General features: G+C 42.9%; 2 protein-coding genes across 6 annotated transcripts in view; both read right to left on the reverse strand.

Moving 5' to 3' along the window:
- Nucleotides 1-430: 430 nt before the first annotated feature.
- Nucleotides 431-43491, reverse strand: LOC147100645 (intermediate filament family orphan 2-like). Of its 2 annotated transcripts, none has more exons than XM_085967116.1 (9): nt 42053-43491; nt 26405-26465; nt 23406-23501; nt 11199-11339; nt 10226-10353; nt 7061-7181; nt 5814-5903; nt 5490-5620; nt 431-3340 (listed from the first exon to the last, which is right to left on the reverse strand). In XM_085967116.1, the coding sequence occupies exons 1-9, from the start codon at nt 43168-43170 to the stop codon at nt 3235-3237; spliced, it is 1992 nt and encodes a 663-aa protein (XP_085823242.1). In that variant the 5' UTR covers nt 43171-43491; the 3' UTR covers nt 431-3234. The 2 variants fall into 2 exon arrangements, with proteins under 2 accessions (XP_085823242.1, XP_085823241.1); XM_085967115.1 differs by having other exon boundaries at nt 23391-23501.
- Nucleotides 43492-68845: 25354 nt separating this feature from the next.
- Nucleotides 68846-72089, reverse strand: part of ubr4 (ubiquitin protein ligase E3 component n-recognin 4) — a 195760-nt gene continuing 192516 nt past the window's right edge. For all 4 annotated transcript variants that reach the window (XM_085967122.1, XM_085967121.1, XM_085967120.1 and 1 more), the window contains 3 exons: nt 70446-70536; nt 69823-69985; nt 68846-69279 (listed from right to left, as the gene is read on the reverse strand). In XM_085967122.1, the coding sequence (XP_085823248.1) occupies nt 69215-69279; nt 69823-69985; nt 70446-70536 (319 nt within the window). In that variant the 3' untranslated portion in view covers nt 68846-69214. The remainder of the gene's footprint in view (nt 69280-69822; nt 69986-70445; nt 70537-72089) is intronic.

Raw genomic sequence — 72089 nt, forward strand, 5'->3', positions numbered from 1 at the left:
GTAAAAAATGCCACCAAGGTACAAGTGGAGGAAAACAAATATTTCCAAATTATTCCATCTATATACTGAAATGGTTTAAAGACATAAAAAAGCGGTTGAGGGTTAAAGTAACTTATTTACTCTCATTAAAGCTGCCCAATTTTTAAAATCTAAATTAAAAAAAGATAGATTACTTGGATACACCAATATTTAGTATGGGGCTAAAGGAGGAAGTACTTTGCTCTCCTGGGTTGAAAAGTGACACCCATTCTTGATGGAAGCATCAATACGACACTAATCCTTGAAGAATCCAGATACTACTCCATTTACTTACAGAAATACCAGTATCTAAAGGCTGTAAAATCTGTAGTGTGAAACAGCCTTTCTTCAGGTCTCTTCAGTTATACCCCATTCAATTCAAGCATCAAATGTAAATACTTCCACAACAGAATGGATAAATTATAGATTTATTAATTCTAGCTACCATTACACTTAATACAAGGAACAGGCTTGTTGGGCTGAATGACCGTTTCATGTTTTTATAATTTGGTGGTTGCCGAGGTGAGGCATGTAAATGCTATTAAAACTGTTTTTCCATTGTTTGCCCAGCATTGGTATCACCCCCAGGTCAGGTGCAGAACAAGTTAGATGCAGAGTAAAGCTCTTTCAACTGTTCCACAGCAATTCTCCCTTTACCCTGCCTCAACAATGTGTCACAGGTTCCCCCCAACTTCACCAGACCACCACCTGCTGCGTCAGTGCCACATTTCCATTTTTATTTTTTACCACTATTTATTATGGCCTGAGATTGTCAATCATGGCATTTGAAGCCAGATTATACAGGTGACAGGACAATATTTTAAACTGACTATACCACTCAGTCCTACACTACTAATGTATATTGTTATTAAAATGTGGATTTTGGAAAAAGAATGGAGCTCTTTAGCTATTTGAAAGATGGGACCATATCAAGCAATAATTGGCTTCAGGGATTGCTCTCCTGCTCAGATTACTCCCTCTTTAATTGCGTTAGTCAGCATACAGGAAACTGTGTGTTATCCGGAGGCTAAATGTCCGGCAAGCTCGAGCCACCGGCAAAAATCAGGAGCCGTTTTGTTAGCTTTTTTTTCTTCTCGTGGCTTTTTTTTCAACAGTCAGGCTCTGCAAAGTCTCTCTGAAGCTGTTGCTAAGCGACAGACGCTTCCAAGGTACGGCCGACTGTTTAGAAGCTACAGTGTTTGTTGCCAGATACGGAGCTGAAAAGCTCCGTATGCTTCAACATTAACGCTGGTTTGTCCGGCAGTTTTGAGAGAACGGCAACAGCTCGGTCCCGTCGGTGCCAGATAGCACAAAGTTTCCTGTACATAGTTTTAGACAGGAAAGTCTTTGAATATGTACAAAAATAGAATCTTCATTCCCAGAACTTCGCCCAATCACTGAAATGGTCTTCCTATTACCATATGCTGATAAAAGTCTTAAGCGACTTAATTGAGGCAGATGGGACAGTCCCACAAAAACGAAGGCAAAAATAAATCAGAGACCCAGTTATCCAAGTTGCTGAAATAAACCTACCAAACACCAGCTCAAAATTAGCAGGGGTGAGGCCTGATAGGTCGCCTGCTAACTTGATTTGTTAAAGAATGAGAAAATATATATAAAATTCAAATGGGGGGGGTTCACTTAAAATCAAATTCACTCTTCCATTTTGTAAGTTAAGGACAGCAGCTTTTTTGGCAACATTCCCAAGTCGGTGTTACTGATGACTACATCCTCTGCACCGTGGTCAGATTCCAGCACTGGCAATGTGTAAGCCCCCTCATTTTAATACGAACACATCCCAGGTAGAGTGATACAGTCTCAAGCAACCAAGTTTTCACTTTACAAACTGAAAGAATATGCATGCTAAATTGATAAAGGGAAAAAGATGGCAGTGAACTAACATTCTTCTGTGCCAAACATCACCACTCATGGATGGAATAAAACTGCCGTGACAGGAACATCTGCTGCTTGCGAGACAAAGTCTCAAAGCTCAGGTGTCTGTGGTGTTGCCTGGTTCTGGATCTTTCACATCCAAAGTCCCATCGCTAAAACAATATCCCATATGAAGTTGCTGCTGGTTAGTGGATAATTTATTAGAACATTCTTTTAAAAACTATTGTTATTCATAAATAACACTTCCTTTCAGTCAGGACCTTGAGGTATTTTTTTTTTTGTTTAAAACTGAATTGCAGAAGGGGTCTAGGGATTGCAATGGATGTAAAATGCCAAATTTACAGAACAGAAGCACCAAAGTCATCAATTATTCATCATCACTGGATCATTCACTCCAGTCTGTTCCCATTCTGCACAATTTTAATATAGATTCCAGTTAACTTCTTTTCAGAACCAGACTGTAGAAATGAAGCCAAACAGTTCAGAAAAAGGTAAAATGAAGGTGCTCCTGATTACACAATGGTTGTCCTGAATTTATTTTTGTGGGAGTAAGGGTTAAAAAATTGGATAAAATATAGTTTTCAATCTATAAATTTAATCCAATTCTTCAGACACGATGAGCACCCTACATGGATTCTATAATAACTTATCCCCAAATACAGCACTGTACTTGCTCATAGTCCTGGCAGTATTAAGGTGAAACAATGATTGCGTACAGGTCACAATAATCCATCGGTTTACAGAGAATAAAGACAATAGAGGTTTATGTTAATAACTTTCAGTGCAGAACGTATAGACCATACCAAACAGTTAAAACTGTTTCAGTGATTGCTTATTTAGTGACAGCAGTTTAATCAGATTCAAATTGTTTACATTAAAGACCTGTAGAAACCCAGAATGGCCAGTGCTGATCCCATCTATCAAATAACATGAACATACTTAGTAAATAAACCACTCCTTTAACCCAATCTATAATTATTTAACAGCTACCACATGCATTTCAAAAGATACTTCAGCTACTCTTTCAGAAATGCTGTGGAGTTCGTCTCCCCCAGGGAGGTGAAGGCTCTTGATGTGTAAGGCAAGCCACTTGCATAGTAGTTAACATCATGGTGGGTTTCTGCACCAGTTGGAAGTCCTCAATGTTTTTCCAATTCTTTCTGATGGTACTGTTCTGTACAACCATACAAATGTACAGCACCAATGTTCAGGGCTTCACTATATGTACATGAACAGAGCCCTTTGCACCCTAGCAAAAATAGGGTTAAAAGGTAATTGCTGTAGGTACAGGCAGGTTGTGTCCATTTCACATGTATCCATTCATCAGCTCACAGAACCATCACCTTCCCCATCTCGCTCAAATTCATCAGTGATTTCGTCTGTGTTCCCTGAGTCACTGCTTGCTGCGGAACTGAATGACGGGGATTTTCTGTTCGGTGGGGGTGGGGGGAAAAAAGAGAAAGAAGGAATAATCTCAAATTAAATGTGAAAAGTCGATTAGACATAAAATCAGGCACTAATGAGATCATAGAATCTTACAGCAAAGGAGGGGGCCATTTGGCCCATGATGCCTGTGCCGGCTCTTTGAAAGAGCTATCCAATTCGGCCCACTCCCCTGCTCTCCGCCCCCCCCCCACCCCCCCAAATAGTGCTGCAAATGTTTCCCCTTCAAGTATTAATCCAATTCCCTTTTGAAAGTTACTATTGAATCTGCTTCCACCCCCTTTTCAGGGAGTGCATTCCATAGCATAACTCACTGTGTAAAACAATTTCTCATCTCCCCTCCAGTTCCTTTGACTTAACCTTAAATCTGTGCCCTCTGGCTCACAACCCTTCTGGCACTGGAAACAGCTTCTCCCCATTTACTCTATCGAAACCCCTCATAATTTTGAACACCTTTTGAATCACCCCTTATCCTTCTCTGCTCTAAGGAGAACAATCCTAGCTTCTCTAATCTGTTCACTGATCCTTGGGAGTTCCTTTAAATTTTTTTGTACAAATCATAAAAGTTGGTGCTTTGCTCCAATGCACTTTGCCATGGAATGCAAAAAGCTGCAGGATTGTGCCTATAGTTCCTTACACAAGTTCCTGCACTTGGTCCTTTTGTCAGGAAGCGATGCTGAATACAGGACAGGCCACCTGGGCAGCTTTCACCCATCTCCTGGCATGCAGTCACACAAGGCCTCATTACCCACTCATGCAATCAGGGATTCATGTGCAGCATTTTGGGGAATTGGAGAGAAGAGAGAGCAGACAATATTTGAGAGAGAGAAATGTAAGTAGTAACTGAAATAGATATCAAAACCAAGAAGAATACTAAGTCAGTCAATACTATATTCAGTCATAATCTTGCCAGCCCAACATTTCTGGACGGCCACACTCTAAATCTCAGATGATACAGAGAAGGAAAAATCCTTTATATTATTTTGGTAATTTAGCTTGTACTAGTCTATGTAACAATTATTGCACTTTAAAACAAATTCATTGGTTGTGAAGTGCTTTGGGGCCTGCTGAATTTGGATATGGTGCTAGAAAAATGTAAATTCTCGTGTTCTACCTAAACCCAGCTAATGTACAATTACATGATGAAATTATAGCAAGTTGAAAAGCCCTCTGCAGGGAAATTCCCAGACTTCAACTAATGGCCCAGATCTTGCTGGAAAAATAACGGCACGACGCACGCCGTTATTAATGCACAAATCTACAGCAAGTTCAGTGGATTAAGAGATACGGCGTGATTTGCGAATCTCCAGAACTTGCTGGTCGATTTATGCCGCTCCACCATTTGCTTCCCACAAACAGCAACTCAACATCCCAGTTATTTTTAAGAACTTGATGGATTTGCACATTAATTGTCCATTAAACTTGCCATAGAAAGTTAAGTCTGGTATGTTTATCTAGTCTGGTAATAGTAATTGTTAATGCCGTACCAATCAACCTCACTGGCCCAGAATTTGAACAATTTAAACTGTGGAGTCTCATTCCTTCAGGTGGTAAATTGTTGTTAGAGATTTTAAAAAGGTCAAATTTATATTTTTTTCCTTAGTTTTTCTTTGTCTCCTTTTTCTCTTAATCCAATCTTTCTTTCCCTTTCTACTCTTTTTGTACTTGATTGGACTCTAATTCACCCTATTTCCCTCTCAGTTGTTTCTTTCTCAATCCTTAAATCTCATTGGTTAAGGAGATAAACTGTTGGTCCCGCCGTTCACTGAGGTCCCACATGCCCCGCTGCCCTCAGCTTGCATTTCCAGCAAGTTATGGCGCAACGTTTTTTTGCGTTGAAGGGGGCAGAAAAAAGTCTAACTAACGGGGCATGTCATTCCAGCATGATCCGGCCCATTATTAAAAACTTGGGTGGACAATTTTAGAGAAACTATCCAACTCCTGCTGAAACATTCACACCACTGATCCCCACATTAAAAGATCACTTGATGTCAGGTCCAAAAACAGCCAGATCAGACTAGTGTTGTTGGGTTCAGGATACTGCGCACCAGTAAGTGTGTAGCAACACCCTGCACTTACAAAGGTTAAGACAGATTTAAAAATTCCGTGAAGTTTAACATCATGGGTTCTCTTACCTGCCTCCTGATTGTTTAATGAGCCGACGACAGGTTTCCATCTGCACATCGAGGCCACGCTTCATGCTGCACATTTCCATGTATTCATGGAGGTGGCGGTTCATATCACTTTTGGCACTGGTCAACTCCAGCTGAGGCAAAAGAAAGATGCAGTGAGTGAAGTGCAATGAGTGGGGAGGGGGTGAAAGAGGAGGCAACTCGTGCATTGGGCGAGGGGTAGTAGGCAGTGGCGCAGCAAGTGGATGCAGCGCACAAGATTACATTAGTAAAATATTTAACATTTATTGATTAGGCGATGTCTAATGTACACCAAAAGAATCGCACCTCTATTTGGTCAATGGTTTCCTGATACTCCTTTTCTCTAGTTTTGAAGAGTGATTCAGTTTCTTTGATCACAGTTTCCAGTGTTTCATCCTTTGAGTAAAACATTAATACATTTTAAACACTCTTCACCAATATCTATAAATAATTACAAGAAAAATCCCCTATTGGATCACAAATACACATACTCTGTACCCAAATGCTCAAGACCAGACTAGATAAACATATCAAATCACCCTTCAAAAAGTTTGAGATCAGCATGAGCAATGAACAACGACATTATTGAACCATTTCTGCAGAGAAAACACTTCTTTCAGGCTGAGAGACATGATTGGGTGGTTGTTGCTATTAATTGTGCATGTTCTCTATACGTAACTGAGATTTAGTGTTGAGACCTGAAAGTGACACGAGTTCCTTTGGGATCAAATATTTCCTCTCTCCATCCACAACCTGCCCCTAATTCTACCAACTCTGTCCAGAGATATCTGGGCCACTGGGGAGGTACATTCTGTACTATGACCTAATCTAGGGCAGAAAACACCACTGAAGATGGAATTAAATTATCCATAACTGGCAGTGCTATGCCACTCAGATATAGCTATCATGGGGGTACAAGCTAGTACTTACTGCAATCTCCATACAATGTGCCATCCAGGTGGACTGGAGGGACAGGAAAAGAAAACAGAAGAGGGGTAAACGAGGCCAGATTATTCAGCCCACTCTCTAATGGTCACTAACACAGAACCTCCGGCAGATAGGAAGAGCAGGTCACCCGCTGCCTTGTCAGCTGAGAAACGGCAAATAGCGACATCGCATATGATGCAAGGAGTCAAAAGAACAAACGAATTACATGACTTGCTCACAGGCGAATTGTACATTTGAATTTTCAAACTTATTGTCCTAAAATATTTCATCTGGGGTTAAAGAGGTCACTTCAACATGTTAGGGCAAGGAGAGCAGTACTGGACTCCCTCGGCTTTCTATATTTTAGAGGGACACAAACTACTTATTTTTAAATCTACAAAGGTTTCAATGAGGTCTCAAGCATGAGGAAACATTACCCTCTGTTCAATCAGAATCTCTGGGTCAGCCAATTCACTCAGGGCAAAGGCTTCACTAATGAATAACACCCTAATGCAATGTGGAACTGTGGACCAGTCAGAGAGTTTTAGACTATTCATAGTCTGACAGACTCCACCACTTACCCCCTCCCAGTATACATTGAATCATTCACTTGTGAATACGGGTACCTCTGCTGCAGGTTCCACGGTGGCTGTGTACTCGGAGAAATCTTCCCAAAGCAGTAGGGTCTCTTCATTTTCTTCCCAGCTCAAACTGTCACAGTCGTCCTCAAAGTCAAATGTCTCTCGCCTGGAGAGAAACATACAAAATATTAATTCCAGATGTGCATACAGGTTAAAGCAGGTCGTGTTCCACATGTTCGTTCTCTCCCAATATCATCAAGGAATCAACACGAGGAGGGAACAATATGCAAAGTAGAAGACAACATTTGGGATCTAGTGGCCGTAACGTTCTGACATTCAGGGTTGACATGAGGGTAGAAAACAAAAGGAAGACAACTAAAAAAGCTAAATTTGAAACAAGCTGATTTTAAGGGTGAGAGAATGCACGGCAATGGTAAAAAGGGAAGAGATACCGGAAAGAAAGATGTGGAATAGTTTTTAAGTTGCAATAATCAGAGGACACAAAATGTGCCCTGTACCTCCCCAACAAAGTCCAAGTCATTAATGTGCACTGAATACTGAATCTTGAGGAACTCCACTGTATACCTCCCTCCAGTTCAAAAAACAGCTATTTACCATAACTCGGTTTTCTATCCCTTAGCCAATTTTGTATCCATGCTGCTATTGCCGCTTTTCATCCCAAGGCTTCAATTTTGCTGACCAGCCTAATATGTGGTACTTTATCAAATGCTTTTAGAAAATTCATATACACATCATCAATGGCACTGCCCTCTTCCACCCTCTCGGTTACCTCATCAAAAAACACAATCAAGTTAGTCAATCCCAAGTTTTCTGCCCCATTGTTCCCAATTTACTCACCAGTAAAATAACGTTTCACTATTTAACCTCTCAATCCATTTCAAGATTGAACTCTTCCATTAGAACCCCCTTAATCTTATCTGTTCTAACATAGTTCTAGTTCTTGTCCAAGTCTCCCACCACTGCTATATCCTATCACTAATGTCATTCTAATGAATCTACTTTGCACCTTTTCCATGGCTCCAACATCCTTTCAATAATGGAGATCCAAAACTACGTTCAGTACTCTGCTTTAGCAGAAGACATGGCCTGTCTCTGTGCTGTAAATTTTATGCAAGACTGCTACAGATTCATCATCAAGTCCCTGCTTATAAACCCCAGGATTTCATTTGCCCTCTTTAAAAGGAATGACTGAAGGTGGGAAAAGCCATAAAGTCTGCGTTTGTACAATTTTTGATCACTGTTCCTTCACACCAGAGAACATTGATATATTATAGGCAGCGTAAAAGTAAATACTGGTAGAAAAAAAAAATGGTTTCTTTCTTCCTTTTCACATAAATTGTCACAAACAAGTCTGCAGTGCCAGATGTGAAAAGCTTCTTTCCCACCCACTGTACACGTTTAGTTTAAAATCCCATATTGTTAACTTGAGATTATCCAGCCAAGCTCAGAAGCAAACCATGTGGGGGAATGAGAACAAAGCCAATGTGCTCACACTGTGTACTGCATGCGACCTTCAAAACAAAGTTTTGAAAAACCTCCACTTATACAACACCTCATCACATCTCAGTGATTCACATACAAATTACTGTGAAGTAACATATGGAACTGTTTTTTGCCAGCAGGACGTGTGACTCATCACTACGCTTAAAAGTTTCCACACCAAGCTACAGAAAAATCCACACAAGTGGGGTTTATTTCGTCTGATACTGAATGATAAATGTCCCTACAAGGAGAATGCACAAAGTCCAGACAGCTTAGTCATCTGGACCCCTAAATGTGCAAAGGGCTGCTGTTGGGAGTTTAACCGACTAAAATAACACAGCCCACCAGTACAGCCCACCAGTATGGTTCCTGCTACTTCTTCCTCTGGGACCACCCTACTCATTAGGGTATTGGCATGAAGGGCTATTTGAAGCCACGTTGGAAGAATTTCAGCTTGAAATGCCAGGTCCCATTAATGATCCAGGTTTGCTAGTAAATCAACAGTGTGTACTGTGGACCTGTCTGGTTCTGGTGCTGCATTCCAAAGTCTGGCAGTGGATTGACTCAATTCTAATCTTCCATCGTTAAGCATGCCATCTTGGAACCATCTGAACTTCCAAAGAGACTTTCTCCCCGTCGAGGAAGATAGTCACTAGTTGGTCATTAGAAAACTGACTACCGTGAATTTGAACCCTCACTTGGCAGACAGCAGTCACCAGGAACACACGAGCAGGACGGTGAACAGCACAACGCACCATAAGATGAGAATCTGTTTTAACTACACTCCTGATCACAGTTTAAACACACCCCAGCAAACGGTGATTGGATCAGTAGCTGGTGCAGAGCTTCAGCACCAGGCACTTGCCTAAGTAGGCAAAGGTAACAACAATTTTGTGCACAGCAAGATCCCACAAACAGAAATGAGATGGACAATAAATCTGTTTTTGGTGGTAGGTGGTCCAGACGCTATAATTCTCTGCTGTTCTAATGAATGGTGCCATGGAATCTTTAACGTCTACCCAAACAGGCAGACAGCCTCAGATTAAAGCCTTTCTGAGGGAGGGCACCCCTGACAGAAAGTACTGCAATGAAACGTCAGCCTAGTGTATATGTTCAAGTCGTGGAGCAAGCGTGAACTCGCAGCCTTCTGATTCAGAGGGGAGTGCTAACAATGCAGGTTTTTTCTTTCTATAGCTGTCCACTAAACAATGCCCACAACACGATTTTTTTCTTCCTTCCCTCATTTGAACATGTGCCTCACCTGTTTATGCTTTTTCCCTCAAGACTGGAATTAATTTACGGAGTAGGAAACGGCAGATATCAATCTTCTTCCCTTCTCTAAAAGCACAGCACATAGAAGCACCCTCAGACCTCCATGTTGCAGCACTAGTCACATTTAGGAAAGAACCGCAAAGAGCAGAGCACAAAAATGCATTCTTGCATTGAGAGAATAACCATTATCCTCCTTTCTCCTCTAGTGCATCCACCTACACATCCTGCCCCCAACAATATCCAAAATTAAAAACCTCAATGGAACTAATTGAACTCATTGTATAGCTTTAATAAAGTAACCACAAAGGATGCTCTTCCACCCCACCTTCCTCAAGTTAATGACATATTAACAGCAAAACCACTGTTATTAGTTACCGAAGGCAAACTGTAATTTTATGCAATGTGCATTAATTGACCAGAGGAACCTTTACTTACAGCTGATTGAGCATTCGCTTCATTTCATCAGTTATATTAAGGGATGTGCTGACGTCATCCCCATCAGTTTCCGAGCTCTCGTCATCGCAGACTGGCTTTTTCTCTTTCTTTTTGCTGACAGTTGTCACCTTAATAAGTTAAAGAGCAGGAGGAAGTTAAAGAGCAGGATCCAAGTGCCACATGCTGGTGAGTATAGGAGCAACAAAATAAGGCAGGTTAACACATAGCTGAAGAAATGGTGCACGAGGAAGGGCTTCAGATTCCTGGAACATTGGGACCAGCTCTGGGGAATGAGGGACCTGTACAAGATGGGCGTGTTGCAGCTCAACAGGGCTGGGACTAATGTCCTCGCGGGGAGTTGACTAGTGCTGTGGAGGAGAGTTTAACCTAATTTCATAAAACTTATTAAAAAGAAATGGATAATTATTTGAAAAATATTTTTTTTTTAAATAAAGGGTACAGGGAAAGGGCAGGTGACTGAACTATGCGATAACTCTCAATGCAATGGCTCAAATGGTTTTATATTTCTACGATTAATGGATCTGGAAAGCTCTAAACCTGAAACATTCTTGAGGTAATTAAATCAGTTTCTGTTTAATATTTTAAAAATTATTTGCCAACACATTGGAATCATTCTATTTTTCATTTAAATATATCTGACAAAGGTATTTCTACTGATTAACTTGCCAATTAATAGTTGAACTCCAAACAGAATTTAATATTACAAAGGTAGAATTTGTAAAACAGGTGACCAGGCTTCAGCCAACATCGCTCTGCAGACCTTTTCCTGCAATAAATGATTCCCGTGCAGACTGTCCAGGTGAAATTGGGAACTCAACCCATGGAGAGCTAGTCTTTATACTACATCTTAAATCACTCCATGGCACAGAATATGTTCATTTACTGGCCATCAATATCAGAAGCCTTTATTCTCATGCACATTAACTGAATCCCAACTGCTGTTTTCTTTCACCTGGAACATTTTGCTCATGTCCTCAGAGTTTCGCTGCTGTGCTACATCACAGAGTTTGGCAGTGATGTCGATCCTCCGGCAGATATCCATATCCACCTTCATAGCCTTCTCTTGAATCTTGGTATCCAAATCGGACATTTGCTGAAATGGCACAGAAAGTAATTTTATCATAGGTTTTATGAACTATGTTGTTGGATCAGGTGGTGTAAATGAAACTCTCAAATTTGATTAATTGCTCCAGTCAAAGCCAGCTCATCAATGCAAACGACACCTGTATAAGACAACTTCAAACTGTTAAAAAAAAACTTCACTCATTTCATTGCGGTATAGCAATTGCACAGCAACTACCCTGGCAGCTTTGTTTCTGCTGTTCGCAGCATGCACTTTTGATTTTTAAATATAAATATGGCTTCATACCCAACCATTTTGTCGGAACATGGACCACACACAAACAACTGTCCCTCTAAAGCCAAACAGACGTCAATAACTTGCATTTATATAGCACTTTAACTTAGTAAAACATTCCAAGGTGCGTAACATGCAATCAATTCCATAAGAATTTTATGAAATAGATGTTCCAGTTTTCCAATATTATTTGAAGGCAGATTTAATGATTACACTGACAGATGATCATAACATGTCAATACATGGAAGGAACATAGTACGTACAACTAATCTTAATTATCCATGCTCCCATTATCTCCATTCTCACTTGAGAATTTTTATAGGATTTGGGAGAACAGCATAGAGCTTGACAAAGCAGGTCTATCTGTTTAGCTTCAGTCGAAGGTGGCGTGCTCAATAGTGCACAGGCTAGCACGAGTGAAACAATAGTGTTAAAGGGCTTCTAAACAGAAATGTGTGCTACGTTCCCTGCAAGATTAAGAGGTGAGCTGCCATTTCAGTCCTAATGCTGTGGTTAGCAGCTGGTACAGTAACCACCCGATGTTACATTAAATATATGCCCCATTCATCAGCACTTCAAACACTGGGTTCGTTTAAAGTATCTGCTGTTAAATCAGCTGCCAACGTCCTCTCCGATATTGGGACTCGAGCAGTGGCACACACGTTTTAATCTTGCAGGACAAGGAGTGAAGGTAATTTTGTACTCCTTTAACAAACAATTGATTAGCAGCTCTTCAACTACGGCTCATTAGTAATATTAAATAAAACTATTGTTTTACCAGTCTGCTAATCTGTACACACTGCTGGTGTGAAACAATCGTTGCAGCAAGATCAGGACACAGGTCAGCAGAGGCACTTCTCAGTCAGCTGTAGTAATCAAAATGGGTAAAGGCAACCGTGTTGAAATTCCACTATATTCTTGAGCGGACAAAAGATTTGAAAAGATAAAATGCACAAAGAATTGTAAGAGAGATCAAAGCCCAGTGGCAGCATTTGAGAGATTGGAGAAAGTTCCAGAATCAGTAAGAGAGGTGCGTGGATCAGCTGTTTCTTTTCAAATCTTCTGCCAGCTCAAGAATAGAAATTACAACACAGGAGACAGTAGAGTTATTTTTCAAATCCTTTTCCAATTCTGGTTAGTTACTCCAGCTCACCATCAGCATCCTCTGTAAAAGTGAAATACTTAAGAATCACTGCCACACTCGTACAAGATGACCAAGTGGTACGGCCCCTTCTTTGACTATTGTATTATTTATATCCTTTTATAAAGTTCTTGTTAGTTCCCTTTATGTTGACACAGTTTTATTTCATATTCCCAGTCTTCCTAATCTCCCTTTCGGGTTCCCTTCTTTGCTTTTTATATTTGTTTTCTTTTGATCTAACTGAATGGCGAAATAGGCTAGAGAGGCTGAATGGCCTCCACCTGTTCCTATGTTATTAAACTCTCCAATCTGTCCTAAGATGCTGGACATGGACAGGTTAGTGGCAAATACAATGTGCTGTATTTTCCGATCGGAGGCTTCCCGTGTGTGGAGGCCGCCGATCTGGAAAAAGTCTACGGACTTACCTGAGGGCTCTCGAGGTCTGGACACTTCCGCTCCTGGGCCTCTCCAACTCAAAATGTGCAGGAACTACATATCCCAGAGGCGCATGTGGTTCGCAAGCATCCCTGGGATCATGTGGGCCATGGGGAACCAATCAAAGAAGGGAATCTCCCTTCATACACTTGACAGATAGACCTGTCAAATATATGAATGGAGATCACCCCAAAAACCACAGTAAAACATTAAATAAATATATATATTTTTTAAATCACATTTTTAAAATTAGTTGACATTACAATAAATTAAATATTTTAAACAAAAATTTAATTAAAAAAAACAATAATTTTTTTATTTTTTATAAACAGGGCTAAAAATAAACTTACTTTAAAAAAAAGTATTTTAAAATGATAAATGAGCATTCTTGACAGATCGGAAATGCCGGTTTTCAGTGCATGCGCTTGGCATGCCTGAAACCGGCATTTCCAATCTCCCTACGGGTGTGTACACAACGCGTACACACCCGTAAGGTTCGGAATATACGGCCCAATGTCACGTAGTAGTGAATGTGAAGTAGTGCATGTGTGCATGGTTTTGAGTATTTTATTATAGAAAGGACATTAAAGCCAGAGAGAGCATACAGCATAAATTCACCAGGTGATACCAGGGATGGAAAACTAGTTATGAGCAGAGACTCGAGACACAGAGGATTTCCACCAGTGTAAGGAAGCTTTAGAGGAGATTTAATGGGGGCTTTTAAAATGATGCCGGGTTAAGATAGGGTGCATAGGGAAAGACTATTACCATAGGTTGAGGAGTCAGTGATAAGGAGTCATCAATCCATTTACTTCTGCACAAGGCTGGATATGCTAACAGTCAAAGTCCGGGACTCAATTCACTTATTATTTGTTGAGAAAGAGGAAACTTGAGAAAATCTCAATTTGCCAGAGACCTTTTTAAAGTAATAGACTGGTATTATAGCAATAGACAACAGTTTACAGCACCCACCTTACTCAGTGAATTATATTTACCTAGCTCACTTGTAATTTTTGTGTTTCAATCCTGTACTCCAGCAATACATCATGAACGGGACTGGGGTGACTGGTCACAGGGACTTAAAATATTAACAGTTTTACGTCCACCCTGTTCACGGTCAGTTATTCTGATACAGCAACATTTTTGGTACACACCTTAACCACACACATGCAACAGCTACATGAGAAACTTGTGTCATGCTGCAACAGGGTCAGTGTCAGGTGGGCCAATACAGTTCTCATGATGTATTCCTTATCTTGGGCATGTCAAACATCATGTGAGGAATTACAAACTCGGAAACCTACATCCTACTTCCCTGGCACTGCCTTGCCATCCCGCCTTTGGTACTAAAGTCAAAATATTTGATTTAAAGAGTCATCAATGCTGTATGTTTTTATTGTAATATACAAAGGGATCAATGCACTCAAATCCTCCAATCTCAACCTTCAAACATTCACCACCTGGCTGTGCAGAACGAAAACTTCCAAATGTACAGACTACCACGCTTTAAGGAATGATATACTTAGTGGACAGTAAAGGTTGAAGCAGCTATATTTACAGTAGGAAGACATGTACACTAGCTAAATAAGGGCAGTTGCACCCAGCGAGATTCCCACTGAAATTTCTGATCTCAGTCCTATTCTAGTTAGAACAATGACTGCATCAACCATCTATACAACATCACCACGATCCAGCTGCTTCATATTTCATTAGCAGTGCCCTGAGAGCAATCATGGTTTCTCCTCTCCATCATACATTATAAGCAGATTAAACGTTCAAACCACTGCTCAATGCAGTCCTTTGAATATGCAGCACTTCTAAAACCAGAGTGTATGCAGATTGCACATTGCTATTAATAAAATGCCCACTCATAACCTGCTGTCTAGTCATCTGTTCTTTTCCTGAACTCCCAGACAAAACCAATCATGAACGTTTATCAGTCATTATGACCAAAGAGTCTCTCGGGTCCATGTTCAGCACCAGTGAACACACTGCAAAAAAACAAATTCATTCCCACGCTTACTATTTGTTGCAACTACTTTTTCAGTGGGCAGAGGGCGGAGAGCGAAGGGAGGAAAGATTTTGACAAATGGTCAAGATCACTGGCCTCCACTTCTGAATTAATTACTGTAGAAAACAAATCCACTTAAACACTGCAATAGCATTTCTGTCCATAAACTAATACAGCTTTTAAGACCATAATGAGGAATGAATCCTTGATTCAAATATTTCTCAAACATAATGAGCCAAATGGACTCCTTCTGTGCTGTAAACTTCTATTTATGTTTTGATCAACCAGGAAACAAAGAAATCTTTCCTTGATGAAAAGCTCTTTCAGTAATCAGAGTTACAAGTGGCTCATTATTTAAGAAACTATTTGACTGCACCTTCAACTGGTGTATATCAAATTGCATTCAAGTGAAAACCCTGCGAAAAGTGGAAACTATTCAGCAAAATCACATGGTCACATTCCAATAGAAATTTTACCAAATATGGTATCAGAATAAACATGTCGCAGCTGCGATAAAAGTCTTGCTGGGTCTGTAGTTAGAACAGTCAAACATAGTAGATAACCATCTGGAGTCTGGACAAGTCAAAACATACTAATGAGAAATCCAGATAACAAAAACAGAATTTTAGCTGAAGTTTTATTTTTGATGTGACGTTATCCTGACACATTAGGTATGTCTCAAGAATATTCTGTCAAACATAATTCTTAAAAATACCCTGTGCTGAACTTTCCCGTTACTGTAGCAGTTCAGAATGTGATTAGCTCAGGCGATCTTCAGCTGGGTCCCTGGCCCAGACCATCTCTCAGCAATGTATACGTTTTCAACTTTGATATGCCCCATCAATGCTTCTGCATCATTAGGACGGAGTGACAAGGCTGTCCCATGAGGATTTCAAACCCAAATTTGTGTTTCTCACAAGCAAAATGATCCCTTGTTACACCCTCCTGGGAAACACGCTGGATATTATTTCCCAGTGATAACATCACAATAGCCTCAAGTTTCAATGTAATTTCAGCCCCACAAATGCAGTTTGTGCTCAGCCCACATTACTGTATATTTTATTAAAAATAAAAAATACACAACAAAGAGCAACAGGTGTCAGCGTTCAGGTGAGTCACATTTCACTCTCAGCACATGACACCAACTGAACTTACAGCCTTATGAAAGACAGAAACTTCCCCATGGGGGAGGGACAAAAAACAGAGGGCTACCCGATTACTAATGCACCAGTTAGTAATCTGTTCAACAGCAGCAGGAACACTTCACCTGTCTCCTCATGCAGGAAAAGGTGTGGCAAAGGGAGGTTTAAAGAGGATCAAAAAAAGTGATAATTCTCAAACATTCAGAAACTGTTGATCACAATTAAAAGTGCGTTGGCAGGACAGATGGAAGCTGAAAATCAGTTCACTCCAGCTAGATAATCAATGACAACAACATGCATTTAGCATAAAAACATCTCCAGGCACTCCACAAAATAAAAATAAATAAAAACAGATACTGAGCCTGGAAGAATGAGCGAGATGATGAAAGTTTAGTTGAAAAGATGGGTTTTAAGAAAGCAGATGAGAGAGAGTTGGGGGGAAGCGTGTTCCAGAGAGCAGGGAGAAGACAGCAAAAGGCTTCATCACCAGTGCTTGAGCTAAGAGAGGGGAATATACACAATATCTGACCCAGTGACCTGGAGCTTGTGGTAGGGGACATAGGCTGGAGAAGACTGTAGAGATGGGAGGGATCTGAGGATGAGGATTTTTAATTTGTGTTGGGGGACAGAAAGCTAACGTAGATCAGTGAGGACAGTGGTAATGGACAAGGTGATGGGAACATAGGAACAAGAGGAGGCCATCGAGCCCCTCGAGCCTGTTTCACCATTCAGTGAGATCATGGCTGATCTGTGATCTAACTCCATATACCCACCTTTGGCCCATATCCCTTAATACCTTTGGTTAACAAAAAGCGATCAATCTCAGATTTAAATTTAACAATTGATCTAGCATCAATTGCCGTTTGCGGAAGAGTTTTCCAAATGTCTATCACCCTTTGTGTGTAGAAGTGTTTCCCAATTTCACTCCTGAAAGGTCACCTGAACGCTGACACCTGTTACTTTTTAGACTCTGCCCCCTAGTCCTAGAATCCCCAACAAGCGGAAATAGTTTCTCTCTCTCTACCCTATCTGTTACCCTTAATATCTTGAAAACTTCGATCAGATCACCCCTTAACCTTCTAAATTCTAGGGAATATAAACCTAATTTGTGTAATTTCTCCTTGTAACTTAACCCTTGAAGTCCGGGTATCATTCTGGTAAAACTGCGCTGCACTCCCTCCAAGGCCAGTATATCCTTCCTAAGGTGTGGTGCCCAGAACTGCTCACAGTGCTCCAGGCGTGGTCTAACCAGGGTTTTGTACAGCTACAGCATAACTTCTACCCCCTTGTATTCTAGTGCTTTAGATATAAAGGCCAGCATTCCATTAGCCTTTTTGATTATTTTCTGTTCCTGTTCATGACATTTTAATGATCTATGTACCTGGCCCCCCAGGGTGAGGAGAATAACTTTTCTTTAAACGCAGTGAGTTATGATGATCTGGAATGCGCTGCCTGAAAGGGTGGTGGAAGCACATTCACTCACAACTTTAAAAGGAAATTAGATAAATATTTGAAGGGGAAAAAATTTGCAGGGCTATAGGGAAAGAGAAGTGGCGTTAAACTAGTTGGATAGCTTTTGTGAAGAGCCGGCACAGGCATGACGGCCCAAATGGCCTCCTCAGTCCTGTGCGATTCTTTTAAAAGCTATTGTGGATTCCACTTCCACCAGTTTACGTTAGGGCATTCCATTTCCTAACAACCTTGAGTAAAAAATAAAAAAAATTGTCCCACTACAGGAAACTTTCGTTTATCCGGAGGTTAAATGTCCGGAAAGCTCTATCCACTGCCAAAATTCAGGAGTCGGTTCAGATTATTTTTTTTTTCTTTTCGTTGCTTTTTTTCTCCAGTCAGGCTCTGCAAGGTCTAGCTGAAGCTGTTGCTTAGCTACAGAGACGCTTGCAGCTGCAGCCGACTGTTTAGAAGCTGTAAGCAACAGGGTTTGTTGCTTCACACGGAGCAGAGAGCTCCGTATGTTTTAACATTGGTTTCTACGGCAGTTTTGATGGGACGGCAACAGCTCGGTCCCGTCAGTGCCGGATACCAGAAAGTTTCCTGTATTTCCCTTTGCTCTTTTGAGGATCTTAAATTTATGCCCTCTGAACAGTGCAAAAGATTTTTTCCTGATTTACCTCATCAAACCCCCTCACAATTTTGAACACCTTCGTCTCTTAACTTTCTTTTTTGTAATGAAAAGACACCTAGTTTCTCTAGTCTCTCTCAAAATTAAAGCACACCATTCCCGATATCAGAGTGAATGTCTTCTGCACCCTTTCCATAGCCTTGACAGCCTCCTAAAGTAGGGTGCCCAAAACTGGACACACTATTCTAATGATTTATATAGGTTTAGCATTACCTTCATGCTTTTGTAAAACCTAGGATCTTGTATGATTTTTTTAAAACTGCTTTAACTTGTCCACTCATTTTTAAAGATGTTGATATCTGCATCCCAAGTATACACTTCCCTATTAAAGTTTTACCATTTAGTGTAGATTTCTATCTCTTTATTCTTCCTCCCAAAATGCATCACCTCACATTTCTTTGTATTAAACTTCTATCTGCCCAGCTCATTAAACTGTCTATGTCCCCCTGAAGTCACTTACGGTCCTCTTCACAGTTAACCAGACTCCCTATTTTTGTGCCACCTGCAAATTTTAATATTGTGCTCCATACCCCTCTGACTCCTGAAGAACATCACTGTTTACATGCCTCAAATCCAAGGGTCAAGGATAAATTCTTGAAAAAATCCTGGAGGCGACAGTGCAAGGAAGGGAACAGAAGCCATTGCTGGAGATATACTGGCTGCGTTTGGACAGGTAGCAATGCAAAGGTGGAGCTGGAAAATGGAGGAGGATCACTATCAACTGTGTCCAAGGCTGCAGAGAGGTTGAGGAGGACAAGGAGGAATAACACCATAGTAACAGAGAGTGTAATCCATGAATTTAGCTAGGGTTGTTTTTAATAGTGTGAATAAGGTTGATTGGAGGGATTCAGAGAGGTGACGCGTTTGAGGACATTAGAGAGGAAAGGGAGGTTACAGGTTGGGTAGCAATTAGAGAGGACAGATGGGTGGAGGGTCGATTTTTTGAGATTAGTATGGCAATAGTGATTTGGAAAGGGGAAGGGATAGTACCATAAATATAAGATATGGGGTCATAAATATAAGATTAGGTGCCATAAATACAAGATAGTCACTAATAAATCCAAAAAGGAATTCAGGAGAAACTTCTTTACTCAGAGTGGTGAGAATATGGAGCTCATTACCACATGGAGTGGTTGAGGCAAATAGTATAGTAACATTTAAGGGGAAGCTACATAAGTACATGAGGGAGAAAAGAATAGAAGGATATATTGATAGGGAGAGATGAAGTAAGATGAGAGGAGGCTCGTATGCAGCGTATTTAAGAACGGAGGGAGAGAGAAAACGGGGAACTACAGACCACTTAGCCTGACATCAATAGTAGAGAAAATGCTGGAATCTATTATTAAGAACGTGGTAACAGGACACTTAGAAAATAATAATAGGATTGGGCCGAATCAACATGGATTTATGAATGGGAAATCGTGTTTGACAAATCTTAGAAATTTTTGAGGTTGTAACTAGCAGAATAGATAAGGGGGAACCAGTGCATGTGGTGTATTTGGATTTTCACAAGGCATTCGATAAGGTGTCACAAGAGGTTATTAAACAAAATTAGGGCTCATGGGATTGGGGGTAATGTACTAGCATGGATTGAGGATTGGTTAACGGACAGAAAACAGAAAGTAGGATTAAACGGGTCATTTTCGGGTTGGCAGGCTGTAACTAGTGGGGTACCGCAAAGATCAGTGCTTGGGCCTTAGCTATTCACAATCTACATCAATGATTTGGATGAGGGGACCAAATGTAATATATCCAAGTTTGCTGATGATACAAAGCTGGGTGGGAATGTAAGTTGTGAGGAGAATGCAAGGAGGCTTCAAGGGGATACAGACAGGCTAAGTGAGTGGGCAAGAGCATGGCAAATGGAATATAATGTGGAGAAATGTGAAGTTATCCACTTTGGTAGGAAAAATAGAAAAAGCAGAGTATTTTTTAAAATGGTGAGAAATTGGGAAATGTTGGTGTTCAGAGGGACCTGGGTGTCCTTGTACACGAATCACTGAAAGTTAACATGCAGGTACAGCAAGCAATTAGGAAAGCAAATGGTATGTTGGCCTTAATTACAAGAGGATTTGAGTATAAGAGTAAAGACGTCTTACTGCAATTATATAGGGCCCTGGTGAGACCACACCTGGAGTATTGTGTACAGTTTTGGTCTCCTTACCTAAGGAAGGATATACTTGCCATAGAGGGAGTGCAACAAAGGTTCACCAGACTGGTTCCTGGGATGGACAGATTGAGTAGACTAGGCCTATATTCTCCAGAGTTTAGAAGAATGAGAGGTGATCTCATTGAAACATACAAAATTCTTACAGGGCTTGACAGGGTAGATGCAGGGAGGATGTTTCCCCTGGCTGGAGAGTCTAGAACCAGGGGTCACAGTCTCAGAATAAGGGGTCGGCCATTTAGGACTGAGATGAGGAGAAATGTCTTCACTCAGAGGGTGGTGAATCTTTGGAATTCTCTACCCCAGAGGGCTGTGGAGGCTCAGTCGTTGAGTATATTCAAGACAGAGATCGATAGGTTTTTGAATATTAAGGGAATCAAGGGATATGGGGATAGTGCAGAAAGGGGAGTTGAGGTAGATGATCAGCCAGGATCTTACTGAATGGCGGAGCAGGCTCGAGGGGCCAAATGGCCGACTCCTGCTCCTATTTCTTATGTTCTTATAAACACCGGCATAGATCTGTTGGACCGTATAGCCTGTTCCTGTGCTGTAAATTCTATGTACAGTAATCTCCCCCTTGCCATCTCTTCAACAAGCACCTCTTGCTTTCTGGATCCACTCCCCACTCAAAGGCCAGAAGTAAAGTTAGGAAAGTCTTCTACACGCAAGGGTGGCAGAAGTTTGGAACTCTTCCACAAATGGCAGTTGATGCTGGGTCAATCGTTAATTTTAAATCTGAGATTGATATGATTTCTGTTACCCAAAAGGTATTAAGGGATATGGGGCAAAGGCAGGTATATGGAGTTTGGTCGCAGATCAGTCAGTGAATGGCAGAACAGGCTTGAGGGGCTAAATGGCCTACTCCTGTTCCTATATATCCGAGAGAAGGAACCACTGACAATGTCAGCTAACATGGGAGCCAGGAAAGGGAGGAGAGTGATCAGGAATTGAGTGGATCCAGAAAGCAAGAGGTACTTCTTGTTGCAGCAGGGGCAAATGCAGGAACAACTGCAAAATGACAGGGAGACTGGGGGGAGGTGGTCAGGGGCTAGGAAGCAATTGTAGGAGAGGATGAAGCAAAGGTAGCTGCATAGATAGACTTGATCTCAGAAATGAAGAAATCCACGTGTTTCTCACTTGGTATTGAAGTGAGGATGTAAGGGGCAGGGGTTTCCGTAGGAGTCTTACTGTTGGGGTGGGAAGTGCCTAGTATTGCCTTTGCCTTCAGGGATCATTCTGGAGTAGGAGGTAATTTTGGCTGAGGAGATTGAGACACGGTAATACTTGATGTGGTCAAGCCAAATCTGACAATTAATGACTAGCTCGGTACTGCGTCCTGTGCGTAGTATTTACAGCACAGAAACAGTTCATTTAGCCCAACAGGTCCACACAAATTTATACTTCAGACTTGAGGGAGCAGCAGGAAATCAGGATGGGAAGCAGTAATTGATTTTCTGAGAATAAAGATGCTGTAGATAGAGCTGAAGGAGCAGCTTATCAGGGCAACAGCAGCAGTGTTGTGACAGTCAGATGGTCAAAGAAAAGGGAGGCTGAGCGTGAATTAGTACGGGATCTAGGGGAGGGTTTTTCCCCCTCCCCACAAGGGAATGGTGGGATGAGAGAAAGAGAAAGAAAGGAGATCTGGTTGGTGTAGAGATGGTTTCATTGGTGATCAGGACCTCTGGTGCAGAGAGGCTACAAGTGGTGACTACCACTTTAGGGTTTTTGGGGTAGCCAAGGATGTGTGTGGAGAGTTTATATGAAGGGCAAGATTGAGAGAGAAAAAAAGGAGGCCAAGTGAGTTTGAAGTAGCTAGAGGAAACCAGCATACTATACTGGCTGGTGGCTGCCCAGTCTAGTCACATTCTGAACAAAGCAACTGAGTTTTTAACATGAAATATGGATTTTAAGGACATACAAGTATACAGATTCTGAAAAATAAAAATGAAATCCAAAATCTTGAAATGCAGTGTCACTCTCCTCTCTACTGTAGAGCAATACTGGCTGAGGTTGGCTGAAGTACAATAGTAAGCCTGTCACATTGGACACTTTTCCTCTGACAAAACAGGATCAGGCCATCAATCATATAACCATAGATTCACACATCCTCCTTTACATGCAAATAAACCTTTACCACTTTTGTCAGCACAGATCGAAATTAAGCAAACAAGGAACAGTGGATATTGCAGACATCGGTGATCCACTTATATTTTACAAATTTAACTTCCTTCATTGTTTACCTGACACAATTCTGATTTTTAATTTAAAATGGAAGTTCATTTTGCTTTATAATAAAAAAATTAGATGTTCAGGTGCAGTACTTACAATATCACCCTAGTCACTCAGGTTCAGTCTCCTAAGCGTAACTTGTTTAGGTTCTGAAAGCTTCAGCAAGTACCTGGAACTCCCGGTGAAATGGGCTGATGGGCAGTCATCACAAGATGGTAAATGGCAAGGTCAGGTTTCAAGAGATTATCAAAAACGATTAACGTGCAAGTGGGGAGAAGACAATAACAAACCAGGAATGGGACAGGAGCAAGCTGCACTGGAAAAATAAATGGATGCACCTGGTGGACAGATAAACCATGGAAATACGAAAAACTTCTCACTTTTATACAGCATATGATTGTGAGGAGGATGGTTAATAAAACTGAAAAACACAAAGGTGGCTAGTTTACTTGTTTTCATTTCTTCTTAGCCAAATTACTGCACAGCATTAATGATCTCTATTGCGGCAACTGTCTGCTCACCTGTAAAGTACTTACATCAGTCATCAGGCTCTTAAACACTACTAGCTCGGACTTCAACTTTTCCACTTTCTCATTGAGTTCCTTCTGAATGGCTTCAGCTTCCTGAGAATCCTGAAATCACAAACACACAGCTGAGTTCTCAGACTCTTGACTTCAAGCCCAAAGTATCAATTCACAGAAAGCCATGGAACAGCTGCAAAAATGAAACAAAGTACAGGTTTAGTCATGATATCGCAATCAGGAAACCCAAAGTAGCACCAGCACAGCATCAACCAGAGAAAATCATCAATTAAACTCAGCGATCAAACCAACGCATCACTAAAATCGCTTTTTTGCGCAGCGAAAATCTTAAGATTGAAAGCCAGTATTACCCGTTTCAGACTTGCTATACAGTGACAATTAGAATAAAACATTTAAAAAGGTGATCCTAAATGGCATAGAAGGTTAAAACACTATCCACTCATCTCCGGGACCAAAGTTTAAATCTATCCCAGACCATGTCTTCTGAAATGAGCCTGAAACAACCGCAACCGAGTAATGTGAGGTCCATAATTTGCACTTGGGCATGGAGAGCATATTTATTGAAAGGTGCTGATGATACAAGAGTAAAAAGCAAACAGTAAGGAGGACTGTAAACAAGTTTAGGAGGACAGACATTAGCAGAATGGGCAGACAGGGGGCAGATGCAATTCAAAACAGAGAGGTTATGCATTTTTGGAGGTAAAACAAGAAATGGAAGAATAGACTCAATGGAAAAACACTGAAGGGTGTGGATGGAGAGAAAGTCCTAAAGCTCAAATACACAATTCTTTGAAAGTGCAAGTGCCGACAAATAAAGCCATAAAAAAGGCTAATAGTATTTTGGCTTTTGTAACTAGGAAGATAAAGTACAAGAGTGAAGATTTGTACAAGACAATGGCTAGGCCACTGTCAGAGTACTGTGTACAGTTTTGAACAACACATTATACAAAGAGCATTAAAGCCATAAGAGAACACACAACATAGATTCACAAGGAAGATGCCAGGAATGGGAAACTATAGTTATGAAGAGAGACTTGAAGGGGATACTGCCACTATTTCCACTGCAACAGAGAAGGCTAAGAGGAGATATAATTGTGAAGCTTTTTCATAGGGTGATTAGCAAAGAACGATTTCCTCTGGTTGTGGGGTCAATTCAAACTGGAGTATAAGGAGAAGTTGAGAGTTGTTGGAGCGTGGAATGCTTTGACACGGAGTGATTGAGGTGGAGACCATTTGCAGCTTTTAAAGGAAAATTGGATAAATATTTCAAGCAGAGGAAGCCGAGGACAATAGGGATAGAGCAGGATATTGGGATTAGGTTTGGATTACTTTTGCAAAGAGCTGTTAGACACAATGGGCTGAATGGCTTCCTCTATGATATAAACTTTTAGCGTTCTAATTCAACATTGAATTCCTATGTTTCCATCAAGTTCAAGGTGGAACTTAAAAGATATTTGACAGATAAAGGAATTATAGAATCATATTGCACAGAAGTAGGCCATTGTGCATGTGCTGGCTCTTTGAAAGAGCCACCAATTAGTCCTACTACCCTACACTTTCCCCATAGCTGTGCAAATTTCTCCTTCTCAAGTAGTAATCCAATTCCCTTTTGAAAGTCACGATTGAATCTGCTTCCTCCCTTTCAGGCAGTGCATTCCAGACCATAACAATTTGCTGCATTAAAAAAAATTCTCATCATTTCCCCCCTGGATCTTTTGCCAATTATCTTAAATCAGTGTCCCCTGGTTACCGACCCTTCTGCCAGTGGAAACAATTTCTCCCCATCTACTCTTTCAATTCGATTTGGACACAGGAATCAGAAGTAGAATTTCAAAATTTGCAGATGACACTGAATCTGGGTGGGGGGCGGGGATGGTGTAGTTAATACAGAGGAGGACTGCAACAAAATACAGGAAGACATTAATAAACTTACAGAATGGGCGTGTAATTGAAGTTCATTTGCCAATATACAAGTGCAAAGTCATAAATTTTGGAAGGAAGAGTAAGGGAGGCTACATACTCCTTGGAAAATAAGTGTCTAAATGGGGTAGAGAAGCAGAGGGATCCGGGGGTACAGATAGACAAGTCACTAAAAGTAGTGACGCAGTTAATAAGGCCATAAAAAAGAGCAAACCAAGTGCTGGGGTTCATTTCTAGAGCGATAGAATTGAAAAGCAGAGACGTTATGTTAAACTTGTATAGAACCTTGGTTAAGACCACACTTGGAGTACTGTAAACAGTTCTGGTCTCCATATTATAAAAAGGACATAGAGGCACTGGAGAAGATGCAAAAAAAGATTTACTAGAATTATATCAAAACTGAGAGGTTATACCGATCAGGAAATACTGAACAGGCTGGGGAATCTTTTCTCTGGGGAAAAAAAAGACTGCGGGGTGACCTGATAGAGGTCTTTAAGATTGTGATAGGGTAGACGTAGAGAAGATGTTTCCACTTGCAATCGAGACCAGAACTAGGGGCCATAATGTAAGATAGTCACTAATAAATCCAATAGGGAATTCAGGAGAAACTTCTTTACCTAAAGAGTGGTTAGAATGTGGAACTTGTTACCACAAGGAGTAGTTGAGGCGAATAGCATAGATGCTTTAAGAGGAAGCTAGATAAGCACATGAGGGAGAAAGGAATAGATGGATATGTTGATGGGGTTAGATGAAGAGGGTGGGATGAGGCTCATGTGGAGCATAAACACTGGCATGGACCAGTTGGGTTGAATGGCCTGTTTCTGTGCTGTAAATGCTTTGTAATCAGCAAAAGAAATTGAATTCCAGTCTTAATTTAGGCAGTGGGCGTCAATGCAGTCCAGATGGAATTTTTTTTTGGAACTAGAAATCCACCTAATCCCATATTACTGTGCACCCCCCCACCCCCCCCGCCCTCTGCAAAACCAATCCAAAGCACACATACACGAGACATCAAAAGTTCACTCGGATGTCTTGAATACCTCATAAAATATATAATTTTTATTATATCTTACCACCTGCAGTGCAGCTACAATCTCCTGCAGATGCTGTCTGAGACTGAGTTCTTCTTCCCATCTAAAGGCAGAAGACAGATAAGTATTGTTACTACAGGGATCATACCCACAATTACTGAATCAACAGGTTTCAACACAACACAGTAACAGCCTAAATAACAGTTATCACAGTACAGCAAACATTGACTTACACCAAAACTAATAACTGAACAAAAACAAAATCCCATAGGCTTTTGTTCAACTAGTGAGTACACCTCAGATTACCTGCTGCAGGTTACAACCCATTACCATGTCCCAACATTAGAAGCACCTCCAAATAAAACATATTTGCCATTACCTTCCTCAAATGTTATGTGCGCCAAGGATATATAGTTTTGCCTAGTAATTTGTCAAAATCAACATTCTCTCAACAATTCTATTCAGTAACTTGAACTTGTTTTGATGCTCATCCCTGCAAGTTAAAGTTTCTCTGAAGTCAAATGCAGAGCTGATTAGAAAAGCCTATCCCAACTCCTGATTACCCAGATCATTTAATCACCAAAGCAGCTCTAACAACAGGCAATGCTGCAACCACCAATGCCAGCCTTGCATTGTGGGTTGCCTCCCTGGTGGCAGGGTAGAGGATGTCACAGAATGGGTGCAGAACATTCTGCAGGGGTGGGGTGGGGGGGGGGGGGGGGGGCGGGCAGCAGGAAGAGGAACAACCAGAAGTCGTGGTCCATGTTGGAACCAAATGCAAATGACAGGAAAGAAACGGGTCGAGGGCCTACAGAGTTTCAGGAACTAGGGAGAAATCTGAAACATAGAAGATAGGAGCAGGAGTAGGCCATTCGGCCCCTTGAGCCTGTTCCGCCATTTATTGAGATCATGGCTGATCATCCAAATTCAGTATCCTGTCCCTGCCTTCTCCCCATATCCCTTGGTCCCGTTAGCCTTAAGAAATATATCTAACTCCTTCTTGAATATATTTAATGAATTGGCCTCAACTGCCTTGTGCGGTAGAGAATTCCACAGGTTCACCACTCTCTGGGTGAAGAAATTCCTCCTCATCTCTGTCCTAAATGGCTTACCCCTTATCCTTAGACTGTGACCCCTGGTTCTGGACTCCCCCGCCATTGGGAGCATCCTTCCTGCATCTAGTCTATCTAGTCCTGTTAGAATTTTATAAGTTTCAATGAGATCCCCTCTCATTCTTCTAAACTCTAGCGAATATAAGCCTAATCAACCCAATCTCTCCTCATACGTCATTCCTGCCATCCCAGGTATCAGTCTGGTGAATCTTTGCTGCACTCCCTCCAATGGCAAGAACATCCTTCCTCAGATAAGGTGATCAAAACTGCACACAATACTCAAGGTGTGGTCTCACCAAGGCCCTGTACAACTGCAGCAAGACATCCTTGCTCCTGTACTCGAATCCTCTCGCTATGAAGGCCAACATACCATTTGCCTTCTTAACCGCCTGCTGCACCTGCATGCTTACCTTCAGTGACAGGTGCACAAGGACACCCAGGTCTCGTTGCACTCCTTTTCCCAATCTATTGCTGTTCAGATAATAATCTGTCTTCCTGTTTTTGCCACTAACTGCGCCTTTCACGACCTCAGGAGGTCCCAAAGCACTTTACAGCCAATGAAGTACTTTTGAAGAGTAGTCACTGTTGTAATGTAGGAATTTGAAATAAAGCGGGTTAATGAGAGGCTGGAGAATTGGCGCAGGAGGGAGGGCTTCAGATTCCTGGGATATTGGCACCAGTTCTGGGGCAGGAGGGACCTGAACAAGGTGGACAGGTTGCATCTGAACAGGGCTGGGACCAATGTCCTTGTGGGGAGGTTCACTAGTGCTGTGGGGGTGGGTTTAAACTAATCTGGTGGGGAGAGGGGCACCAGGATGAAGCATCAAAAAGGAGAAATAAGATACACAGAGGACTGCGAGAGACAAACAGCATTAGAATAAAGAGTAGTCCAGAAAGAGTTAGAGTTAAGGAGCAGAAGTGGAGCAGTTACTATAGATCACCAAATAGTGGGAAGGAGATTAGCAACCCTGCAGTCCTCCAGCACTACTCCTGTATCCAATGAGGATTGAAAGATTGTGACTAATGCCTCTGCTATTTCTACCGTTGCTTCTTTCAGCAACCTAGGATGCATTGCATCTGGACCAGGTGACTTAGCAATAAAGTTCCATTTTTATTACAAGGTATTCTGGGATTTTTATTGCAAAACTGTGCCTATTATTTTGTGAAAACCTTAAATGAGTGGCCTTTATTTTACATACATTCCTTTACCCATGTACTAAAATTTTAATCCCATACCATATGCAAGACTCAAGTTGGAGGTGGGTACCTGGAGATGGAATTTCCTGCTTATTTGCACCGAGAGGCACGCGTAAATGGAAGGTAAATACCCAGCGTAAAATATCGAGGAGACTTGGGTATGTGTTATGCTCGTAATTACGCTACACCTATCAGTTGATTCATGCCCCCGAACACATCTCTGCTCAATCATCGGGGCGGAGCCATTCACGCAAATTTCCTGCAATTACAATGGTTCGAGAAGGGTGTAAAATTACACCCAGAATTTAAGGCGCAGCAAAAAAATTAATTATTTGTGTTGTTTTATTGAAATGTTTTCAAAGCAATTAAAAGCCACTCACTGTGGGTCACGTTAATAATTGGGAAGTTTCCAAGATTGTATGTTCTTAAACATGCTGCGCCTAATGTGCATGAATGGCTTGAAACTTTAATTATCATGACTAAAAATAGATTTCCACGTAATTTTCCACATAACTTCCCAATTGCATCCCCACAGGAAATTCCACCCCTAGGATTTAGCAATAATGGGGAGCGAAGGTGGGGTTTAACTAGGAGCAATCCTGGGCTTCAGTAGCACTGAGGGAATGACCCTGGTGTTTGATAGACTGGGAAGGGGTTGATGAGGTTTGACTGCAATAGGATAGGTGTTCTTATGGCCTGTGGAGGGGGAATATGGAGTCTGGAAAACCATGAAAGGGGAACCCGAGGTTTAGCAGAACAAGGGTGTGCTCTTAAATCCCTCTGATCTTCCGCATCACCCAGCTTTCCCCTAAAGTATAATTACAAACCAAAATGTACCACTCACTTTTACTGCACATTAAATTCCATCTGCCGCTTTTTATTCCAATGCAGCTTCCTTTGGTCTTAAAATAGTAAGCATAAAAAATAGTTGCAAGTATGATCTACAAAATTGGACACCACTCCTCTAGCCCCATATCCAATCATTGATGCACATGGTGAACAGAAACGGTCCCAGAACACAACCCGGTGGGACACCGCAACACATTTCCAACCACTGAGAAACTACTCTTATTACTACCGTCTCCTCCCTTCGAACCAGTATTTAATCCAACTTGCAACCTACCCTAAATTAAATACCCCTTAACCTTAATAGCATCCTGCATGGTGCCCTGTGGAAGGCTTTCAGAGAGTCCATGTACAACACAAAGACTGCATTTTCCCACCCACATCAGTCGCCTCAATGAACTCAATCAGGTCTGTCAAGCACGATCCTCCTTTCTGAAATCTGTACTGGTTGCTTCCAATAATTTTCTCTTCATAGATATTTATTAATTTCATCTATAATTGAAGATTCCAAAAGGTTTCCTGCTATAAATGTTAAACCAACTGATCTGTAATTACCTGAGTTAGCTTGGTCCCCCTTTTCCAAGAGATCTGTGCAAACATCGAATTTAGTGTTTTGTTATTGGTTTCTGGACACGTGTCTGTGTCTGTCTGTCTGTCTGTCTACTGCCTCTTTCAGCTGTCACTAATCAGAATGTTGACATTTTCTAACCATCAACAAAGACAAGCAAAGTTCAACCCATCTGTAAAATTCTGAGAAAGTTTTTAAAAATAACATTTATATTTGTACAATTAAAAATAGCCTTTGACTTTATTTAACAGCATCCCTGCTGCCTCCCAGTTTAACACAGCAAATTCACAGCTTCCGATTTCACTGAGTCTCTGTCAGAAATGGTAAAATAACCCAAACAGAGGAAGGCAACAGACATTTACATTAGCAGTTGTCATCTGCTCATCAGTTTCTCTGGGCTAGGGGGAGAAGATAAGAAAAAGAGAACATGAGCTGGATTTGGTTTTCAGATATACTGCATTGTCCACTCTTCTTTCAGAGGACAACTCAAACCCACACATTTGCACAGGAGGCAAACACTCACTCCTTCCCCAACATGCATACAGCTGTGATTGGTTTAAATCCTGGTGAAGAGTTCAGATAGATAAGACAAAGACAGACAGAACTTCGTAATTCCAGAGTTCACAGACCTCACCTCCATTGACATATGTTACATCATTAAATTCCAACTTTGTATAATTATCCCTTTATCTAGGCAGTAAAGCACAATACCACAAGTCAGTTAGCAACAGAACTGTAGTTTCAATGATTCAACACCACAAGACTTGCGAACAAGAAAAAGGTCCTAAGTAAACATTAGTCACATTGAGATCACCTGCAATATAGAATACTCTCTTCTGTTCAGCTGTCACTTTCTCTGCCCTTCAAAGTGAATATTAAAGCCCCCAAGATGTTACTCAAAGTTCTGCGTTCTGACTAAAATTTCTCACAACAAATTCCATTGGAAACAGAGTAACTGTTCACTGATCTCACAGCATTTGTCGGACATTGTTAGCATAGAGTGGCTGCCTTAGTTACCTCCAGATCTATAACCAGTGCACACTTAAAAAAAATATTCTTCACTACACCGTGAAGACAAAAAAAATATTCTTCACTACACCGTGAAGACAATAAAAATATTCTTCACTACACCGTGAAGACAATAAATGTGAATTTTTCCCCCCTCCCCGATATATCCACAGATCAAGTTTATTTGCACACTTTCTTCCTACCAGGTTAATCTCCATTTATCCAATTTGAGAAATTAGATATAGATTGACAAAAAGTTTTATAACCCCGCAAGTGCGTGCTGTTCCAAGATAGTTGACGACATTAAAATCTTCTGTCCCAGGCATGTCATTCTGAAGCCAAACTGACCCAATCCCAACGATAGTCCCATGCAGGGGATGCAGCGGAGAAGCCAGTTCACCACCACAGGGAGCGTCATCTCAAGTTACTTACACACCTTCTACAAGCCAACTTCACAGCAATGGCCTGTTTCTGTGCTGTAAATACTATAACATAATATAACGCTGATGGGAGTAGGGTATCAGACTGTCTACTCAACGAGGAGCAGTACACGGTAGATGAGATGGAAGGCAGTAGGAAGCAGAGAAAATACCTCCAAAAAGGGCGTCCTACCATTAACAGCGCCATTTTAAAAAAGCCTGTTTTGACCCATGACGTCAAAGTAGGATTTTTCTTCGTGTGGATGCTCTTTGTTCATACTTAACAGTACCACAGTAATTGTATTCTCTCCTAGACCAGCTGTAGGTGAGAATACACGCCCTAGCATGTGCCACTAGTTTTTCCAGGGAATTAAAATAGTGGTGGAACCTTAGCTCAAGGCAAAAGTTAAAGTTTACAATATCAAAAATGCATTACTCACGTTAGGTTTCAGCCCCACCCTGCCCAGTACATCAATCATTCAATTATTTTCAATTATATCCAGATGTACATGCAATCCACAAGATAAAACCTATAAAGGCTCCCATCTGGGTCAACACCATTGACGTGTTTGATCAGACACACCTTGGGAGAAAATTTCTGTGTTACAACTTGTCTGAAGAATTTAGAATGAGGCAGAATCGCTAAACATATCAACTGAAAGAAGACTGAACTATCATTGCCTCCTCCCAGTATCCACTAAGCATCTGGCACATTTGAAAGAGCAAACAAATTTGAAAGAACTTGCATTTATACAGCACCTTTCACTAACACATAACATCCAAAAGTGCTTCTAAAATGTAACCAGTGCTTTAATGTAGGGAGCTAATTGGTGCACAGCAAGGTGCCACAAACAGCAATGAGATAAATGACCAGATTATCTGTTTCTGATGTCGTTGGCTAGGGTACTAAGAGAACTCCCCTGCTCCTCTTCAAATGGTGTCATGGGATTTTTACATCCACCTGAAGGAATGGACTGGGCCTTGGTTTAACATCTCATCTGAGAGACAGCACCTCAGTGCAGCACTCCCTCAGTATTGCACTGAAGTGTCAGCATGGATTATTTGCTCAAGTCTTTAGCTTGAATCCACGACCTTCTGACTCAGAGGCAACAGTGCTACCCAAGATCGTCACTGCACGTAGCGTTAGAAATATAGAAACAGGAGGAGGCCATTCAGCCCTTCGAGCCTGCTCCGCCATTCAGTTAGATCTGTACTTCAACTCCATTTACCTAACCCATATCCCTTGATCTATTGACTTCAGTCTTAAAAGCTCCAATTATCCCAGCATCCACAACCTTTTGGAGGAAGAGAATTCCAGATTTCTATACCCCACATGCATTGTTGTGTGATCACATGATGAATGTTATTACATGTTTGACAATATTAAGTTATTTGTGCCTTTCAGTCACATTGCACATGTATGAAAATGAGAGCGCTGTGCTGTCGGGTGCAGCAGCATGAATCGTTTAAAATTCTTTGGCCAGATATAAAGGAGCCACATGCCTATGTAAACCACAGACCCCCTTAATAGTTATAAGTAACTTTCTAACCTGCAGCTATTTGTTCCACATTCTCCAGCCTGATGTCATTGGGATAAATTTACCTCATTACCGAATGCAGCATTCGTACATTACTCACGTCACTCATTGTTCACTCAGCATCCAGTGCTTTACATCTATATTAAATTTCACTTAATGGGAGCGTTTGGTTCATTTTCTGTGATCCATTTATCCCCAACTTATATTCTCTACATTACTTGGAACATAAAATAACTTTAATTATTATTCTTACGCTGCAGCAGAAATACTTGCATTCATAGAAACATAGAAGCAGGAGTAGGCCATTCGGCCCCTCGAGCCTGTTCCGCCATTTAATGAGATCATGGCTGATCATCCAAATTCAAATACCCTGTCCCTGCCTTCTCCCCATATCCCTTTAGCCTTAAGAAATATATCTAACTCCTTCTTGAATATATTTAATGAATTGGCCTCAACTGCCTTCTGTGGTAGAGAATTCCACAGGTTCACCACTCTCTGGGTGAAGAAATTCCTCCTCATCTCAGTCCTAAATGGCTTACCCCTTATCCTTAGACTGTGACCCCTGGTTCTGGACTCCCCCGCCATCAGGAGCATCCTTCCTGCATCTAGTCTGTCTAGTCCTGTTAGAATTTTATCAGTTTCCTCATTCTTCTAAACTCTAGTGAATGTAAGCCTAATCGACCCAATCTCTCCTCATACGTCATTCCTGCCATCCCAGGTATCAGTCTGGTGAATCTTCGCTGCACTCCCTCCTTGGCAAGAACATCCTTCCTCAGATAAGGCGACCAAAACTGCACACAATACTCAAGGTGTGGTCTCACCAAGGCCCTGTACAACTGCAGCAAGACAGCCTTGCTCCTGTACTCGAATCCTCTCACTATGAAGGCCAACATACCATTTGCCTTCTTAACCGCCTGCTGCACCTGCATGCTTACCTTCAGCGACTGGTGCACAAGGACACCCAGGTCTTATTGCACTTCCCCTTTTCCCAATCTATTGCCGTTCAGATAATAATCGGTCTTCCTGTTTTTGCCACCAAAGTGGATAATCTCGCATTTATCCACATTATACTGCATCTGCCCAATCACCCAACCTGTCCAAATCATACTGGACTTATCAGTGTCATAAAAGAAACACAATCATGAATGGCATTTAAAAAATCTCTGCTTATAAGCCTGAATATAACTCCTGAGCGGAGATATTCATCATTACGCTATGGTCTAGAACACATTTTATGAAAATAGCACTATCTAATACGTGTTTTCTAGAATTGGATACAGCCTCAGTTGCCCATTGTTCTTATACCCCTGAATGTATACAATCATTTTCATTCCCAAGGCTGCCCTCTCCTGTCTGCAGTTACCTCACAATTTTCTGCCTCTAATCTCTTTTCCTAGGTGTAAGCTATGGGATAAGTCACCTTGTACAAAATGAAGAGGTGCATTACAGATAAGGCTACGGTCTTGCATTTGGGATTGGGAGTCACAACTCCTGCAAATGTAAAGAGGGCCCTAGAAATGAATACAGCGAAGGATGTTAAGCACAAACAATTCCTCTAGTCTAACAATTAGAGGAAGTTAGAATTTTAAACAATAAAAATGGCAGTGAAATTGAAGGTTAGTACTGTAAATATACACTATTATGCAATTTGCTTGCTCTTTTACAGTTTAATAAATGTGTTTGCCAGTTAAAGCTTTAATGAAAGTTTACTATAATATTATTTATAAAGTTCCAAAGACCAAGAAGATCAGGTGATAAAACCAGTAGCTGAAATAAACAATGAAGGATTTCAGTTCATTCCCTAAGCAAATACAAATTTACCTAGATATCATGGCAAATGAAAACACACTTCTCTCAGGGACATAGGGAGCTAGACCTCATCTACAAGATTAGTCTGAAACACGGAAGCCAAAAGTATCGAGTTAATAAAGTAAAGGGACTCCAAAACATAACACTAATCATTAGCATTCGGGTCAGAAAGAACTGCAATGTACGATTCCAATTCTCAAGAGCCCTACTACAAGTGGGCCTCTTTGTAAACAAGCTCAGTTCAAAAGAATTTTCAGCTCCAATAAATGAAAGGTTGATGAGAACTCCAAGCCTGGTCCAACATAACCACGCCATTGACATTTGTACAGCAAAACGAAAACTGGGGCAACCGAACAAAAAAGCCTCATTGAGCGAATATTAAAGGCCAATTGTACTATACATCTTTCATTGGCGCAATGAAAAAAGCTAGTAAATTGACGGTATAAGTAGAATAGCGATTTAAATGCAACTTATCTTGGTGTTAGTTTTACATTAGTGCAAAGTGAACTTTTTCAAAAGCGAGAACTTATTAAACTTTATATAACTTGTTAATCCTGGCAAAAAGTCAACTGTCCTGTCAGTGCGTCACGAACCTTATAAATACATGGGCAATGGTGACTGGTGCTCTGTACATGCACATTTGCGTTCCCTGAACAGAGAGTGATATAGAGCCTGCCCTGCAACTCGATAATGCCAGTTCATGCGGTCAGCATCAAAATCCGTACCTTCAGTTTTTAAAACTGCCATTATAGAACTGACACCCAACAAGACTGCCAATATCTGTGCTCACATGTACATATTTCTGGAGCGTTACTGCTCTGCAAACCAAGCTTCTGGTAGCAGTGTGCACCGATTTTCATAGATTGCTCCCAACATTGCAAATTACAGTAATGGGAGTATTTCCAAATTACACCACTTCCAAGAAATGACAGCAGGACAACTTCTGACTGGTACTTCCAATCTGGTGTACGCCTCAACCTGGTCCAGTGGCGTGCCTGGTGTTAGCTAGCTAGTCTTACTGATCTAATATGCAGATTTTATTTGCATTTGAAGGTAGTTTTACTTTATTCTCTAATTCCTCTGTGGGTTAGTATGTTGTCAACTTGGCTCAGCCGGTTGCATTCTCACTTGTGCGTCAGAAATTTCAAGCCCCACACCAGGACTCGGTTGACACTCCAGTGCGCTACTGAGGGACTGCTGCATTATCAGAGGTAGTGTCCTTGAGACGAGGTGTTAAACTGAAGTGCCATTTGCCTATTCAGGTGGTTGTAAAAGTAGGTTATTTTCCTATGGAAGTTCCATTTTGAAGAAATGCACATTTGCGTTCCTTTCATTCTCCTCTCTCACCCCCCACCCCACCCCCCCCCCCGCCGCCCACACACAGATAGGGCCAATAAGTTTGAATTGGATACAGTTTTAGGTTTAACGCCAGTTTTCCCTTCATTTTTGAAATTACTAACCAGTTGTGTTTAATCCATGTTCTAACACGCTTTTGGATTTTGGGCTGCTGTTGGAATAGATGCTTTGTGCTAATGAAACCCATGTACAGCACTCCCTACTAAACAATAAACAAATCTACCAGCACAAAGCACTGGGCATCTTAACTAATTACAAAGATAACTTATCAGGAAGCAGAGAAACGTTCTTTTCAAATGCTGCCCATCAAGAGTGAGATGTTAAACATTCACAACCCATGTAAAGTCAAAATATCTAAAAGAAACATGCTGGTAACCCAGCACAGGCACGATGGGCCAAATGGTCGTCTTCTGTGCTGTACGATTCCATGATCCCATCATTTATGCATCAAATTCCTACCCACAATTCCCATGTGGGACAAGGCGAAAATCAGTGTATTACTGGGAAAGGTTAGTTACAGGAAGGTCAGGATTAGAATATAGCTTGATCCAGCCAAATGCCACAAGTGGGTGTGAAATTTGTTGATGATGGAGGAATGTAATTCTGTAGGAGTACCTGGAGGATGTGGTAGAGCCATTACTGGATAGGTATTCAAAAGGACACTATTAAAGAAGTTAATAGAAAAGTCACAAAGCCCAAATGGTATCTATCCTAAACTACTGGAGGAGGTTGGGGAAGAGGCACGAACCGCAAAACAGAGATCATGCCAAAGGATTGGAGGGTGGCAAGTATTATAGCCCTGTTCAAAAAGGGAAAAAAGGTAAGCTAATTATACACTAATTAGTTTTACTTTGGTTGAGAGTAAATTAATTTCTAGAGTCCATAATACAGAACAAAATTTGTTAAAGACGTAGGTTAATCATGGCTCTGGTACTTAATGAACTTAATTGTTTTTTTTCAGGAAATCCGGATGTACAGATAAAGAGAATGTGATTGATGTGTGCATGGAATTTTAGAAGGTATTCAATAAGGAGCCACATGAGACTTATGGTGTACCCAGAGATCTGTACTGGGACCTCTTGTTTGACATTTGCATAAATTTTAAACACAAAAATATTAAAATTTGTGGATACCACCAAATTAGAGCATTGCAAACTGTGATGAAGAGTACAAGAGCTAGAGCAGCAGAGTGGGCAGATAAAGCTCAATGCAGATATGCTTAGTACATTGAGGAAAACAGTGGAAGTACAGTTCCCACCACTTAAGCCGTTTACACTTATCACAGGCAGCCATCTATAATTGGGCAAATAGTACTAATTATTTGCCAGTACCATAGGGGTCAATTACAACAGCGGCACTTACAACATATTAAGCACTCCAGCTATTTTAGGCAGTTAAATAGGTTCTTCAATAAATTTAGACTTTGCTAATCCCCTCTATTTGTGAAAACAGCTCTGTCTTGAAAATTGGATCCATCAAAGGCATCAATATAGAGCCATGAAGCGGGTGTGGAAAGAAAGAAACGCACAATCGAAACCCACCGTGAATTCATAGGCTGCCGTTTAACCTAAATATTGTTTCATTTCAGCCCGTCGAGAATATGTTAGTTAGCTTCAGTCTGTTAGAGCAACACAAATTGCTGTCAAAATAACAGCTAGGCTAATAGCGCTTACTGTTGTTTAAGTGCAAACGTCACAGCAACTTCAGGCGAGAACAGATGCGCGATTAAAACGCAGAAATCGAGACGTTGCTGTCAAAGATGCGCCGCTCCACTGTTAGCTTTGAGAGAATGGCGTCTGGCTCCCCATTCAAATGCATTGAGCAGTGTGAAGGTCTTATACTTGCATGGTAGATGCGAACTAAACCCACCACAGAAAGTTAAGTCATCATTTCAAGTATATGTACACTTTTAACGATGTGGTATGTTTTAATTACTGCCGATCAACCGCTCGGGCACTGAAAATTAACTGTTACAAGTGTGGAGTCTCATTCATTCATGTTTTAATTGTTGTTGAGATTTTTTTTTTTTTTTTTTTAATTTAAATTACAAATGTATTTTTTACTTTCTTTATTCTCACTGTTAATCCAATCTTTCTTTCCCCCTCTATTTCTTTTTCTGTACCCAATTTGACATTGAATTCACCATTCTAACTTATACTTCCTTGTTCACACCTTGTGCTGTTCATTTCATAATCTTTCAATCTGATTGGTTAAGGAGATACACAGTTGCTTGCCCTGTAGAGGGTGTTGTGCCGTTTCCATCTCCCACTTCCAGCAACTTGCCACGTAAAATATCATGGAGATTATCAGGCAACGGCAAGTCTAATTAACGGCAGGCACAGTTTGTTGACCGGGTACAGACCTATTATGGCTTATAGCGGGCGAATCATATTAACACTAACGTACTCGCTATAAAGTGTTGTGGACTGTAGATCTTAAATGATAAGAATCAAGAGTGGAGGAACAGAAAGATTACATCCCTGAATTTTCACCCTACAACTATTTGGTGCACCCTAACACAATTCAGCTGGGTGCTTTTCATTCTCTATTAGCTTAATTTACTGCTGTACTGGGGCAATAAATCTTAAAACAAATGCAGGACATTGTGAATGAGCTAAAGTATTTGTACCAGCACTGGCTCTTGAAGTAATTAATACCTTTTATTACAATACCCAACCCAAAGAGGTTACATTGAACACATTTCTTTCATCCACTCCCTGGTATTTGCTGAAGTCATCCATATTTTATTCTAGGTGTAACCTGCAATGCAAAAGTGAATTTACCTCAATGACCATACAGGATTGCAAAAGTTAATCTATTGTAGTTGATGAGTGAATTTTAAACAAATCCAACAGGATTTCATTGAAGCCGACCGACTGTTCAGAACGATGTTGAGCTCTACTGAGGCAGAGGAGGATTGTTCTGCAGTTGCAGAGATTTAGGTTTTACAGAGTTAAACAAAATGACAAATACTTGGATTAATTTTCTGCATTCATATTGCTTGAAGCAGGCAGTTGTCATCCGACGTATTTTTTTTTTATCTGCACAACATATGCATACACACATAGTTAACAAGAGACTTCCTGATTTCTTTTATTTAAATAGAAGATTGTTTTAAAAGGCTAAAATTCATAATTTACTCCAGGCTCTGCAGAAAGCAGGATTCCATACAAAGTCTCAACTTTTTACACAATTGAACGGTTCACAAAGTTGTGTAACTGACAAATACCGGATTCATAACCTGTGTTCTAAGGTAGCTTCCACCTCCCTCAATTATCCAACCTAAAATGAGAATATTTTAAAAGTGCATTATTAATTGCACATTACCCTTCCACTCCAAGAAAGGTGATGTCACTTAATTTTGGGAGATTACTTAAAATATCCTTATCACTGCACAGCTACAATACATTAGAAACCATCTACCACATCATGAATATGACTTTCCCACATACAGTACATGACTCTATACATAAACATGAAGTCTGCCTGAAAAGTGTAACAAATTACTTTTTTTGGCAATCAGGTGTCACACAAAAATCACCTCAGATGTCTCAGGAAACTGCACATGTACAATTTTCATTTACCTGATAAAACTCAGAGCACAAGCAGTAATAGTTTCTTTACACGTAGGTTAGCAGGTTTAACTAGGAATAATGATCTAAAGTCCGAAAATCTAGGCTCCTTTTAGCTCATATTACAGGATTGACACATTTCATGACCCTCACACGTGCGTGGGGGATACTGCTGGAGTTTAATTAGCCAAAATCTGCTTCCCTTTTGTCCACTTGTTTGGGCACTGGCTTGTTGTGTTATTTGCAGAGTGGGAAGAATCAAGCCCCCCAGCCCCACCCTGGACGATCATTCCAGGCCCATCAATGTTGATTCTTCTCAAGAGTACCCTGGAATATTGCAGAGCTGTCTGGCTCATGTATCAGATTACTGAGTCTGCCACAGAGGATAACTGAGTTTCAATCTTCCATGGCTAGGCATATTACCGTGGAGCAAACTTGACCCTTAAAAAGGGCCCTGCTTACATCTCCCATCCCTCCAAGGAGATAGTCACTAATTGGCTGAACCAACAAGCGGGAGTTTGAGCCCTTGATACAGAGAGTGCAGGTACCAGGAACCCTTGTGTATGGTGAGCAGCATAATTCACTAAAAAATGAATCAACAATTAGGACAGATGTTCCTTATATCTTACAATCAAAACCTTCCAGACCCTCTAGAATGGTAGAGAGCCATAATACCACACTGGAGGCACCACCGCCATATCCTACTAGGTAGCCCACTGTTCAGGATGGCCAATAGAGTGGACGAGAGTTCAGAGTAAGAGCATTTGCAATTCTTTCAGTAATGTGTGCACTATGTGATTCTGTTCCTCTTGATACCATCTAATATATCCAAATTAGACATCAAGTAGGATCAGTGATGGTGGAAAACTGCGTACAGTTCTGGTCACCACATTACAGGAAAGATGTGATTGCACTAGAGAGGGTACAGAGGATATTTACGAGGATGTTGCCAGGACTGGAGAATTTTAGCTTTGAGGAAAGATTGGATAGGCTGGGGTTGTCTTCTTTGGAACAGAGGAGGCTGAGGGGAGACTTAATTGAGGGTGTATAAAATTATGAAGGGGCCTAGATAGAGTGGTTAGGAACGACCTATTTTCCTTAGCAGAGGGGTCAATATCCAGGGGGCATAGATTGAAAGTAATTGGTAGAAGGATTAGAGGGGAGTTAAGAACTTTTTTCACCCAGAGGGTGGTAGGGATCTGGAACTCACTGCCTGAAAGGGTGGTAGAGGCAGAAACCCTCATCATATTTAAAAAGTAGCTGGATATGCACTTGAAGTGCCGTAACCTACAGGGCTACGGACCAAGAGCTGGAAAGTGGGGTTAGGCTGGATAGCTGCTCTTCAGCCGGCGTGGACACGATGGGCCAAATGGCCTCTTTCCGTGCTGTAATTTTTAATGAAAACCTTGCATGACTCCTCTTTTGAGTGAGACACGCTCAGTCTCCCATTAATTCATCTCCATACCTTCCTCACGAGGACCACATTAGACATTAAATTGAAAGTCTTATGAAAACCTTAAAGAAATATAAATTGGTTTCCATTGAGCCTTACAATGTTTCACCATCTTATGTAAACCAATTTAATAACCCATGTATTCCTCAACAGAATAAAATGAATCACGATCCTTTTTGATCACACTATGGACCTACAAAGAAGGGTCCAATGCGAAGACTTAAATAATCTCTCAATATCAGAGATTGGTTGATAGTTTTCAATCTCACCAGGTGCCCCCTTACTGCTCAATAGGATAGAAACCACAAATGCACTGGAACATGGTCGTGACTGCCTCAAACAGAATCTACCTCCCAATCCCAGTAGAGCATCTCAAAGGAAAGTCAGCAATTCTTAGCACCGATCTCTAATACCATTACTTCCAACCCGCAGCACTACCTTCTGCCAAATATTTCAAACTTGTAAAACAACATCTTCAGAACACAAGCTGGAGCCTAATCATAAACAGACCACTGTAACTGCCAATATAAAAAACATGCATATGCAATACTTGATCGCTACATAGCAAAATCACCCGGGTTTATTTTCTGTAACTCCCTAAGCATCCTCTCTACTTATTAAATGAAACATTCAGTCAGTTGGCTCCTAGTTTCAATCGTGTTACCAGTAAGCTGCCTTCAACTATTTAACTTTGAAGAATTACAATCCTCAGCCCACTGTCAGCAGTGTACCCGAGGCTGCTCATTTATCAGTCAGTCTCCCAGCTGCTCCCCGACATTGCGCCAAGCTCCGCAGTAAAAGCGCTCACTCACTTTTTCCTGTAATCATCCCGCTCCCGCTTCACTTTGGCCAGCACATTGTACAGGGCTCGCAGCTCGGGGGTGATGGTGTCGATCTGAACACCGACTCCGTCCGGGTGGGTCCAAGACACGCCGGGTCCCTGCACCGTTTCCAGGCCGCCTCCCACCTTCCTGATGTGCGTGAAGCTCCAAATGGTCCCGGGGAGGCGGCTCGGGTAATGGTGATGGAGCAGAGAGGCCGAGCCGGGGGAGTAGCTGGAGCCGGCGCCGGGGGAGTAGCTGGAGCCGGGGGAGTAGCTGGAGCCGGCGCCGGGGGAGTAGCTGGAGCCGGCGCCGGGGGAGTAGCCGGAGCCCGGGGTATATCCGGAGCCGGACCCGGGAGTGAAACCGGAGCCGGAGCCCGGAGTGTAACCAGAACCGGAGCCCGGAGTGTAACCAGAACCGGAGCCAGAGCCCGGAGTGTAACCAGAACCGGAGCCAGAGCCCGGAGTGTAACCAGAACCGGAGCCAGAGCCCGGAGTGTAACCAGAACCGGAGCCAGAGCCCGGAGTGTAACCAGAACCGGAGCCAGAGCCCGGAGTGTAACCAGAACCGGAACCAGATCCGGGCGTGAAACCGTTACTCGGCGTGTAACCGGAGCCGGTACCGGGCGTGAAATTAGAACCAGGGGTATAACCGGAGCCAGCACCGGGCGGGTAACCGGAGCCAGAACCCGGCGTGAAATTGGAGCCAGGGGTATAACCGGAGCCGGCACCGGGCGTGTAGCCGCCGGAGCCGGGCGTGTAACTATAGCCGCCGATTGAGTAACCGTAGCCGGAGCCGGGCGTGTAGCCGCCGGAGCCGGGCGTGTAGCCGCCGAAGTCCAGTCGGGTCTGAGTGGCCACGGCCCGGGTGCGGCCGAGCCGGCTCCTCCGCGGCTCCTGCGCCGCCTGCAGCTGCTTCTCCAGCAGCTTGTTGCGCCGCTCGAGCTCGTGGACCTTGGCCAGGAAGCAGCGGAAGCGCAGGTTGAGCGTCTTGAGGTGGGTGATGTTGGAGCCCAGGTCATTGCGCAGCGCCAGGGTGACGGGGTTGGGCTCGGACAGGCCAGACAGGCCGCAGCTCAGCAGCGGAGGCATCGCGGTCGGGTTCATGTTCGCGCCGATGCTCGAGGCTCAGTGAAGCGGACAGCAGCCCATGGCCCGGGGGGAAAAAGCCGAGAGACGAGCAGGGCGCGGCCTGGGCCGCGGGTGCCGGGTGTGCGGGGCGCAGTGTCGGAGGGGCTCGCTTGGCGCTGCGATTTGGGCCTCACGCCCTGCCTCGTCAGTCACTTCGGAGCAAAGTAGCGTCGTGTCCGGCTTCAGGGCGACTGTAACCCGCACCGGCAGACAGAGAGGTGGGACCGCCGCTGGGCGGCATCTTCCTGCGGCTCCTCCTCCCGCCGCGCGCGTCCGCGGACTGGGCGCGCACCCGAGTATTGATGCACGTGTCCGCGGACTGGGCGCGCACCCGAGTATTGATGCACGTGTCCGCGGACTGGGCGCGCCCGTCCGAATGTTGACGCGCGCTCCCTCCCTTCCCTGGCCGCTCCCGCGCTGGAGCAGGTGAGGGAGACTCGGAACACCGAAACTCCAGAATTTTTTCCGCCTTTCTTTCTCTATTCTCCTTTAAGCCGCTCCTTAAAACTTACCTCACACTCCTAATATCTTCCCGTTCTGTGGAAAGGTCATTGAAACGTTAACTCTGCTTTTCCTCTCTTCACAGATGCTGCCTGACCTGCTGAGTATTTCCAGCGGTTTCTGGTTTTTTATATCTAATATCTCTTTCTGTGGCTGGGGGTCACAAATTGTGTTTAATAATCGCTCCTGTGAAGTGCCCTGGGATGTCTTACTAAGTTAAAGGCACTGTATAAATGGAAATTGTGGGGTATGGGGGTGAAGCGGAGTGTGAGGTAGTGACTGGGTGAAACCAAGCTTTAAAGGGCTATGGAGAGGAAAGGTTGAGGCCCCAGGTTTTATCAAGAGGATCCAGTGTGTAAAATGGTATATTTGAAGTTTAGGAGGAAACAAGTGGAAAGTTCATAGTAACACCATGCAGTGCAAAAAGAAGTTGGAGACCAGAGGTGAGATGAGTGATCAAAAACCGAGTTTCTACTTCCATCATTGCCAGGAGTGCACAAGAAGTGTGAGAAGAATTTCTCCAAATATGGGAGCTGTATTCAAGTTTCACATATTCACAGTTTTTGTAAGAGATGAAAAGAGTTTGGATCAAAAAAAAACAAGCTTCTAAAGGCGGCCATAGCAGTGGAGATGTATTTTGTTTGAAATCAGAGGAGATAGTGAGGTCAAGAATATCATGAAGGATGGAGCAATCAAAGGTTACAAATAATAGGACATGCAAGAGATGAACAATTGTACCTTTGTAGAATTGATAGAATCATTATCTTATTGCCCCCAACCAATAGCACAGACATCAAGATGTAGTGATTCAGCCATTATGCTGTGAGAGGACTGGAGGTTGCATCTGCTAAGGACATGTCATCTGACACAGCAGGAATGGAATCATCAGCAAAGGAGCAGATAGAGTTGGATGATGATGAGTTAAGAAAGGGAACTGTTAGATCCGTGGTTCAGTGGATAAAGAATTACACGGATGCTGTACATAAACAAACAACAGGTCTTTACTGGAGGAGGGTCCTCTCTAGACTGGAGTACAGAGGCATGCGCACAGCTTATATACTGGTGTGGTTACTGCCAGTACTACAGTATACAGGAGCTGTAAAAAGTAGTTCTGACTTAAAGCACATACACTACAATTCCTCCCTTTTTAGATTAATAATACCCCCTTAATATTCAAATAACAATTACATTTTTACATGTACATTCAATAATAAAAAGTCCATTTATAGATTCAGTCTTTGGGGCGGCTTCCTGACCCTTTCGGGATAGCGCCTTTCCGGAGGTTCTTGTTCTTGGTGCAGAGGTGATTCTGACCCCTTTTCATCGGGTAGTTCATCGGGTTCCACTGCTACTGGGTCTGAAGTAGATGCTACCGGTATGTCGGGTTCATCCCCAGGTACTCGAGACATGGGGTTGACGCCTTCCTGTGACGCTAAGATCTGATCGACGTGGCGTCTCACAATGTTCTCCCCGACATCCACTGTGTACATTAATGGCCCCTGCCTTGTACATATCGTTCCGGGTTGCCACTTCTCTGTTCGATAGTCACGGGCCAAGACTGGTTGCCCTACATTGAAGCTCCTTGTCGGCTTCTCGTTGATGTGCTGGAATTGTTTGTCCTCAACATTTCTTCGCACATTTGGTCTGAGCAAGTCCAGACGAGATCTCAACCTTCGGTTAAAGAACATCATGGCCGGGGTCTGGTTGGTAACTGCATGTGTCGCGTTTCGGTAGGCTAATAAGAAATTGTCCATCTTATGCTGTAGTGGAATTTCCTCGTCGCACATGGCCTTTATCGCCTTCTTAAAGGTTTGTACGAACCTCTCAGCCAATCCATTGGTGGCTGGATGATACGGGGCGGATGTGTAATGCCTTACCCCATTCCTTTTCATACATTTTTGGAACTCGTCGGACACAAACTGTGGTCCATTATCAGAGCAGATCTGCTCTGGCAAACCGTTTCTGGCAAATATGGTCCGTAGGACTGCAATCGTTTTCTCTGTAGTGGTTGAAGACATCTTTATCACCTCAGGCCACTTTGAATGAGCATCCACTGCTATTAAGAACATTGAGTCCATGAATGGACCAGCGAAATCAATGTGCACCCGTTGCCATGGAGAGGAGGGCCACTCCCATGGGTGTAGAGGGGCATGTGGTGGTGCATTTTGGAACTTCTGGCATCCTAAGCAGCTCTTAGTTAGGTCTTCGATTTGTTGATCGATTCCCGGCCACCACACATAAGCCCTAGCAAGGCTTTTCATTTTCACTCCCCCCAGATGACCTTCATGTAGCTCCTTTAGCACTCTCTCCCTTAACTTGGGTGGAATCACCACTCTGGATCCACACATCACTGTCCCCTGGTATACTGACAGCTGTTCTCTTCTGGATGAGAATGCTGGCAACAGTGAGTCGCCATGTGTTGGCCATCCCCTCACCGTCAATTCATATACCCGTGACAGCGTCGGATCATTGCGGGTCTCCTTCTCTATATCCGCGTTTGTTACTGGCAATCGTTCAATTATCGACGAATAAAATATCTCGATAGGGTCCACTGCTGGTGCTTCCTCCACCGTAGGCAGTGGCAGGCGCGATAGCCCATCAGCGTTCCCATGCTGTTTCGTGCCTTTATATTCTATTTCATATTGATTCGCCCCTAGAAACAGGGACCATCGTTGTAACCGCTGTGCAGTCATTACTGGCACGCCCTTCTTAGGATTAAAGATGGAGACAAGTGGTTGGTGGTCAGTCAGCAAGGTGAACTTCTGTCCATGCAGATAATGGTTGAATTTTTTTACTCCCCATACTAGGCTGAGGGCCTCCCTGTCAATCTGGGCGTAGTTGCGCTCGGCTGAGGTTAGCGACCGAGACGCAAAGGCCACTGGCCTCTCCAACCCGTCTGGGAATTTGTGCGACAGCACTGCTCCATTGCCGTAGGGTGATGCATCACATGCCAAATGAATTGGTAGTGCTGGGTTGAAATGGGCCAACACCTCTTTTGATGTGATCAATTCTTTACACTTCTGGAAAGCTCGTCTATGTTCGTCATCCCACTCCCATGGTACCCCTGTTTGCAGTTGGGTGTTCAGCGGGTGTAGTACCGTAGACAAATTTGGTAAGAACTTGTGGTAATAGTTTACCAGCCCGAGGAACGACCTCAGTTGTGACACATTTTCCGGTGCTGGAACCTTGACTACTGCCTCAATCTTGTCAGGGGACTTATGTAACCCCTCTTCATCGATGACGTGGCCGCAATACGAGATCTGTTTCTGGAAAAACTCGCACTTGTGGCGATTAGCTCGTAGCCCATATTCCTTTAATCTGGCGAGCACCTTCTCCAAGTTAGCGAGGTGATCACCGTCATTTTTGCCCGTGACCAAGATGTCGTCCAAATAACACTGGGTCCCTAGAATCCCTTGCAGGACCTGATCCATCGCCCTTTGCCAGATAGACAGAGCCGAGGCTACTCCAAACACCAGCCGGTTGTATTGATAGAGACCTTTATGGGTGTTGATCGTAAGGTAATGTTTCGAAGCTTCTTCTACCTCCATTTGCAAGTACGCCTGGGCTAGATCAATTTTGGTGAAGCGTTTACCACCAGATAGCGAGGCGAAAATATCCTCAATTCGTGGAAGCGGATATTGCACCGTGTGAAGGACTGGGTTCACTGTCACCTTAAAATCCCCACAGATGCGGACCTTCTTTGGTTCCCCAGGCGTATTACTCAATGACCTCTTCATTACAGGGATGATGGGTGTAGCCCACTCGCTCCAGTCCACTTTGGACAGTATTCCTGAACATTCCAACCCTTCCAGCTCTGCTTCAACCGCTGGTCTGATCGCATAAGGCACTGGTCTGGCCTTCAGAAACTTTGGGCTTGCATTATCCTCTATTTTAATTGTTGCTGTTACTCCTTTTAGTGTTCCTAGTCCCTCCTGGAACACTTCTTTTGCGTCAGTTAGCATTTTTGACAGTTGTCCAGGTGTGACGTCGTCATCCTTTTTGGCCTCCACCTTCAGTGCCTGTATGGAATGCCAATCTAAATGTATCTTCCGGATCCACTCATGTCCTAGCAGTGGTGGTCCTCCATTTGGCAATACATATATATCCATTTTAGGTATTTCCTGACCTTTATATGTCACTTTCACCCTTATTTTTCCTTTGGGGTAGACTTTTTGCCCCGTATACGTCTTCAAGACAATCTCTGTAGCTTTCAAGGGTATGTGTGAAAATAGCCGCTTGTAGTCTCTTTGATTTATGACTGTTAGGGCTGACCCTGTGTCCAATTCCATTTCCACTTGGACTCCGTCTATCTTGAGTGTAACCCAGATAGTCTGGTGATCCTCTATTTCGGTTACATTATGTAGTTTCAGACAACCCAGCTCCTTGCTTCCGGATTCTGTGTCACTTTTCTGTTCGTCTGAACCACTGTCCATCACCTGGTGTACCTTTTTGTACTTCTCCTGTGGAGATTTCTTACTGTTGGTTTTCTTCCCAGACCTGCAGACTCTTGCTATGTGTCCTGCTTTCCCACACTGTCTGCACACTTGGTCCTTGAACCAACAATCTTTCTGGTCATGTGTTGTTCTGCCGCAGCGATAGCACTTCCCTGTTCCATAGGTCATTTCGTTGGTGCCGTATTCTTGCGGTCTCCGTTGTATCTCTGCAGCACCCCTTGCGGCTGCTTCGTGTGATACTGCCATATTGAAAGCTTTGTCCAGCGTAAGGTCCTTTTCTGATCGAAGCCGTTTCTGGGTTCCTTCACTTTGTAGCCCACACACAAACTTGTCCCTTAACGTGTCTGCTAGTCCCGCTCCAAACTGGCAGTATTTCGATAGCTTGCGCAGTTCCGTTAGGTACTCATCATTGCTTTCGTCTTTGTGTTGGTTCCTTTTATGGAACTTAAATCGTTCTGCTATCAGCAGCGGTGTGGGGCTTAAGTGGTCCTGTAGGATTTCTACTATGCTTCCAAAATCCTTGTTTACCGGCTTCTCTGGGGTTATTAGATTTCGCAGTAACCCATAAGTTTTTGCACCCATGGAATTTAACAGAACCAGTGCTTTATTAGCATCTGGCACTTCATTCGCCCTGCAGTACACCTCAATACGTTCCACATATGTCGCCCAATCTTCGACTTCATTGTCGAACGTAGAGATACTGCCACTCTTCGGCATCCTTGGTTGTGCGTTAACTATCCCCAATGGCGCCTCCCGCGCTTCCCCTTCTCCGCTGGCACAAAATGGTGTCTCCCGCACTTTCCTTCCTTCCCGCGCTTGCCCGTCTTCTCCACTGCGGCTTCGCAAAATGGCGTCTCCCGCGCTCTTCCTTCTCCGCGGCTCAATGGCGCCTCCCGCGCTCTCCCTGCTTCTCTGCGGCTCAATGGCGTCTCCCCTTGCTTCGCCCCGCGGACCCTGATCAGCCCGTGATCCTTGGCTGTGCTCTGCGCGTTCTTTTGATATTTGTCGACGCCGCTCAGTCTAGAACCCGGCTGTTTCTTACCCTCTCTCCGGTTTGCAGTATTTTTCCTCGACGCCGCTCGGTGATCAATCCCCGGCTGCGCCCTGCTCTCTTCACCCTCTTTCTTACCCCGTCGACGCTGCCCGGCTTTCTCTCTCTGCCGTCGGTCGGCTCCAGCTGCCGCTGCTCGGGAAGGGTCTGCTCTGGACCTGTCGTCGGTCTCTTACTGCTCGTTGTGGCTGGGGAACCAAGCCCGGCTCTCCACAGCCTCCCCAGCGAAGTTGGATCTCTGCCTGACTGCTGGGCGGTTGCTCGCGGTCGACGCCCGTGTTCCTGGACTCGACTATTTTTTTGTTTTTTTTGTTTAATGTTGCAGGTAGATTCGCATCAACACTCGTCGCCACTGTTAGATCCGTGGTTCAGTGGATAAAGAATTACATGGATGCTGTACATAAACAAACAACAGGTCTTTACTGGAGGAGGGTCATCTCTAGACTGGAGTACAGAGGCATGCGCACAGCTTATATACCGGTGTGGTTACTGCCGGTACTACAGTATACAGGAGCTGTAAAAAGTAGTTCTGACTTAAAGCACATACACTACAGGAACAATATGGAGAAAACAGAATGGGAGAACGGACAGAACCCTGGGGAATCCCTGAATTGGGCTTTGTCACATCACAGATTGGGATAATTTAATAAGTAGCTCCCAAGCACAGTCCCAACCAATATGAATTCTTTAGCATTACTGTTTACTCCTGTTAATTTGAAGTCACATTTTGCTTGAAAAAAATTACATTATCCAGTAATTTGAATTTTAATAAAACATGAGGAATTTTGCAATATTTGAATTCAATTTACAATTAAGCAACTTTGAATTAAGAATAGACTGTATCCCATAGAGGACCAAGTAATTCTGATAGGAGCAACCTTCCATGCACCATCACAACAGGAGCAACATGATGGCATCATTCGATCCCAGGTAGAGAGAAATGCCAAAACTTGGAGGAGTATAACCATATTCTGACTGAGAATAATTCTTATATCGAGTTACATCGAGTGTACAGCACATAAACAGGCCATTTGGCCCAACTGGTCTATGCCGGCGTTTATGCTCCACATGTGCCTCCTCCTGGCTCCTACCCTACTTCATCTAACCTTATCAGCATATCCTTCTATTCCTGTCTCCCTCATGTGCTTATCTAGCTTCCCCTTAAATGCAAACATGCTATTTTCCTAAACTACTCCTTGTCAACTGCAACTTTCCTCTCGAGTCCTTGAACGTGTTATTGCCTCCCAAATCTGTGCCCATCTTTCCCGGAACTCCATGTTTGAATCCCTCTTCTCAGGTTTCCACCCCTGCCACAGTACCAAAATGGCTCTTTATCAAAAAGTCACAAATTACATCCTATGTGACTGTGACAAAGGTAAACTATCCCTTCTTGACCTGTCTGCAGCCTTTGACACGGTTGACCACACCATCCTCCTCTAATGCCTCTCCACCATCGCCCAGTTGGGTGGGGCTGCACTCACCTGGTTCCATTGTTATCTATCTAATCGTAGCCAGGGAATCACCTGCAATGGCTTCACTTCCCGCTCCAGCACTGTTACCTCTGGTGTTCCCCAAGGACCTATCCTTGGCCCCCTCCTATTTTTCAATTTCATGCTGCCCCTCGGCGACATAATCTAAAAACACAGCATCAATTTCCAGATGTACGCTGACGACACCCAGCGCTAGCTCACCATCACCTCACTCGACACCTCCACTGTCTCTAAATTGTGAGACTGCTTGTCCGACATCCAGTACTGGATGAGCAGAAATTTCCTGGAACTAAATATTGCAAAGACCGAAGCCATTGTCTTCGGTCCCCGCCACTAACTCTGTTCCCTAGCCATCGATTCCATCTCTCTCCCTGGCAACTGTCTGAAGCTGAACCAGACTGTTCGCAAATTGGTGTTATATTTGACCCCGAGTTGAGCTTCCGACCACATATCCGCCCCATCACTAAGACCGTCTATTTCCATCTCCGGAACATCACTCGACTCCGCCCTTGCCCCAGCTCATCTGCTGCTGAAACCCTCATCCACGCCTTTGTCAACCCTAAACTTGACTATTCCAACACACTCCTGGCCGGCCTCCCATCTTTCATCCTCTGTAAACTTGAGCTCATCCAAAACTCTGTTGCCCGTGTCCTAACCCGCACCAAGTCCCGTTCACCCATCACCCCTGTGCCCACTGACCTACATTGGCTCCCAGTTAAGCAACACCTTGATATTAAAATTCTCGGCCTTGTTTTCAAATCCCTCCATGGCCTCGTCCCTCCCTGTCAATAATCTCCTCCAACCCCACAACCCCCCGAGATCCCTGTGCTCCTCTAATTCTGGCCTCTTCAGCATCCCTGATTTTATTCGCTCCACCAGTGGTGGCCGTGCCTTCAGCTGCTAAGGCCCTAAGCTCTGGAACTCCCTCCCTAAACCTCTCCACCTCTCCTCCTTAAAACCTACTTCTTCGACCAAACTTTTGGTCACCTGCCCCAATATCTCCTTATGTGGCTTGGTGTCAAATTTTGTTTTATAACACTCCTGTGAAGTACTGTGTTAAAGGCGCAATATAAATACAAGTTGTTGTTGTAGTGCGTTCCACATTCTCGCCACTCTGGGTGAAGAAGTTTCTCCTGAATTCCCTATTAGATTTATTAGTGACTATCTTATATTTATGGCCCCTAGTTCTGGTCTTGCCCGCAAGTGGAAACATCTTTATGTCTACCCTATCAAACCCTTTCATAATCTTAAAGACCTATCAGGTCACCCCTCGGTCTTTTTTCAAGAAAAACGATCCCAGCCTGTGCAGTATTTCCTCATTGGTATAACCTCTCAGTTCTGGTATCATTCTAGTAAATCTTTTTTTGCATCTTCTCCAGTGCCTCTATGTCCTTTTTATAATATGGAGACCAGAACTGTTCACATTACTCCAAGAGTGGTCTAACCAAGGTTCTATACTAGTTTAACATAACTTCTCTGCTTTTCAATTCTATCCCTCTAGAAATGAACCCCATCACTTCGTTTGTTCTTTTTATGGCTTTATAAATTTGCTGGAGTTCTTTGAGGAAGTAACATATAGGGTGGATAAAGGGGAACCAGTGGACGTAGTGTATTTAGACTTCCAAAAGGCATTTGACAAGGTGCCACACAAAAGATTATTGCTTAAGATAAAAAATCACGGGATTGGGGGTAATATTCTGGCATGAATAGAGGATTGGTTATCTAACAGAAGGCAGAGAGTTGGGATAAATGGTTCATTCTCAGACTGGCAATCAGTAACTAGTGGTGTTCCGCAGGGGTCAGTGCTGGGTCCCCAACTCTTTACAATCTATATTAACGATTTAGAGGAGGGGACCGAGTGTAACATATCAAAGTTTGCAGATGATACTAAGATGGGAGGGAAAATAGTGAGTGAGGAGGACATAAAAAACCTGCAAGGGGACATAGACAGGCTAAGTAAGTGGGCAGAGATTTGGCAGATGGAATACAATACTGGAAAGCGTGAGGTTATGCACTTTGGGAGGAAAAATCGTAGAGCAAGTTATTATCTTAATGGCAAGAAACTGGAAAGTACTGAAGTACAAAGGGATCTGGGGGTCCTGGTGCACAAAACTCAAAAGGTTAGTATGCAGGTGCAGCAAGTGATTAAGAAGGCCAATGGAATGTTGGCTTTCATTGCTAGGGGGATAGAATATAAAAATAGGGAGGTATTGCTTCAGTTGTACAAGGTATTGGTGAGACCGCACCTGGAATACTGTGCACAGTTTTGGTGTCCATACTTAAGAAAGGACATACTTGCTCTCGAGTCAGTACAAAGAAGGTTCACTCGGTTAATCCCGGGGATGAGGGGATGGACATATGAGGAGAGGTTGAGTAGATTGGGACTCTACTCATTGGAGTTCAGAAGAATGAGAGGCGATCTTATTGAAACATATAAGATTGTGAAGGGGTTGGATCGGGTGGATGCGGGGAGGATGTTCCCGATGATGGGTGAAACTAGAACTAGGGGGCATAGTCTTAGAATAAGGGGCTGCTCTTTCAAAACTGAGATGAGGAGGAACTACTTCACTCAGAGGGTGGTAGGTCCATGGAATATGCTGCCCCAAAAAGCTGTAGAAGCTACATCATTACATAAATTTAAAACAGAAATAGACAGTTTCCTAGAAGTAAAGGGAATTAAGGGTTACGGGGAGCGGGCAGGAATTTGGACATGAGTCTAGGTTCGGATCGGTCATGGCCCTGTGGGTAGCGGAGCGGGCCCAGGGGCCGTGTAGCCTGATCCTGCTCCTATTTCGTGTGTCTAATTCTGTTAGATTCAGGAGATGGTTCTGTGATAGTGGATTGGCGGTTAGGATCAGATCAGCCATGATCTTATTGAATGGCGGAGCAGGCTCGAGGGGCCGATTGGCCTACTCCTGCTCCTATTTCTTATGTTCTTATAAAGACAACTCCCTAGGCACCACCCATTCCCAGACTATGAGACTAATTCTGACAGGGGTAGTAGCTCGTTGCCATTGCCTAGTAGCAGACAGAGGGCATTGTCCTAATAGTAGCAGCCCTAACGCTATCATTCCAAAGGAATAACTGCCTGAAGACTTTTGCATTCTCATACAGGGTAATCATGATCAGGCCAGCTGCCCAATAGGCACAGCTTGTAGGAACATGAGGAGGCCATTTCAGCCCCTCAAACCTGTTCTGCCATTCATGATTGATTTGTGCCTCAACTGCATTTACCTGCCTTTGTTCAATATCCCTTGATGCCTACACCTAACAAAAATCCATCCATCTTAGTCTTAAATTTTAATTGATAACGGAATATTCCCACATAATGAGTAAATCACATACAATTTATTAGGCTAACAACAACAACTTGTATTTATATAGCACCTTTTGACGTAGTAAAACATCCCAAGGCGCTTCACGGGTATTATAAGACACAAAATTTGACACCGAGCCACATAAGGAAAAATTAGGACAGATGACCAAAAGCTTGGTCAAAGAGGTAGGTTTTAAGGCACGTCTTAAAGGAGGAAAGGGAGACGGAGAGGTTTAGGGAGGGAATTCCAGAGCTTAGGGCCTTGGCAACAGAAGGCACGGCCACCAATGGTTGAGCGATTATAATCGGATTCTCATGAAGGCAGAATTAGAGGAGCGCCTATATCTCGGGGGCGGTGGGGCTGGAGGAGATTACAGAGATAGGGAGGGAACGAGGCCATGGAGGGATTTGAAAACAAGGATGGGAATTTTGAAATCGAGGCGTTGATTAACCAGGAGCCAATGTGGATTAGCGAGCACAGGGTTGATGGGTGAACGGGACTTGGTGTGATTTAGGACACGGGCAGCTGAGGATGACTTCAAGTTTACGTAGGATAGAACGTGGGAGGCCAACCAGGAGTGCGTTGGGATAGTCAAGTCTAGAGGTAACAAAGGCATAGATGAGGATTTCAGCAGCAGATGAGCTGAGGCAAGGGCGGAGACGGGCGATGTTACAGAGGTGGAAATAGGAGGTCTTAGTTATGCTGCGGATATATGGTCGGAAGCTCATTTCAGAGTCAATTATGTCACCAAGGGTGCAAACAGTGTCGTTCAGCCTCAGACAGATGTTAGGGAGAGGGATGGAGTCAGTGGCTAGGGAACAGTGTTTGTGGCAGGGACCGTAAACAATGGCTTCGGTCTTCCCAGTATTTAATTGGAGAAAATTTCTGCTCATCCAGAACTGGATGTTGGACAAGCAGTCTGACAATTTAGAGACCATGGAGGGGTCGAGAGAAGTGGTAGTGAGGTAGAGCTGGGTGTCGTCAGCGTACATGTGGAAACTGATGCTGTGTTTTCGGATGATGTCGCCGAGGGGCAGCATGTAGATGAGAAATAGGAGGGGGCCAAGGACAGATCCTTGGGGGACACCAGAGGTAACGATGTGGGAGCGGGAGAAGCCATTGCAGGTGATTCTCTGGCTACAATTAGATAAGAATGGAACCAGGCAAGGGCAGTCACACCCAGCTGGACGATGGTGGAGAGGCATTGGAGAAGGATGGAGTGGTCAACCATGTCAAAGGCTGCAGACAAGTCAACAAGGACGAGGAGGGATAGTTTACCTTTGTCACAGTCACAAAGGATGTAATTTGTGACTTTGATGAGAGCCGTTTCGGTGCTGTGTCGGGCAAAAACCTGATTGGAGGGATTCAAACATGGAGTTGCGGGAAAGATGGGCACAGATTTGGGAGGCAACACGGTCAAAGACTTTGGAGAGGAAAGGGAGGTTGGAGATGGGGCGGTAGTTTGCAAGGGCGGAGGAGTCAAGGGTTGATTTTTTGAGGAGCGGGGTGATAACGGCAGATTTGAGGGAGAGGGGACAGTACCTGAGGAGAGAGAACCATTAACAATGTCAGCTAACATGGGAGCCAGAAAAGGAAGTTGGGTGGTCAGCAGGTTGGTGGGAATAGGATCGAGGGAGCAGGAAGTGGGTCTCGTGGACAAGATGAGCGCGGAGAGGTCATGAGGGGAGATCGGCGAGAAACTGGAGAAAGATGTGAGTTCAGGGCTAGGGCAGGGGGGAACCTTAGAGGAAGTTTGGCCTGGTGGGCTAGGGGAAGGAAGGGAAGTGGTGGAGGCAGCTGATCAGATGGTCTCAATCTTAGCGACAAAGAAGTCCATGAGCTCCTCACACTTGTCGGAAGTTAGGCTAACAGGGACAGCTCACTGTGCAAAGACTCATTGCGGAAGCTCCCAGGTGCTGTCCTATCCTTGGATTGAGAGTAATTCCCAAGGGATTGCTCCTGGGGATGTGTGCCATTCCCAGAAGGGAGTCAATCTTGACTGAGGCTGCGCCAAAGCTTTGTCCCAATTTAGAACTAATTGCAGTCCTTAACCTGACGAGCACTGCTGCTGTGTGCAGTTCCAATAGGGACAGTTCCTAGGCTTTCACAACAACTACAATTTATATTTCTATAAAGAAAGACTTGCATTTATATAGCGCCTTTCACGACCACTGGACGTCTCAAAGCGCTTTACAGCTAATTAAGTACTTTTATTTGAAGTGGAGTCACTGTTGTAATGTGGGAAACGGAGTAAAGAAAGACTTGCATTTATATAGCGCCTTTCACGACATCCCAAAGTGCTTTACAGCCAATGAAGTACTTTTGAAGTGTAGTCATTGTTGTAATGTAGGAAATGGAGTAGCCAATTTATGCACAGCAGGGTCCCACAAACAACAATGAGATAAGGACCAGATCATTTGTTTTAGTGATGTTGATTGAGGGATAAATATTGGCCAGGACACCGGGGAGAATTCCCATGTTCTTCTTCAAAATAGTGCCGTGGGATCTTTTACCTGCGAGGGCAGATGGGACTTCAGTTTAATGTCTCATCGAAAAGATGGCACCTCTGACAGTGCTGCACTCCTTCGGTGCTCACTGGAATGTCAGCCTAGGTTTGGTGCACAAGTTGCTTGGAGTGGGAATTGAACCCACAACCTTCTGACTCAGAGACAAGAGTACTACCACGGAGCCACGGCTGACACTCGAGCACCTTTAATGTAGGGAAACGTCCCCAGGTGCTTCACAGGAGCATATTAGGACAAAAATTTGACACTGAGCGAAAGAGGGAAATATTAGGACAGGCGACTAAAAGCTTGGTCAAAGAGTTAAATATTGCAAGTCTTAAAGGAGATGGAGAGATGCGGTTTAGGGATGGAATTCTGGAGCTTAGGGCCTAGATGGCTTGAGGCACAGCTGCCAATGATGAGACAGACAGACTTGTATTTATATAGCGCCTTTCACGACCACCGGACGTCTCAAAGCGCTTTACAGCCAATGAAGGACTTTTGAAGTGGAGTCACAGTTGTAATGTGGGGTGAAGGGAGTGGGGGATGCACAAGAGGCCAGAGTTGGAGGAATGCACCGTTCTCAGTGAGTTTTTGGGCTGGAGGAGGTTACAGAGATAGGGAGGAATTTGAACAGGAGGATGAGAATTTGCAGCCTCCCCTGGAAGACAATCACCTGCTGTATGTCCACCCAGGCCCTCGAATTTCAGTCCCAGATTCTTTCTTGCTATCGATCACAAGTTAAAAGGCTTCTAATTTCCAGGATCATCCTTATTTAAATAATTAGGAACATAGGATTGCACAGGATTGGAAAAGAGCACGACAGTCCAAATATTCTCTATCTCAATCATTTAGCAGAAAAACTGCCCGATTACGTCATGTTCTGGAGATGTGATGACATTTACAAACCAGCATTTTATTGCCCCTCCCGAGCTGTCCTGCAGGCAGAATCAACCACATAGTGTGGCACTGGGGTGACATGTAGGCCAGACCAGGTTTGGGATGGCTGATTGCTTCTTTGCAGGTATTGGTGAACCATTTGGGTTTTTAATGATAAACTGATTTTTCCGAGAGTTATTTTTTCTGGTGTCCACAAATTTCCAAATTTATTGAATTCAATTTTATAACTTGCCTTTGGGGATTTGAAGGGTCACTAGCCCAGTAGGTAGCATAGTGGTTATGTTACTGGACTAGTAATCCAGAGGCCTGGACTAATGATCTGGAGACATGAGTTTAAATCCCATCACGGCAGCTGGGGAATTTAAATTAATTAAATAAATCTGGAATAAAAAGCTAGTAAAAAAGCATGAATTGTCGTAAAAACCCATCTGGTTCACTAATGTCCTTTTAGGAAAGGAAATCTGCCAACCTTACCTGGTCTGGCCTATTTCTGACTCCAGACCCACAGCAATGTGGTTGACTGTTAACTACCCTCTGAAATACCACTTATTCAAGAAGGCGGCTCACCTTCTCGAGGGAAATTAGGGATGGGCAATAAATGCTGGCCTTGCTGGTGACGAATATGTGTATGAATAAAAAAAATGCCATAACCACCAGGCTACCTTACTTATATCTTCTGGAAGGAAACTATCCAGATTCCTCCTGAACTTTCTGTCAGTATGCTTCCACTGTATTCCTGGGAAGTCTGTTCCGCACTATCAACTGTCTATTCACTTCTCTGTTCAGAGGTTGAGCCCGTGCCTTACGCTTACAAAGTTTTGTCTTGAAATTCCAGGGCGCAGAGTGGGCGCATCATCTGCTGCGGATTGGAATTTGGGATGGAACCCAGTTGCGGCAGGATTTTGTCCCATGCAACGTGCCCTGTAAATTCCCACTAGGGACAGAGGTCATCGAGTCTTTGGCCCTTTCCCACTACATCAAAGGGGAGTGTCTGAGGGTGTCCCCAGGCTACTCTCGGATTGCCACCCAGTGCAACTCCATCAATTGCTTCTCTTCCCAACCCACTGTTATCTTTGAGTCCCACAAGGATCCATCTTTGGCTGATATATATGCAGCCCCTTGGTGACATCATCCACCGTCCTGCTTATCCATCACCCCTGTCCTCACCTACCTTGGCTCCCAATCCCCCAATGCCTCAAATTTGCAATTCTCCATGGCCTTGCCCCTCTCCATCTCTGTAACCTCCTCCAGTCCTACAATTCCACCCCCCACCACTGAACTCTCCATTCCAGTCTTTTGTGAATCCTCCTCTCTCTTCATCCCACCCATTGACAACCATACTTTTAACCATCTGGGCAATATGCTCTGGAATTTCCTTTCTCAATCCCGCTTCCTGTTCACCTCCCTTTCCTCCTTTAAAACCCACATCTTTGACTAAGCTTTTGGCCACCCTTCCTATGATCTCCTTTATTTGGCGTCCATTTTTTTAATTATACCTCTGTGAAATGCCTTGAGACGTCATTCTACATTTAAGGCGCTACATAACAATATCTTGCATTTATATAGCGCCTTTATTTTTATTCAGTATTTTATAACTTTGTTAGTGACATCTAGTGTAGAACATCAGTACTACAGCAACTCTTATTAACCGGTGTCTAACTAGGATCAAAAAGTTGGGGTTATGAACAATGCAGGGAGGAGTGGGATCATGTGATGTAAATAATAACATCTGAAAGCAGCGGTTTCAAGCTTTTTAATGTGGGGACCCCTTGAAATATTCACACTCTCTAAATACTTACACACTCCTAGAGGGCCCCGCTAAATATTCACACACACGTCCAAGGACCTTTGTTCTAACTTCTAAAAGACAGCGTCAGCTACCCATGAAATATAGCACAATCATTGCAGAAAGTATTTTTATATAGTGACAGAAATGAAGTGATAGTGAGTCAAGTACAGAAAAAATATAGACATGTATTTGCGTACGCCTGGCCCCAGACAGACAGAAATTTAATCTCCGAGACCCCAGTTTGAAAACGACCAGTGAGCTTGTGCTTTCCTCACTGATAATTTGGACTATCATTTGGAACATGAATATTTACTCTAGAAAGCTTCTTGTAGTAGTCAGAACAGAGAAACTCAAGCAGATGAAATATTCCAGTGTAGAACGTAGTGCAAACCACACAATTCTGTTGCTTACCAACTGATACAATTAAGATATGTGCATTTAAAATTTTCATCATTAACATTAAGGAAATAAACCACCTCTAAAAAGGAACCCAAGGCACAGCAGGGCTGCTGCAGGAGATGTATATTACAGGTCAGCTTTTGAAATTCAGTTGTCGTTGCGTAGTTCCATTTTATTTACTTACAAAAAGATTAGAAAAGAAAATCTATAAATGAGTCCACCTTCGTATCCTTTCCACATCCAGTAGCCTTATCTGATAACACTGGCTGAAGGGTTTGAGTATAAAACAAATCTGAGGAAGGGCCTACTGAGGCTGTACTGGTTTGTTGTGGTTGTAAGCACTTTACTTTGTATAAAAAATGAATATATGTTTAATTGTAGGCTTTGAAGTTCCAGGTACAGTAAAGACCTTTATCCACCCTGTGTAGGTGGCAGCTATTCAGTTCTGTAATTGAGAGGACAATGTATTTTGAATTGGGATTGTTCATGTTCCAACATATCCTACTCACAAACACTACTGATGTCATTTGAATACGAAAATCAGAAATATTGCTCATTTCCTCTGCCCCGAGTATAAACACATTCCACTGTCCAGGGCCAGTTGTTTCTGATGTTATGAATACAGGGTGTGTATTTGAAGGGCGTCCACAGCATTTTTCTCCCTACAAAAGCAAATTAAGTGTCTAGGCAACAACAAGATGTATAAAATGTACAAAGTAACTGGGGCTCAATCACACATTTCATTATGAAAATTACACTGTAACTACCTTACATATAACAAACTAAAAATGTCTCTCAACTACATCAGTAGCACTTGCTTTAATTTCTGAGCGGAGCCAGCCAGCTGCATGTCTGCCCCCTCTGTTGGGCAACAGAAGCTTCAAGCGTTCGGGTAAACTTGGGATTTCATTCCTGACCATGGTTTCTTTTTGGGGAGGGAGATTAACATTTACTGAGAAGACGGCTTGTGATTGCTGAACCTTATATCATTTATGCAGTACAGAAATATTATTTCATTGAGGATACTCCCTGTGCTTGATCACTCTTGCTGGATACATCTTTATTCTAAGTTCTGACTTGTCTATTTTACAGTTTTCATACAACAATCCTTTAATCCATTCAGTAGCAACAACATCCAGAGTTTTGGCAGATGTATTAATATAGTTAATCTTTTATTGTTTGTTTAATAATCTTTTCCAATATACATTTTCTATTTGGGGAGAATTACAACAGTTGTGAAAGTGAAATCCTAACGATCTGATGAGAACTTTGATTGCCTGTCACAGAACTAAAGTTTATACTCACTCCATCTCCCACATTGTGTGCTAAACAGGACTGTACAGTGCATTTGGATAGACATAAAAGAGCTATTCATATTTTCTAGAAGTATTTACTGAAAAGGATAATACCAGATTACTAATTGATTTTTGATGTATACCAAACAGCCTAGAGTATTTTGAAGTCAATGTGGTAAAGATACTTGATGGGTTAAAGGGAAAGACTAGAAAAACTGGAGTTGTGCGCCTTAGAGCAAAGAAGGTTATGGGGAGATTTGATAGAGGTGTTTAAAATCATGAAGGGTTTTGGAGAGTAAATAAGGAGAAACTGTTTCCAATGGCAACAAGGTCAGTAACCAGAGGACACTGATTTAAGGTGATTGACAAAAGAACTAGAGGGGCCATGAGGAAAAATATTTTAAGCAATGAGTTATGATGATCTGGAATGTGCTGCCTGAAAGCAGATTCAATAATAATTTTCAAAAGGGAATTGGATAAATACTTGAAGGGGAAAAAGCAGGGGAGTAGGACTAATTGTATAGCTCAATGGGCTGAATGGCTTCTTATGATTGTGATTCTAGTGGTACCTTTCAAGGGGGCCTGGGGGTATACTCCCCAGAAAATGTTGAATTTTTGTGTCAAAAATTATGTACTTTTAAGCATTTCTTTCTTCACAATTGATAAATTTTTAACCAAAAAAAAGGAAAAAAGTGATATTTGGATTTTCAACAGACAAAAAGTTACCAGAACAACCCCCTCCCCTTCCACCATATCCAGATCCCATCAATGTTCAAGGCTGTTGGATAATCATCAAGCATACCCTATAGGGATATGGACCTGCCTTAATTTATGTATCAATTTACAGAGTGCAATAGAAGATTTGATGTCAGTCTCCCAACACCATGTGTCATCTTGGAGCTGATTTGACTTTCTTACTCAAGGGTGATAAACATTTAGAATAATCTGCCAGTCAAAATGGTAGAGACAAAGCAAGTAGGAGCATTCAAAATGTAGTTGGATGGAGTGTTGGGCTATTAAAGGAAGGAGCTTCAATGGGCCAAATAGCCTTTCCTGATCCTGGATGTATTTGCTTGGTGTCCTGTAGGCCTCACTTTGGCTCCAAAAAGTGCCAAATGATTTTTTAAAAATATTCGTTCATGGGATGTGGGTGTTGTTGCCCATCCCCAATTGCCCTTGAGAAGATGGCAGTGAGCTGCCTTTTTGAACCACTGCAGTCCGTGTGGTGAAGGTACTCCCACAGTGCTGTTAGGGAGGGAGTGCCAGGATTTTGACCCAGCGCTGAAGAAGGAATGGCGATATACTTCCAAGTCAGGATGGTGTGTAACTTGGAGGGGAACTTGGAGGTGGTGGTGTTCCCATGCGCCTGCTGCCCTTGTGATGTTTAATCTGATTTGAGAACATTTTTTGCTATTATGTAGAGGTTTGTTGAATATAACAGCGTGGTGAATGTGCAGGATTGTGCTCCAGCCCATTACATGATGGAATGCTGTTGTTTCTCTAACATTGTCATCTATGGACCTGGCTGCCCCATGAGTTAGGACTCCAACATTGGCAAAGGGTTTGACAACATGTTAATCTATCTAATAGTCTTTGGTATAACATGTACCTGGGCATCACCATACATATCAACGATGCATACGGGCAGCATTATAGATACCCGACTCCCTTCCCAAATCAAGTGGCTAATACGCCAGACAAGCCCTTACTACCAGACCCAATTGCTGCCTGTGTATACAGGAGTTCCCAACTCACGTATACATAAGTGACAGTCGGGGCCAGTAGTGCTCAGAGCATGCGGAAAGGAGTGGGGCCTATCTGATTCATTCGACACTGGACTCAGAGGTAAAGGTGGTGGGGGAGGGGATGTGAAATTAAAAGAAAGGGAAAGACAAGGAGTGAGAGAATGCGAGAGGCGAAAGCAGAATACTTGAGTAAGGGCAGGTGGGCAGAATGCATGGCAAGGGGGGAAATGGATGAGTGGGAGAAGAGGATGGTAATGGGAAATCAACAACAATGAAGAAAGTGACTGTATCTGAATGGCAATAAAGGGAAGGGGAAATGGATGATAATGAAGGAAAGGGAAAAGGGTAGACATTTGGTGCAGTTCTTTGGGGAGATAGAAAGGAGAAGCTGGGATTAGTGTTTTAGGGTGGGAATGAAAGAGAACACCAGCATTAACTGGGAGAGGGAAGAATACTAGCTTGAATGAGGAAAGTGGAAGAGCAATACCATCTTAACTAGGTTGGAAGGGAAGAAGAGTGCCAGGTTGAATTGATGAGGAAGCTGGAGGAATACTGGTATGAACGAGGTGGGAGAAAAGGGACTGAACTAAAGTGCATTTGTGAACGGAGAAAGGTGGGAAAATAACAGTAACTTTTGGATAAGTGATCGTCTGCTGGAAATCCAAATGTCACTTTGTTTTTCCTTTTTTAATGTAAAAATTCACAAATTAACATATGGATTTTCTTTAGGTTTTCATTTGCTCGTGTTTCTTTTCCTCTGAGGGAATGTTGTACAAAACCTGTGGAACGATTTTGTTTTCACGTGTTGTGGCTGTTTTTTTTTTTTTAGTTGTCAGCTTTTTGAGGGTGTTGGGCAGCTTTTGCTAGTTTTCTAGGTTGCCATATATGCATTACATCTCGGAGTGTCACGTACCTATAGGAGAAAATGATCAATTGGCTGGATGGAGGACTTGTCTCTTGGTGACCTATCAAATATCCAATCGACTGAAGGCAAATTAATCAGTTTGATTCAGTCAAACCATCGAGGAAAGCGCATGCAGCAGAAACCAACCAATCAAACCACAAATAATTTGTGACCATGGTCTGAGCCGCCATCTTAATTTCTCAGCAACCTGAAAATTTCCCGGTATAAGTAAAAATTAAACAATAAAATGCTTATTCTTATAGAATTGCCTGTGCAGTGTAGTAAATCTCTGGAAAAGAGGAGCCTGGAACGCAATTTGGAGCACTTGCATAGAGCTTCAACTATCAAGTTGGCCATTGTAGAACTATTCAAGTTTACATTACAGAAAGAGGCCATTCAGCTTACCGTGTCTGTGCGATTCATTGCTGGACCAATCCAAAATGAATCCCACTGCTCCACACTCTCCCCATAGCCCTGTATCTTCCTCTGCTCCAAATGTTAATCCAATTTTCCCTTAAAGATGCAATGATCTCTGCCTAAACCACTCTCTGTGGCAAAGCATTCCATGCTCCAACAGCCCTCTGTAAAGAAATTTCTCCTAACCCTACTCACACTTTTAGTTTTAATTTTAAATTGATGATTCCTCATTACTCACTCCCTAACCATAGGAAATAGTCTTTTCCCTTTTCACTCTACATAATCTTAAAAACCTCTATTAAATATCCTCTTAATCTTCTCTGTTCCAGTGGAAATAGTCCGAGTGTCTCCTCATTACAATAGTTTCCCTTCCCTGGCATCATCCTGGAGAATCTACACGGTATGCTCTCTATGGTTTTAATGTCCTTTCTATAACAGGGCTCCCAAAGCAGCACACAGTACTCCAACTGCACCCTAACCAACTGTATAATTAGCAGCATGGACTCGATGGGCTGAATGGCCTCCTTCTGTGCCGTTATGACTCTATGACTTATTTACTCTTGTACACTATAGCCCTATTTATAAAACCTAAAATGCTGCTTGTATTTTTATGGCGTTATTTACTTGCACTCACTTTCATGGAATTATCATAAATCATACCGCACTGAAGGAGGCCATTGCCCCATCATGTCTCTGCCGGCTCTTTGAAAGAGCTATCCAATTAGTCACACTTCCCTGCTCTTTCCCCATAGCTCTGCAAATTTTTCCTTTTCAAATATATATCCAATTCCCTTTTGAAGGTTACTATTGAAACTGCTTCCACCATCCTTTTGCACAGTGCATTCCAGTTTGTAACAATTATATATTTGAACCCTGAGGATGCTTTATTCATCCACACCCTGCAGTGTCTTTTCATTGATTATATACTCGCATTCCTTCTTTTTCCTCATGAAATGTATTACCTCACACTTAAATTGCATTTGCCCCATCTGCCATTTCTTCCAGCCTATGTCTTCCTAACACTTTTTAAAAAATAAAAACAGTCCTCCTGTTTACCCCCACCCCTGATTTTTTTCTTCAGGTACCATGGTTTCTCTTGATTGAAAGACTGTTGAAATCACAGCAAGACGACTCCCTCCACCTTCACTTTGGTTACAGAATGCATTTGAGGCATCTCCAGAATTCAATGAACACCACATTTCAGTTAGGGGAGTACAACACTTGGATTTCTTTTAAATGACAACCAGGACAAGAAATCCCAATTTTGTTGAGTTTCCTGGCCACTAGCTTTAGCAAATCCCAGCAGGTTTACTTTCTGGTTACAACCAACTGTTCAAGGCCTGGGGGGTGAAGAGCATCTTCCATTTGTGTAACAACTTTAGTTATTCGGGTTAGATGGGTTGGGATGTTGTTCATTCTAACGATGTTCTTTTTCTTTTTATACAGTATATGTAAAATATTCAAAAACTGTTACAAGAAAGATAAAGCAATAATTCCTCTGTTGCTTTACATAATAGTTACAGCACAGAAACAGGCCATTCGGCCCAACTGGTCTGTGCTTCTCACGAGCCTCCTCCCAACCCTCTTCATCTCACCCTGTCAGCATAATCTGTAGCTGAGGGACCTGGAGAGTTCCTGTTTCCAGTTGAGTGAAAAATAATAAATCTAAATAAAAAAACTCTCGGAAAAAGTTATTACTAGTGCAGTGGAAAAAAAGACCATTTAAGCTTCACTTCTCATACCTCTGAAAGCAATTGAGGGTTAATAGCAAATACATCAGCAACACTTTCAACTCAGATTACACACCCTTTTGTGTAAATGCAATTATTTGAAAGGTTAGGGATTAAACCATATGATTAAGACAAGTTATGCAACCAAACATAACCTTGCGTGCAGAGATTTTTTTTAGACAGGGACCACTCCCTTAAGGTGTGCTAAAGATACCATAAAAGGAATATTAGATACAGTAACAGGGTGTGGAAACATTCTGCATCAACTGGATTTCTGTAAAGCGTCTAGAAACATTGAAAAGTGAATAAATGCCACCTTTTGTCATATAAACAATTATGATCACCATAAAGTGTCAATACTCCCCAACACCTATACCTCAGACTAGTCTGAACAGAGGGTATAACCTTAATTCAAAGGATGATTCTTTTAAAGATAACTCATCACCTTTCTTCTTCTTGTTATTACTCTGCATACCACACCCAACTGTCGGTCTTTCTCTGCAGTTAGATCTAGGCAGTAGAACTTGGTGACATTGGTCCCAATGCTATAATGCAAATCTTTTTCTCCAAGGTGTTTTGCAAGAGGACAATCACTGCTATAATGTTGGGTTGGTAGGTTATTAGGACAGTTGCTTAATTCTCTCAATAGCTAAGTTAGCAGCTGAAGCTTAGATAAAGCAGAGTACTCAAATTTCTTGTTTCTAGGACAAGCCAACCCCATCTAATCGGCCATTAGTAAGAAAGGAACTGCACCTTCACACCCAGCACTCGACCTGTTGCAAATAATAGGGTGATGCAATTTATACAGCTTTGAACCTAAAAGACAGCAATGTGTCAAAACTTTCCTTTGTTGTGAGAGACAGCAGAACACATGCTTGTTGCTAATGATAGAGAAACAAAAACTGACAAGCCTGTCTCAAAGAGGAGCTTATGGGGAGAAATTGGACAGCACCAGCCCGCCCACGAATTGGGTGCAGGTCTGCCCGTTCGAAATTGGACCTCGAGCCTCATTTAAATTAGACCATCAAGCTGCAGATGTCTGCTGTGTCCCCCAAGGCAACTCGCTGGTGAAGTGGATGTCAATTAGGAGCCGCTGTGATGCCAGTAGTGACCCTCAAGTAGGTCCTGGAGGGGTGGAGGTGATCGGGAGAGGGGCAAGGCAGGGTTTGGCAATGATCTTTGGTACTGCTTTTGAGTTAGGGGAGCATTCCTGCTCCTCCCAGCTCCACATTCAGGTTTTTTTTTTTAATATACAAAACTTACCTTTTTGAAAGTGGCGGACTCCAGCAGTCCCTGTCGGTTAGGCTGCAGGTAGACTTAAGTTATCCTGAGCAGCAGACAGGGCGCCGGCTGCATTCAGGGCATCCCAGTTTCAGGAATGAGTCCTAAAAAAAAGGGAATATGCACAGAGTCTAACGCCTGTTTCAGCTGTGGGCCCTGGACACCTATACTGGAGCCTTTACCAATATGGCAGGCAGCGTACTTTCAGCAAACTTCTAGTCCTATTACTGGAGCTGGGGCAACCAGGTGCGATGTTCCTTTGAAGGTTTGGCATTCTTTGGTGATTCCACTCTCCAACCCAAAGTGTGGCAGTAATTCTTCCTTTAATGCAACCCTTGAATGACTAAGGAAGAAAGGGAATCACCTTAAATGAAGAAACACTATAATTTAATACGCTCAGTTTTACTGAACTGTGAGTTGCTGTAAATCTCAACCTTTTTAGTAGTTAAAACATTTGGAGTCATGCAGTACAAGAGTCTTTCCATTTCCATTGAGGAGCCATCTCTCCTCATCCTTCTTGACCTCCCTGCAGCCTTCAACACGGTTGACCACACCATCCTCCTCCAACGCCTCCCCTCCATCCGGGTGGGACTGCACTTACCTGGTTCCATTCTTATATATCCAGTCATAGCCAAAGAATCTCCTGCAATAGCTTCCCTTCCCTCTCTCGCACCATTACATCTAATTTGTCAGGCTGCTTGTCTGAGCATAAATTTCATCCAATTAAATATTGAGCAGACTGAAGCCTCGTCTTCGGTTCCCGCCTCAAACTCCGTGCCCCAGCTACAGATTCTGTCCCTCTCCCTGGCCACTGTCTAAGGCTGAACCAGACGGTTTGCAACCTTGGCGTCCTATTTGACCCTGAGCTGAGCTTCCGGCTGCATATCTTTTCCATCACCAAGGCCGTTTACTTCCACCTCCGTAATATCGCCAGTCTCCACCCCTGCTGCTGAAACCTTCATCCATGCTTTTGTTACCTCGACTATTCCAATGCTGTCTTGGCTGGCTTCCCATCTTCCACCCTCCGTAAACTTCAGCTCATCCAAAGCTCTGCTGCCCATATTCTGACTCGCAGCAAGTCCCGTTCACCCATCACCTTTGTGCTCGCTGACCTCCACTGGCTCCCGGTCCAGCAATGCCTCAAATTTAAAATTCTCATCCTTGCTTTCAATCCCTCCATAGCCTTGCCCCTCCCTATCTCTAACTTCCTCCAGCCCTACAACCCTCCAAGAACTCTGCGTTCCTCCAATTCTGGCCTCTTGTGCATCCTCGATTTCCTTTGCCCCTCCATTGGTGGCTGTGCCTTCAGCTCCCTTGCCCCATAGTTCTGGAATTCCCTCCCTAAACCTCACCACATCTCTAACTCTCCTTCTTGAAGATGCTCCATAAAACCTACCGCTGACCAAGCTTCTGGTCACCTGTCCTAATATCTCCTTATGTGGCTTGGTACCAAATTACGTCTGATGACGCTCCTGTGAAGGACCGTGGGATTTTTTACTATGTTAAAGTTGCTATATAAATGTTTCACAAGTGTTGTTACATTCTAACCAAGCAGCCAATGTCTTCAATTGTGAACATTTCAAATGGGACACTAACCCAGCCAGCTATTTTTAAAAACGTTTTTAGTGAATCCATCCACTAGCACCATTTCTAGTGAAGGTTACTACTGTACCTGATGCATTAATATCTCAGCATTTAATATCAATTTCAACATTTTTCATTTGAAGATTTTTGTTTGCTGGGCTAGTGAAAAATAACTTTGCCATTTACTGTGCAACATACAAATAATTCTACAGAAGCTCTAATGTGAGGTGGAGCTGGACAAGGTTAGCCTGTGTTTCAACATTAAATCACATTATAGATTGACATCAAGAGAAGGATCATGATTTAACTTTATTGGATGTAATAGTGAACCAGAGCTTTAGCACAACATTTAAATACGTGACATGTTACAGTGACGTACTGGATACAAGAACAAAACAGGAAATTAAACCAATTGTACTCCATGCAATCAGTCAGGTTAAATGACGATTCCAGTACTATTCCTCTGTACACATGTACGTTAAAATCTTAAATTCAGAATGTTCACACACAAAAAGAAGCAGTAACTAAATAAGGGTTGCTGCAGAATTGAGGCTGAAATTAATTTCAACTGCTTTGTAAGAGTGAAAATGCAAAAACAGGATTTCTAAGAGTACAGTTAAATATTTGCTTTGTTTTTGAGCAGATGAACTTGGAACATTTTAGGGGACAGAGTTAAGAAGGTCTTTCAGGAAGTTGTCAGGATCTTCAACATCTGTTAAGAGACCTAAAGAAAGTGAACACAACAGGAATCATAGATTAAGTGGCCATTGTGGGATTTTGCCTACATAACAAGCACCGCTGCAAGTAAAAGTCATTCATTGTTTGAAAAGTGCTTTGAGATATTTTTGGGAGGCGTGATAAAGCAAGTCTGCCCTAACACCAAGGGACAGAAGACAGGCCTGATCTTTCAGTTACAATACTTCTCGTTGTAGAGATGCAACACCTGACTGGAACACAGAATTCTATTTAGAGTCTCACCCAGACAGGAAAGAGAATCCAAAAGTAAAGCCTGAGATTCAAACTCTTTTGTCCGGGATTCAATTGAATAATGAAGATCATCTCCTGGTGCTGGTATCCAGCAGTGGAGACAACGTTCATGACAAATGTCTTGGGCAGAATGTGCATTTGAGGGCTTAGCAGTTCTGCCTCAGAAGCAGTTAGTAGAGGCAATTTTAACTACCTGGCTGCTTTGGGAGAAAGGTTTGCAGTTGTTTTATACTGGGGTGGAGGAAGGCAATGAATGGACAGTATTTATTTAAATACTAACCTGCAACATCTAGGAATTCAGCAAAGGACTCAGCAGGCATGAATTCATCCTGGAAAGTTTTGAGAGATCTGTCTGTTGCCTCATAGATTGGCATGTCATTGTGTCGAATGTATTCGGCGAGAGAGTAGGACCAGCCACCCTCTGTGTTACTCGTAGGAACCTTCTGTTGTGGCAAAGTAGAAAAAGACTTCAGAACACAACTGTAGAACGCAGTAAATGTGTGAACAATATGGTTGTTTATGATGATGCAGATACACAGAAAACTTGCAACTTAGAGAAAAACATCAAGTGGCATTAGATGTAAAATGAATGAGCATACACAGAGGGTTACATAGCCTATCTCATTCCAACCTCTATCACTCAACTCAAACCTGGTATCACACAACATACACCATTGTCCTCACTGATTGCATTTCCAATTTGGAGTTAAAACTGTGGGAACTAATTTGCTTCAATTTCAACTTCTGTTACACAAAAGATTTGTTTGGGGAAACTGACGATTTGAAATAATCACAGCTCAGTTAGCTGAATCACTGAGCTCCATCACAGCAGAGTTTGGTGCTCAATCTATGCACAACAGGCCAGGGCAACGTGTCTGGTGCCTCCCCCAACTTACATCATACCTTAAATATTCCATAGATAAGCTCCACTAATCCCCAGCAGAGCAGTACAGGGCGGTACACAGAGTATTCCTTCACAGACTTGTCAGACAATCTGAAAATCAAGACATTTCATCAAAAAAAAGGTCACTTACAGCATTATGCAAATTGCTCTAACAGACGTAATTTTAATTTTTAGTGCTTAGGAGACGAGAAGAGTAGAATGACTACCAATATATTGTTTACTGTAGGTACATGCAGTCTGCCTTATTCTTTGGAAGAAATTCAACCTCCACATAAAATTAATAAAATCCATAATAATTGGCATCACCAGTAACACTTTCCGTTTAAGAATATTCGTGTCCTCGGCAATCAAGTGATCTTTCTCCACACTACTCTATTGACTTCAACCAGACCTTCACTACATTGCTCAGAGACGCAAGCAGCGGAAAACAAATAACCAAAAGAGTACAGAAATATTACAGTAATAAAATTAAATGAGAGTTTAGCTCAGTGGTAGCATTCTTGCTCTCGAGTCAGAAGACCAAAGGGTCCAAACCCCACTCCAGGACTTCAACACATAAAAAAGGCTGTTACAAAAGCATATGGGATCCTTGGCATTATAAATAGAGGCATAGCGTACAAAAGCAATGAGGTTATGCTAAACCTTTATAAATCATTGGTTAGGCCTAGAAAGGTACCAGGGATGAGGGAGGGGCTTCAGTTATGTGGGGAGACGAGAGAAGCTGTATTTGTTCTCCTTAGAGCAGAGAAGGTTAAGAGGAGATTTAACAGAGTTGTTCAAAATTATGAGGGGTTTTGAAAGAGTACATAGGGAGAAACCGTTTCCAGTGGTAGGAGGGTCAGTAACCAGAGGACACAGATTTAAGATAATTGGCAAAAAATACAGGGGGAAGATGAAGAGAATTTTTTTACGCAACAAGTTATGATCGGACAATGTAGTATATAGTGATGAGGATTGTTGTAGACTTCAGGACGACACAGACAGGATGGTGAAATAGGCAGAAGCATGGCAGATGGAGTTCAATGCAATTTAACACAGGGAAGAGATGCATTTTGGTAGGAAGAATGAGGTGAGGCACTATAAACTAAATGGTATAATTATAAAGGGGGTGCAGGAACAGAGAGACCTGGGGGTGTATGTACACAAATCTTTGAAAGTGGCAGGACAAGTTGAGAAGACTGTTAAAAATGCACACTGGATCCTTGGCTTTATAAATAGAGGCAGAGAGTACAAAGGCCAGGGAATTAGGCTAAACCTTTATGGTTAGGCCCCAGCTGGAGTATTGTGTCCAATTCTGGGCACCACACTTTAGGAAGGATGTCAAGGCCTTAGAGAGGGTGCAGAGAGATTTACAAGAATGGTGCAAGGGATGCAGGACTTCAGTTACACGGAGAGACTAGAGACTGGGCAGCACGGTGGCATAGTGGTTAGCACTGTTGCCTCACAGCGCCAGGGACCCGGGTTCGAATCCGGCCTCGGGTGACTGTCTGTGTGGAGTTTGCACATTCTCCCCGTGTTTGCATGGGTTTCCTCCGGGTGCTCCGGTTTCCTCCCACAGTCCAAAGATGTGCGGGTTAGGTTGATTGGCTATGATAAATTGACCCTTAGTGTTAGGGGGATTAAATACGTGGGGTTACGGGGAT

This window comes from Somniosus microcephalus, chromosome 25, assembly GCF_052327205.1.
Source record: "Somniosus microcephalus isolate GS21.2 chromosome 25, FLI_Smic_1.0, whole genome shotgun sequence".
Classification (NCBI taxonomy): domain Eukaryota; kingdom Metazoa; phylum Chordata; class Chondrichthyes; order Squaliformes; family Somniosidae; genus Somniosus; species Somniosus microcephalus.

Coding starts and splice junctions, on each gene's coding strand:
- LOC147100645 (XM_085967115.1), bottom strand. CDS start 43,170: ATGAACCCGACCGCGATGCCTCCGCTGCTGAGCTGCGGCCTGTCTGGC. Junction 5,904..7,060: donor CCGTGGAACCTGCAGCAGAG/GTACCCGTATTC, acceptor TTTTACTCAAAG/GATGAAACACTGGAAACTGT. Junction 5,621..5,813: donor AAACCATTGACCAAATAGAG/GTGCGATTCTTT, acceptor CTTTTGCCTCAG/CTGGAGTTGACCAGTGCCAA.